The sequence below is a fragment of the Elgaria multicarinata genome, chromosome 1 (genome assembly GCF_023053635.1).
Source record: "Elgaria multicarinata webbii isolate HBS135686 ecotype San Diego chromosome 1, rElgMul1.1.pri, whole genome shotgun sequence".
In the NCBI taxonomy this organism is placed as follows: domain Eukaryota; kingdom Metazoa; phylum Chordata; class Lepidosauria; order Squamata; family Anguidae; genus Elgaria; species Elgaria multicarinata.
This window is the reverse complement of record NC_086171.1, coordinates 97,396,984-97,468,428: the sequence shown is the minus strand read 5'-3', so window position 1 is coordinate 97,468,428 and position 71,445 is coordinate 97,396,984. Positions and strand designations below refer to the sequence as shown.

Genomic DNA, 71,445 nt, shown 5'->3' with positions numbered 1-71,445 from the left:
AGTTTCAATAACTTTGGAACTAAAAATTCTTTGAAAACTTTATAATATTCTGGTCCTAAACCATCTGCTCCCGGTGATTTACCAACTTTCAAATTATCAATAACATCTTCAACTTCTCTTTGAGTTATTACCTTCTCCATTAACTCTTTATATTCTGGTTTTATTCGATTCTTTATAAACCTTCCAATATATTCCTCCACCTTTTCTTGTTGTATTTCTTTACCTTTATATAGTTCCTGATAAAATTCCTGGAAAATTTTTATTTTATCTTTCATTATATGACAATAATTCCCTCGATTATCCTTCAATACTTCTATCCCATTCCTCCCTTTTTCTTTTTGTGTGAGCCTGGCAAGCAACCTAGAATTCTTATTACTGTTTTCAAAATATTCCCTTTTCATATATATTAAATTCTTTTGAACCTCCTCTAAATTTAAATTTTCTAATTGTTTCTTCTTAGCTTGTATTTCTACTAATTTATATTTGTTTTTACCTCACCAATATTCTTCCTCCAAATTTCTAATTTCTATCTCTAACTTTTCCTGCGCTGCACATTGTTGTCTTTTTAAGCTACACGTCTCTCTAATACAAATTCCTCTTACTACAGCCTTCATGGTGTCCCAAACGACTGACCCAGCTGTTCCTCCCTTTTCATTAATTTCCCATGACTCCGACAATTCCTTCTGAATTTTCTCTACCACTTTATTATATTTCAGTATTTTTGTATTCAGCTTCCATCTATATGCCTCTTTATAGTTCTTCTTAACTGCAAATTCTAAACTTAACAAGGCATGATCAGTTACTTTTATTACCCCCATTTCCATTTTACAAATCTTTGTTGCAAAATCTTTTGAGACAAATATATAGTCTATCCTGGAGTATGTATGATGAACTGGGGAAAAATATGAAAACCCAGGCCTAATCCCATTGAGTAAACGCCAAGAATCTGAATAATCATTTTCTTTTACTAATTTATTCAATATAGTTATATTATTCCTCTTTTCAACATTAGTGGGATTCAACCTGTCCCATCTATTATCCATGACCATATTAAAGTCCCCAGCTAATATAACATACCCTCCTTGAATTCTTCTATTTCTTTAAATAACTTTATAAAAAACTCTCTATGTCTCTCATTTGGGGCATACACATTAATTAACGTATATACCTTTCCTTCAATTTTACCTTTTAACATAAGATATCTGACACTATCATCCTTTTTTGTTTCTTCTAATATAAACCCACTTTTTTTTGAGATCAAAGTGGCCACTCCATTTTTTTTTGACGTTCCTAATGACTTTTCATAATAAGCTAACCACTTTAATTTTATCATATTCGAATTCTCGGAGCCTTGGTGTGTTTCTTGCACCATTATAATATCCGATCCTTCTTTATTAAACATTTGTTCTATTCTCCTCCTTTTCACGACTGCCCCCAAACCTTTAACATTGAGTGTTGATACTTTTATCTTTTTATCCATATTCACCCTTCTGAAGTCTCTTCCGATCCCTTGTGCTCTGCAACTCAAATTTACTTACATAAAAACACAAACTCCATACCACTACCCCCCACCCCCTTACCCCAACCCCTTCCCTCCTACCTTCCCCCCCTCCCCACCCCCCCACTCTGATCCCCCCCACATCCCCGTGAGTCTAATACTCCAGCCATTAACTTTAAAGGGAGGGGGGAGGCAGTGCTGCGCCTGGCCAGCAAGGTTTCCATGTTTAACATTTCTGTCTACAATTATCTCATAATATGATTAACAATTCTATTACACCCCAGATGTCCCAGCCTCATTCCCCCCCCACCCGTTCCAGTCCCACTTGCTTCCCAATACAGACCAAGCCTCTTCAGCAACTCTTTACCTTGATCCAGTGAGGTTACTCTGTGTTCCCCCCTTCCATATGTAAATCTTAGAAAAACAGGATAACCCCATGAATACAGAATTTTGTTCTTCATTAATGTTTCAGTTATTGGTTTAATACTGCGTCTCCAGTTTAATGTGTGCTGAGACAGATCATTGTAAATTTGCACTGCTTTGCCTTTATACTGCAATTGGACCATAGATCTCAATTCTTTCATAACTTGCTCTTTTTTATAATAATTACCAAATTTCACCAAAATGTCTCTAGTCCCTTTGTAGTTTTGCCCCCCCACACGGTGAACTCGATCTATATCCGATCCTTCTATTTGTAGGTCAGGCATCAGCTCTTTGAACCAATTCAGGATGATATCTCTTAGATCTTCTCCTTGTGTCTGCTTTAGCTGTTTTATTCGAATAGATGATCGACGAGATTGGTCCTCCAAGGCTATCAGTCTTAATTCATAATCTTTAAATTGAATATTTGTTGATTTTTCAAAAGCCTCTTGCTTCTTCTGGTTCAAATCAGCTTTTATCTCCAAATCTTTGATATTTTTTGAGTTCTCAGCTGTCTTATCAGCCAGGACACGCATTTGTTGTCTAAAAACATCCACTTGCTGATCCATTTTTTAAAAAATAACCGTATTGTTCTCCGCAATGGCAGCTTTAATTTCCACTAAAGAGGGTGGCTGACTGCCAATTGCTTCTCCCCCTTCAGCCATGTTTTTTTCTTTTTTTGGCACTGTATCTAAGAAAACTGGGCCTGTATCTTCGTCCTCCTGTTCTCCTTCAGGGACTGTACTTTCCAGGTTGGAGAGGTTATGGTTAGATGGTTTCTTTTTTTGTGTATTTAACCTTTTCCACTCCTTCCTAATTCTCCTTTTAATGTTAGACATAAGACACTTCTGGACAGGGCATAAATCTTTGAGTCCAGCTCACTTTCTTGGCAGTTTTTATTAGCTTATCTTCTGTGTGTTAAACACTCTTCCTTCTTCTTGGGGGGGGGAATACATCAGATTCACAACAGCATTCACTAGAGGGGGCCAGAACTAGTCAAACACAGTCTATCAATGTAGCACTTCGCCCCCTCACCGAACGCTGCTATTTCTCCACCACCGCTCACCCCCCCTTCTCGCCAGCCGACAATAACTACAACAAACTGCTTTCCACTTTATAAAGCCAGTATTTCAGTCTTTTCCACTTTGAAATAGAAGATAAGAGGTGAGAATCGCTATAAATCAAGTCAGCATCTAACAAAAACAAACTCTCTCCGCTCCAACTGCGTCACAGAGCAAGCAACATTAGTTTCGCTTTGCACAGATGCTTATAAAAACATTCCGTACGGTCTCACCTTATCTCTTCAGCTTTTTCCAACACCGGCACGTTAAACAATTAACATTCATAGTCCTTTTCCATCATTTGCTCAAAGATTTATGCCCATTAAAAAGGAGATAATTGCTTTTCCCGGCAAAGCCGGTTAGAGCCTCAGAAGAAACTCGCCGACACCATGGCTGCCAAGCTCCGCCCCCCGTCTGGATTGCTTTTCATACATTTTCTTTTGTGCGGCTTTTGCAGAGACATAAGAAGTAAATTTGACCATTTCAAGATAGCTGCTGCAACATTTTGTAGTGTTTGTTGAGCAGAGGCTACCTCTTCCAAATCACTTCCAAGTGATTTGATCAACTCAGATTGAATTCCTATCTCTATGGCTTTGTTAAGAGTTAAGTCCTCTATTAGCTGCATTCTTTCAGAAACCCCTTATCTGGCAGACCAGGTATGAAGTATCTAGTAATATCTTACTAACACCTTTGATCTCCATTGCCCAATTGCATTTGCCCAATTCCATGCAGGCCAATGTTCTTGTGACCTCATTCCTAGTGCAATGTGCACTATGTTCCCTTGGTATATAACCCCACCCTTTTCAATGCACACTTTTCTATGGCCTCAAACCAATACCTTGTATAGATTTCTGGTGCCTTTACAAAACATCCTTCTAGGTATCCTGGTGTTCCAGGTTCAATGGCCCTGCATATAAACAAATAGATCACTGCACACAGAAAACTAGATATCAGGGGGAAGAATTCTAGCTTGGCCTTCTTCTCAATGCATACTTTAAAAAGAAATGTGTGGGGAATGAGGAAGTGTGAGTTAAACTCCTTCACACAAGGGCTGCCTGCCTCCTCAGTCTTGAATCCCCTAAAATTCACCTGGTTACCCTGGACACCGGAATGTTAGCACATATACCAACCACAGTAATGTACTCCCTTGAGTGTACACAAGCTCTGCCAAAAGCCTGTCTATGAACTTCCCTGGGGATGACACAGAAGTGTCAACTAGCAGCCAACATGACATGGAGATGCTCTGTACAGCAAGAGGCTATTTTGCACTTTCAAGAAAATGAGCTCCCTGCCTCAGGTGCTGAAATCGGCAATTTGCCAGAGATCTTGATAAGCAAAGTGCTCTCAGGAAAAAGACAGCCTCAGCTTCCCAGAGGATTAGCATAGAGAAGAAATGGCTTCTTCCCCAGAACAGCTGCACGGAGATCATCAGGGTACACAGAGAAAAGTGGGCTGTTTGCAATGCCAAATCATGTCCCCTTCAAGCAGCTCCACAAGTGTGTGGATGGTACTTCTCATTGGAATCAGCTGGACAGCAGAAGGTGTGATTTGCCCAAAGGAATGTGCTTGCCAGTATCTGGCAGTGAACTGCACTGGCAAGCAGCTGGAAGAGTTTCCAGCCTCAATTCCACTGGACACCCGGCAACTGATCCTGGCTCAAAATAAACTCAGCTATTTGCCTTCGGTGGAGCTGAACTTCCTCAGTGACTTAATCTATCTGGATTGCAGTGGCAACACTTTAGGTGAGGACCTGGATTTCGCTTTTGTCAGCATCATAAAGCTGGTCTACCTAGACCTCAGCTTCAACAATCTCACACAGGTAACATTTGGCACCTTTTCACAGCTCAGTAGCCTGGTTGTGCTAAAGCTCTCAGACAACCCCAGCCTGGTGGAGATTGAGAAGGACTCCTTTGCCAACAATTCCTGGCTAAGGCACCTAGACGTGAGCCGGTGCAGCTTGGTGTTCATTGATATAAGCACTGTTAGAGACCTGCCCAACTTGAGAAGCCTGGGCATAAGCGGGAATCTCTGGTTCTGTAACTGCTCCTTCATGGAACTGAGCAGCTGGATTAAAGGGAGTGGGGTCGCTATCCCAGGTGAGTTTTAAATATCCAGAAAATAGGGCGCTGTTTTATCACCAGAAGAGATGTAGGGCTCATGCTTGCTTCACAGTAGCATCATGTTCCAATACCGCTGTTTACCCTGGGAGGCTGGAATGAGAGTATGCAGAGTCTGTGGGGCTCAGTGCGACTCCTTCTGCCCCTCTAGAGTCACAAGAAGTGCTCTCCTTAAAAGTAAAATCCTCTACATTCCCATGTAAAGGCATTTCAAATAGCCACTACTTTCCTCCCCTGCTTGAGTGACAAAGCAGGGAGGAACAACAGGAATTTACCACTCAATGAAGTGGCAGTGTGAGAACTGCAGAAGTGAAATATGTTGCTGCTAAAGTTAATGGAGAATCACTGCTCTTGTAAAATGTGGGGCAAAGACATGAAGAGGTTCTTCTGAGCTCCTCCTTCCCTCATCTGCAATTAAAATCCTCAACCTCCCTGATGACATTCATGGACCAAAGGCATGAGTGGCATCCTTCCTATTTTATTATCTAGAATTTTCTTGAGGTCCATTGTTGTGACTTTCTTTGTGATTCTTAAAGTTGGCAAAAGCCCATGATTTGGAAAAAGTTTCAACCTCAAAGTGGGGCTTCTCCTGTAAATGTCCTTTTTTGGATCCCTTTCCCTTCCCACTTCAAATACGGATAAAGCTACACTACCTGACAGGTTTTCCATTCCCAGCATCCAAGACTTTCAGAAAAGGGAAGGCAAAGGGTTGAAAGGAAAGGAAGGTTGCTTATGTGTTGGCCAAGACAGCTTTGCTTCTCACCTATGTCACACCACTCCCTATAGCTTTGTGGCCACTTTATGTTTCAAAGAGCAGCACAGCGTGTGTGAAACAGACACATCATTTTGCCTTTCGCTGGGCCATGTGTGAGAGCAGTGGTTAAACATTAATGCTAGGTGTAAGCTTATCTGGCAGCAAGAGCTCCTCTTTCCTTCTGGAAGTGAAATAAGACACACCCTGTTCCATGTCAGCCAGTGGCACAAGATAACACTGATAACTTGGCAGCTTCGTTTGACTGCTATCATCTCTTGTGTGAGAGTGGCTTCAGACAGCCTGTCTCCCCTGGACTGTGGACTGTGCCAGAGCACACACGGATGTTGGGGCGGCGCCACTGTGCCCAATCCTGTGCATAATTCTTTGTGCACAATTCTAATGGGCCATTCAAACATGCTGCATTTATTTCTCTTAGTGAACCAAGTTATTATAAGAACAAGGTTGGCTAGGGTTATCTGTGGAAGGTAACCCAAGAGAACAAAGAGATGCCAGAATCTCGTGAACTGAAGGTAGACTGGGAGGATGTAGGGATTTGCGGAGCTATAAAAAGACCCAAATCCTTGGAAAGAGTTCATCAATCTATTCCATAAGTGAGATTACTAGTTTCAAGACACCTGAAAATGTTTTTCCAGTGATGTCAAATTAAATCATAATATGTATAAGAAAATGCCAGAATGCAACACAATTCTGGATATTTTCCAGCCACTTCTGGTACATTATATTATATAATTAGTGAATGGTCCTGCCTTTGCACGGGTTGGAATAGTTCTTAGGTTGATACAGCAAAGCCTTCCTGCAAACTTACACATCTGTCAGAATTGGACACACTGTGCCTACCCCATCTGATTGGAGCTATGCCTGCTGGCACCCCTAGGCATGGCTCCTGCCTTGGTGCATCGCTACAGTCCCCTGAGGGATGGGTCTGCCCATTTTAATTCTCGCAAGTGGGTGCTCACGCAGCCGTGGGGAGGAGGCAGGTGTATAACTCTGTCCCTCGGCCTTCTAATCTCCCCTGGTTTTAAAGTGTATGGACTGCAAAGCTATGTGCTGGTTAAGGAAGTCTGCCTCTAGAGGCTGAAGTTGTTACTTTAAGCTTCATCCACATGGACACTTTAAAATGAATTAATGTGTTTTAAAAACAAGGTAACCCTGAAGTGCACACTCTAGAGCAGGGGTCTCCAACCCCCGGGCCACGGACTGGTCCCGGTCCGTGGCCTGTTAGGAACCGGGCCATGCAGTTATATGGTTAGGGTCAGTCTAAACTGTCTACACTAGTAGGGTGACCATATGAAAAGGACAGGGCTCCTGTATCTTTAACAGTTGCATAGAAAAGGGAAATTTCACCAGGTTCTTCATATATACAAATGACACCTGCTGAAATTCCCTTTTCAATGCAACTGTTAAAGATATAGGAACCCTGTCCTCCTTTTCATATGGTCACCCTATATACTAGGATCTACACTACTGCTTTAAAACAGTTTATAACAGTTTTGACAACTGTTGGGGCCCAGGACACACTCCATATACAGTTTTTAAACCATTTTCAAAGTGTCATATCCTGCTTGCTGTAGATCTGGCCTGACATAATCAAAAGCCTTGCTCCCAATATCTCTCCAGTTTTTACCCCCAGGGCCTTCTTGAGAGAGCTGAAGATGACTGAGGGCCACCAGTCACAAAATGTTCCTGTGGCAACACAGCCAATCAAAAAATGGTGGGAGATGGAGGCAGAGTTTGGCACAATCAGATGCTAATTACTGGTATCATATTATATTGATATCTAATCCCTCTTTGGAAATTTCTAAATGCTTTGCCCCAGCTACTTCCTCGTAGTAGAAAGTTCCGTTGTTCGAATTTCCTTAATTGAAATAGAGCCGTTGGCCCTGGATGTATCACAACTCAGCCTCCCCATTTCAGGCAGAATTTGCTAATCCAGAGGCTCTAAGGAGAGAAGGCTTTTTATTTTATATTGATTTCCACCTGCCACTACATGCCTCTCATGCTGCAGGTGATGTTTAATGCTTGGTTTAGGTCTGTTAATGATGAAGGGCCACAGGCACAAACATGTCCTTAATTTGCATGACTTTATGCACAAGCCCAGGCTCGTTGTCACCCTGTGTGTTCCTTCTGCAGACTCTGATAACGTTACCTGCTACAGTCCAGCTTTCGTGCATGGCTTGAGGATGCTGGAAGAGGCACAGCAAGAGCTCCATTACAAGTGCTACATCCATTTTGACGACCAAGACTATCTTTTCCTGGGGCTTGTTGGCTTCTGTATATTCTCTGCTGGCACTGTGTTGGCCTGGCTGTTAGGAGTCTGTGCAGTGATATATGAATTCTTAACTGCCACAGGAGAGGACGATGAAGATGAAGATGAAACAGCCAACTAGACTAACCCCTCTGACACCTGACTTGCTGATATAGTATTAACAGTGAAATCCTATGCATATTTACCAGAAGCAAATTGTGTTCAGTGGGGCTAACAAAGGCTGAAGTTCTATGCAAATTTCCTAGGAAGTAAGCCTTTTTCTTAAGACAGTGAGATTTACTTCTGAGTAAGCAAGCGTAAGAGGATTGTACTCTAAGGCTGCCGTCCCCTGCATACCTACATGGATCTTTGGGAGAGGCCCTTCTTTCGAGCCCACCGCCTTCGGAGTCGTGTTTGGTGGCAACACAAAAGAAGACCTTCTCAGTGGCCACTCCCTGGCTGTGGACTTCTCTCCCGAGGGAGGCTAGGTTTGCACCCTCTCTGCTGTTCTTCCACTGAGAGGCAAAGAATTTTTTTAATTCAACTGGGCCTTTGATTTTAATTTTTGTGAACCGCCCAGAGAGCTTCGGCTATTGGGCGGTATAGAAATGTAATAAATAAATAATTTTTTTTTGATGTGTAACCTGGTGTGTTGGGTTGTCTGCTGTTTTCACTGTTTTTGTTGTGTTTGAAATTGTGTTACAATGCATTTGTCTTATTATCATTTTTATCAAGTTTTATTTGTGATTGTAAGCCACCTTGAGTGCCAATTTTCTTGGTAGAAAGATGGGGTACAAATCAAATAAATAAACAGGTCCCAGTGAACAGTCTGGGGGTTATTTTTTATTTTAGTCATTTTTATACCACCTTTAGAAACATTTTTCTCAATGCAATTTACAATAAAGTAAAAAGTAAAACCATAAAACAACAATTTAAAAATTCATAATATCAAACAGTTTAAAACATATCAGCATAAAAATCTAAACTAAGGTTTCTAAATCTAAAGAAAACTAATAAAATCAGACACCTTAAGGTTTTAAATTGGCACACCCCTCTCTTTGAAACCATGCCCACAAAACAGCACAAATGAAACGATGTTTGAAAATACATGTTAAAGTTTGAGCAATGTGCTTTCACATGACCAGAAAAACCAGACTTTCCTCACACCAAAATATTTTGCTATGAGGGGCAGAAGAACCGCAATCACAGCAGGACATAGTTGACATCATCGGAGTCCTTCGCAGGGAAAGCAGACTATAATGTCCGCGTCATTTGAGTCCATTGCATAGAATTCGCTGCAGCAGCACAATATAAGGCTGGTGGGATGAAGAGCTGAGAGAACATACACACGGACGACACGATAAGCAACAGTTGATTAATTAGGCAACCGTCCATTGTGTTGCTTATTGTGTTGTGTGGCGGGCAACACACAACATACACACAACTGAGAGTACGCTATTTCATTATTTATTGCATTTATATACCGCCCCTTAGCCGAAGCCAACTTGGTGAAGACCCTAACTCCACCAATGACACATAACCATAACGCAGTGCAAACTTGGACGTTGATCCAAAAGTCGTGGTAAATTGCAAATGCGAATATGTGAATGATTGCGTTAAAAACCCAGCGCTATGGTGAATGGACGGCTGCGTCATGTGTCCTGAAACACTAATATGCACATTTCCGTCGGGGTAAAGAAGCCGTATAGACATCCCCCTGGACTAGATGGACCCTTGGTCTGATCTAGCATGGCTCTTACGACTAATTAATTAAAATTAATTTAAACATGTCTATGAAGTTGAAGCTTCACAGTAGGTGGCAAGCTTCCCTAACCAGTCCATAGTAAATACAGTTTGAACTCAGACTGAGGGACAGTTTTATGGCTTCCCCCTCCCCCTTACTGTGGGGCATCCCCCTTCAGTGAAGAAACCCCTCACTCAGGGAGCTATAGCGGCCATACCTAGGGTTGCCTGTGGACATGGCTTTACTCACAATGTGTCTAAATTTGACAGCTCTGTAACTTTTCTTGAAGGCTTCCCTGTATCCAGACAGGTACATGGATCAGAAAAAAAATCTAAAAACGTGAATTTTGGAGGGTTTAAGTATTTTTAAAGAATTTAATTTTTTAAAAAAACTAAGTTTACACCTACAATTCCCAGCATGCCTTGGGTGGGAGGCCAGACTTATTGGCCTTTGGCAGCCATTGTGATTCCTAAGCTCAGTCTCAAGCAGTCAACCCAATTCCACATAAAAGGAAACAATCCCCTAAATGGGCTGCATCCATTTTCGGTGCCTCCTCCCACCTGCCATGTGTGGTTTTAAAATCATAACTAGATACAACACCATGTCTTTGAGGCTGAACTCCAGACATGCTCAAATGCACCCAATCCTGATATCGGTTTCCTCACAGCCTTTACCCTTAGGAGGGAGGGAGGGAGGAAAGGGAAGCACTCTGTGCATGCCCAAAAACAGGCTTGATGAAGGGGGGCAAGTACCCAGCCCAGTCCCGGCCCTTCAGTACAGGCTCCCGATGGAGCACGTCGTGAGTGAGAAGTGTGGGCTGAGGCAGTCCCCAGAAGGACTTGGCCAGAGTTTCCACTGACAGCCGCTTACCTCCCCTCCTTGGCGATGCTACTCCTTGATGCTCTGTCAAGGAGCAGCATCAGCCACTAGAGTAGAAAAGCACCTCTCAGAGGACCTGAGGGCTGCCAAAGGCATGCTGGGAGGTGTAGTACTGGCATCACTATCTCTCAGTCCTAACTCGGCCCCCATTAACTGACTTTCCCCAACTGCCACTAACTCCGCCCACCATTCCATCTTAGCCTTAGCTGCCAGTCATTCCTCCATTCACTCTTCTGCTTTAATAGCCTTGGGTGGGAGGAAAGATTTATCAGGCTGTGGCAGCCATCACCTGGAAGTGGCTCACCATCCTGGGCCTGAAGGAAGAGTGCCTGGGTTGGCTGCCTCAGTTATGAGGCCCCATCTGGAGCAGAAGGGAAGGAGGTCGCAGCTCTGGGCAAAAGGCATGCTGGGAGTTGCAGTTTTTCTTTTTTGTGGGGACAAGGAAAATCATGACGATAGTTTCAAGACAGCCCTGGCCAGGCATTGAGCGGGGGAGGAGAGAAAAGAAGCGAATTTAATTTGTTTTAAAGTTACCTCACAGGCCTAGGACAGGCCTACCTTCCAGGGTTGTCGTGAAGGTAAGGGGGGGGGAGAAATGAATGTAATTTGTTTAAAGATTAACTCACAGGAAGAGGATGGTGGATCCACTTCCCTACAATAAGTTATTCAGATATCTGGGCAATGCTGGGTATATTTTGAAAACTTATTTTTAGGTTTGCATCTTTTTTAGCTGGTAGAAAGGGTGTCATGTGTCTTGATTGTTTTTGAAGTTTAGATGGCTACTCCAGCCAAGGCATGATGGGAGGTGTAGGCTTTTCAAGTAAAACAAAACATGTGGTTTATCACAAAGCTCCAATTTAAAATGCAGTCCTTATTTTCCATTTATTCTAACAAAACAATTTACTAATTCAACCAAACTAAAAAAAAACAACCAACCTAAAGATGAATAAGTTGCATATAAATGTATTATATATCAAATAAATGTTATAAACATTATTCACGGACCCGAGCAACACCGGGCATTTATAAGTAATTTATAAGGCACCTAAGATGCACTACATGTCTGTGGCAGAAGAGGAACATTCATTGGGATGGGGTGAAGAAAAAGAGAGGTCAGGAGAGCATGGATCACTCCAGACAACAACGGTTTCCAGTAGGGGTGTGCACGGACCCCCCCAATCTGCTTCTCTTCCAGATCTGCAACTTCCGGATCGGCTCTGCTCCACTCTGCTCCACCTATAGTCCGCTCGGGTTCGCTGCGAAGCTCCGGATCCGGATTGGAGCTCCGCTTTTTCCCCATAGGCTTGCATTGAAAACCAAAAAAGCCTACAACTTTTTTTCTGTTAACGTTAGAAACCTCAAATTCAGCACCATGACACCTCATGCACGTATACACATGCATGCCAAGACTCAAGCCAATACAAGCCTCCCACCAATACAAGCCTCCCCTGATTTTGGGGGAATTTTTGAAAATCGGACACCCCATTTTCAGACATGGACTTTTCTCCGACATTTTGACAGATAAAAACTTGGAAGCAGGCACATCCACATTCATGGCAAGTTTCAAGCAAATTCCATCATCCCCTGATTTTGGGGGGGGTTAACCTTTAATGCAGCACCCCTAACCCCAATTCACACACCCCTTTCTATATCTCCATCAATTTTCACGTTAGAAACCTCAAGTTAGGCACCATGACTCCTCATGCACATATACACACGCATGCCAATCCTCAAGCCAATCCAAGCCTCCCCTGATTTTTGGGGAATTTTTGAAAATCGGACACCCCATTTTCAGACATGGGCTTTTCTCCTACATTTTGACAGATAAAAACTTGGAAGCAGGCACATCCACATTCACGGAAAGTTTCAAGCAAATTCCATCATCCCCTGATTTTGGGGGGAGGGCTTTAACCTCTAACGCAGCACCCCTAACCCCAATTCACACCCCTTTCTATATCTCCGTCAGTTTTCATGTTAGAAACCTCAAGTTAGGCACCATGACACCTCATGCACGTATACACATGCATGCCAAGCCTCAAGCCAATCCAAGCCTCCCCTGATTTTGGGGAATTTTTGAAAATCGGACACCCCAGTATCTCAGGGATTTAAAGCTGCAGACAGCTCAATGGGGCCATTTCAAAGGAAATCCCAACATGCCATGAATTGGGGAGTAGATAACCCTAAATATGAATCTTCTTCCACACTTGAAAAATTGATTTGGAACTTCAAAAAGTCTAAGTGAGCGCAGGAAGTACTTATCCTCTGAGACAAAGCAAGACACACACAAACCATCCCTGCGAGGCGGGCAGGGGAGGAGGACAGGCGGGCAGAAAGCCAGGCAGAGATATGCCTTAGATCTAGTATGGGGGAATCAGTCCCGGCAGATGCCCCACCACAGCAGCACCCAGGGCGGAAGGCATGCAGGCAGGCAGGCAGCAGGCATTTCTGGGGGCACAAGAAGTGAGGCAAGGATGGTTTGTTTCAAAGCCAGCAGTAAGTCATGCATTGCAAACCATCCCTGCGAGGCGGCAGGTCACAGAGGAGGAGGACAGGCGGGCAGAGAGCCAGGTAGAGATACGCCATAGATCTAAAATGGGGGAGTCAGTCCTGGTAGATGCCCCACCACAGCAGCACCCGGGGGGGGGGGAAGGCACGCAGGCAGGCAGCAGACATTTCTGGGGGCACAAGGAAGTGAGCCAAGGATTGTTTCAAAGCCAGTAATGCAAACCATCCCTGTGAGGCGGGAGCAGCACAGAGAGATGCCTTTTCTTTTGCATCCCATAACTAGGAGGCTAGGAGGATAAGAGTAAAGCTTTGTGATCCTTGCTTCAGAGTTGATTGACTGCACTGTGATCACAGCAATTATTAAACAACAACAACAACAACAATAGTAATGTTAATAATAGCAGTACTAATTAATATTAATAGCAATAATAATAACAACAACAACAATAAGGAGTTGAACCACAATGAAAGCCTGCCTGACTTCACTGAAGAGGAAAAGACAGGACTGCTTGGGCTATGGGGTGTAAATATAAAATGGAATAAATAAATAAATAAACAAAGGAGGGGTGGAATTAAAAGCAGCAGTGTTGCTGAATAAACAAGAAGAATTTTTTTTAAAAAAAGGCTATGTCTGTCTTTTACCAGTAAGAGGAAAGTGGACGTGCCCAGGGGGAAGGGGATATGCCAATTTTTGACTGGCCCTAAGTAAGTACCAGTGTTTAAGAAGCTACCTGTCACTTCAACTCATGATAGGCATTAGTCTCCACTGGTTACTCTTTGGAGGGCTCTGATTACCCTCCAAGGGCAGGACACAGTGTGTGTGCACTGGGCATGTCCACATGCCCTAGGGGACCTCATCCCCTTGCACCACAACTATTTAGTTGTTCACCAAGGTTAGGGTGGGTAGCAGTGCTGTGTTTCCTATCTGTTATTTATTTGCTTAGTATATGATTTCAGGTTGTGTTTGTGCATTTGGTGGGGCTACTGTTTTAAAAAACACTGGGAAAAGTCCGTTCAGACTAAGAAACAGAAGTTTCCCAGTATCCCAAGTTACTAGGTATCCCATTTTGCCTATCCCCTCCTCCAACTTTGGGATTGGAGGATGCTTCATCAGGTGATCATGACTGGGAGTTGAATCTGCCTCTCAGCACTTCAAAAAGGTACCTCTCCTGCTTTTTTTACCCTGTTTTTTAGAAAATTATAGCAAGCAAACCGCACCACACAGAGTGCTGAGAGTAGGCTCAAAATGACCCCCAGCCACGACTCTCTAAGCACACGAAATTTCAGAAAGATAGCTTTAAAAACAACACAGTTATCCCCTAATCTTTTCCGCAATGCAATCCTACGGGCAAAATTATCCAAAATGTCGGGCGGATCGCTCCGCGAAAAGAGAAGCGCTCCGCCTATGGCCGCTTCTCTTTCCCATGCTTCTCCAGGATACCGGTTCACTTCTGCTCCACCTCTGGACAAGGCGGATCAGGCCAATTCGCTCCTGATTCTCTGCTCCGAGGAGTATTATTATTATTATTATTATTATTATTATTATTATTATTAATTTATATAGCACCATCAATGTACATGGTGCTGTACAGAGTAAAACAGTAAATAGTAAGACCCTGCCGCATAGGCTTACATTCTAATAAAATCATAATAAAACAATAAGGAGGGGAAGAGAATGCCAACAGGCACAGGGTAGGGTAAACAGGCACTGGGTAGGGTAAAACTAACAGTATAAAGTCAGAACAAAATCAAGTTTTAAAAGCTTTAGGAAAAAGAAAAGTTTTTAGCTGAGCTTTAAAAGCTGCGATTGAACTTGTAGTTCTCAAATGTTCTGGAAGAGCGTTCCAGGCGTAAGGGGCAGCAGAAGAAAATGGACGAAGCCGAGCAAGGGAAGTAGAGACCCTTGGGCAGGCGAGAAACATGGCATCAGAGGAGTGAAGAGCACGAGCGGGGCAATAGTGTGAGATGAGAGAGGAGAGATAGGAAGGAGCTAGACCGTGAAAAGCTTTGTAGGTCAACAGGAGAAGTTTATATTGGATTCTGAAGTGAATTGGAAGCCAATGAAGAGATTTCAGCAGTGGAGTTACATGGCCAGAGCGGCGAGCCAAGAAGATGATCTTAGCAGCAGAGTGGTGAACAGAAACCAATGGACTGATGTGAGAAGAAGGAAGGCCAGTGAGAAGAAGGTTGCAGTAGTCCAACCGAGAAATAACCAATGCATGAACAAGAGTCTTGGCAGAAGAGACAGACAAAAATGATCGAATCCTGGCAATATTATACAGGAAAAAACGACAGGATTTAGCTACTGCCTCAATATGAGGAATAAAGGAGAGCGAGGAATCAAATATAAAGCCAAGACTACGAGCTTCCTTGACTGGAGTAAGTGTAACATCATTGACAGTAAGAGAGAATGAGAGATGAGGAGAAGGTTTAGGAGGAAAAACAAGCAATTCAGTCTTTACCATATTAAGTAGCGCAGCACATCCCTAGTTTCCAGGAATGTTGAAATGTTGTAGTGGGTGAGGGTAGGCAGTTAAATAGTGGAGAAAGAGGAGGGGCCAAAATTGATAAGGTGAAAGGAGTGTGCGTCTCGGGTCCTTTCGAATGGATTTATTGAGTTGAGAACTGTGGTTGAAGCTGAAGGCCTGCAGCACAGTTTGGCCTAGAGACCTGAGAAGTACAGGGACAGAACAGCTGTGAAAAGCAAGGGAACTGGCAGTCTGCCTTGCAGAGCAGAACCATCGCCATGGGGGAGCATGACTTCATTGTCGAGAATTCTGAAGTTCTCATGTGCTGGAGGGAAGATGTTTATCGTTTAAATCGTAGGTGTTTGGGGGGAGGGGTTCAGACCACATTACTACACAATCAGACGTAGTTTGCACTAGCCATAAAGATTAAAAACAAGACAGTTCCTCCTGCAGGCTTAGAATTTAATAGACACAACACAAAAGGAAAAGGGGATGAGGAGGGAAGAGGAAAAGTTGCAAATTCAGCCAGTAATTCTTAAAATTACATACTTGCCGATGGTGCTTGTTCTTACAACTGTGCACCCACCCACACTCAAGTTGCTGTTTGTGTGGATGGTGCCCCCCTCCCCAGCTGCTTTTAAATCTTAAACAAACAAACCATCATGGGATATCATGTTACAAATCTCCATTGTCATACGAGTTTGGCAGGACAGTCATCTCCATTGAAACAGGTCTCTGAAGAAGTACAAGACCTGCAGTATAAGCTTTATCAACAATCACGGGATGAGCATGCAATGCCACAGCAACACTGCTGCCTTTATCATACCATCTTCATCCAGGGATTCTATATAGCAAGAACTATTATAGACCACTTGGCAGAACTGGAAGTTAAAAGAAATTCTAGCCGAGCCAGCTAGTGTGCGTGTGTGTGAAGTCATAGTATGCACCTATGCACTAAGCACGGGAACTGCAACACACACTGTGAATGCTGCTCAAGGTGAATGCAATGCTGTATTCACTGCGACAATCAACTATTCCCCTTTAAGAAGAGGATGATGGAGTTGGTTAGTGCCATGAGACAAATATACTGTGCTGCAGCATGGGTGGAACTCTCAGCTGCTATACAGACAGCAAAGCCAGCTGAAGGCAGAGTCCAAGCTAGAATTGGGACAGAGGTCACCTTCTTTCACACACTTAAAGCTAATGGCCATTTTAAAGCCAGTTAATAGCCTGATCTTGTTTTTCCATTTTTTACTCCTTTCAAAAAGAAAGTTATGGCAGCTAATCCTATACCAATTTACATGGGAGTAAGACTGGTTTAAATCCACGAGACTTTCGTCTGACTAGACAAGTGCAGAATTGCACCATTTGGCTCCTACATTCTGCCCCAGTCTGTTTGCCTTCTTGCCCCAGGACGCCTCCCAGGCACCACAGCATAAGTCACGGATAGCTTTGGTGGACAGGCTGAGCATGAGCTGCAAAGCGCCAGATTCTGCACAGTATCCAGACAGGAGAGAAAGTATTTCTTTCACATAAGATTTTCTTCATATGACCTGGAGTCTGTTTTAAATATGGAGGGGGAACTCTGCACATGCCCAGAGGCACTCAGTTCTGGCAAACAGAATTTTTGTGAATAAAAGGTGGCAACTTTCTGGAAAAATAAATCTGTCTGCTACCACAGAAATTAGGCAGCTAAAGCGGTGGCTCCATACTAGGCAAAGTATTACCTGCGTATTATTGTTGTTGTTGTTGTTGTGTCTGTGAGAGGCGGACGGCCGTTACACCTCCAAGAGCAGAAGGGCCAAGCGTTTAAAGAATAAAATAAGTGCCGCCGGGCGAAAACGCTAGACGAATCCACCGCGTTTTTTCAAACCGGCTAGGGCCGCGCATGGCGAACCCAGCAGCAGCGCAGGGCGGCGCGGAGCTTGGAGGGCGCCGCCCGGAGGCGCGTCTCTCCGCCCGGGGCGGGGCGGGGCGGGGCGGGGCTGGGGCTGGTCCGCCCCGGCGTGGGGATGGCTTTGGCACCGGCGCTTCCTTAACCCGGGCGCTACTGCTATCGCGGGGTTGTGCTTCCCTCGTTCGTGGCCGGGATCGAGCTCGTGGTTGCAGCGGTAAGTTCGGGCACGCCGCGATTGGAGCGAATGCGGCCGCGGAGCAGGTTTGGGCTTGCGGAAGAAGAGCGTTGCAAGCGCCTGGCTTGCCTTCAGCACGTCCCCTTTTCCCACGGGGCGGGATCCCGACCTCCGACTCTTGCTTTACCTAAGCTCAGGGCTCCACACACCAAGCCTTTGAGATCCGAAGACGAAGTCCGAGCTCGGCCCTGGAATGTACGTGAAGTCCCGTGATTGGGACTCCGCTCAGCCACGCCTGAGATCGTCACTGAAGAACAGAGTCCCCGTCCCCCGTTCATTGAAAACGACTCTCCACAAACGTGGAGAAGCCGCCTTCATCCTCCCAGAGTTTGGGAACTACAGCTTCTCCCTTCTCACATGCAGGGACACCCCCTCCCCGCACCCCCACCCGGAAATAGCTCGAGGCAGCCTTGAGCAGAAAGTAAACACTGCTAGGTTTGCCCTTCCCTTGCTGCCTCCTCCTCCACACGTGCATGCTTCTGTGTGCACTCTCAGACGTTGATAATGGCTGCTAGTATTATTTTATTTAAATGGAATTCTTTCTTTTAAAAAAAGTAGTGGTGTGTGACTTATTATCTAGGCTGTGCCTGACGTTCATTCAGATGAGCAGGGCATGAAACTTGGTGCCCTCCAGATGTTTTGGACTACAAGTCTCATAACACCCAGCCAGTATGGCCAATGCTTAGAGATTATGGAAGCTGTTGTCCAAAGCATCTGGAGGGCACCAGGATTTCTTATCCCTCCTGAAAGGGTGTCTCTAAAATTCCAGGTAAACTATGTGAGCAAACCCATTCAATTATGCTTGAGGATGCTAGGGATGTTGTTAACATGGATGTTGTTTGAGGCTAATAGGATGCTGGGAGCTTGTATAGAACATGGAACCTCTCTTCTATGGGGTGTTTGCTCTAGTGAGCCTCGATTTAATTTTTGGTGCAACCACTAAGGTGTAGTAGGAGTCATTTTATTATTTAGCTATAACCCATAAAGAGACAGGCCTAGATCTATGGAGGCCAGAGTCTTGCTACTCCTTTGTATTACTACTTTCTTTTACAGTTTGTATATACCTTGTTGTTTGTTGTCAGTCTCCAGACTATGACCTTTATCTGTCTCTTGATACCAGAGTGCATGATGCTTGTGCAGTTGAGGGGATTCTAATTCTTGGGCTGGTATAACCTGTCCCTTTTACTCTCTCCATAGTACCAAGATGGTGGTTCTCTCTAAGGAATACGGCTATGTGGTTCTCACTGGTGCTGCCAGTTTTGTCTTGATAACACACCTTGCCATAAATGTGGGGAAAGCACGCAAGAAATACCATGTGGAGGTGAGTGGCTGTAGACATCCTGAGTTGCCCAGCTTAGTGGGGAGCTCCATTCTTTGCTGAGCAATTTGACTGTATTCGCCTTGACTTGGATTCCAATATTGAGCAAGTCAGAGTGATGTAACCTCAGAAACCGCATGTCCAGTTGTTCTAGAGTCTTTTCAGCTTATAGATCTTGAGGATATGAACAGGGAGTCTGGAGCAATGAGGTGCACCACCTGTGTATTTGACCCTTGCCTTGCTTGGCAGATTAATTTTTGTGAACTGCCCAGAGAGCTTCGGCTATTGGTCAGTATAGAAATGCAGTAAATAAATAATAATCAGCCAAGGCTGTTGCTGAGGAAAGTGATTAATGCCTCTTATTGCAAGGGGGTTGTTCTCTCTTGCTTAAAAGAGGCAGTAATAAGACCTTTACTAAAGAAAACTTCCCTTGACCCAAGAGATCTATTTAACTGTGGCTGAGTTCGGACGACACACTAATCAACTGGGGGGGGGGGGTAATAGGAACAGAATGGGAAACAACTGTTGATTAGCGTGTCGTCTGAACTCAGCCTATAAGTCAGTCCCAAATGTACCATTCTTGGCTAAGATGATTGAGAAGGTCCAGAAGCATCTGGATGAAACTAGACCCATTTCAATCAGGCTTTCAGACAGGGTAAGGAACTGAGACTACTTTGGTCATCTTGGCGGATGTCCTACACCAGGAACTGTGTGGGGGAGTGCAACAGTATTAATTCTCTTGGAACAAACCAAGTAAGCCATGGCTTAGGGCCTCATACTGTGAAGGGCCTCTAAATATGTTGGAGATAACAAAGATGCATTATAATTGAAATGTATAGTTTTAATGTTTTTACCATTTTAATATTGTTTTTATGGTTTTAAATTGATGGATTTTTATTAGATAAGATAATAAATAAATAAATATGGTTGCAGATCATGACACTGCCCTTCCCCACTCATCAAACACTATAGTTTCTATCTCTAAAAACAGCCACTAATTTAATGAGTTTGGAGGATGGATAGGCAGTATCATGACCTGCAGCACTGTGACGTAGGGAGGGCATATGCATGGGATGAACACTGTTTATATATTTGTTAATTTCTGTTAAATACTTTATCCCACCTGTCAGGACAAAGTCCTCATAAAGCAGCTTATCATCATTTTTTAAAAAAACAATACAATAAAACTACTATACAAAGTTAAGGGCTGAACAGTGGGTAAAACAACAAGTGGCCAACAAAAATATTCGGAAAAAAGCTAACTAAAAGAAATTAGTCTTTAGGATCCATTAAGAGAGGGCTTCATGCAGATCTTCGTGGTACAAATTCCAGATCCGGTAAAACGGGCTTGTCCCTGGTAGCCCATCAATCTGGTGGTAGACCAGACAGCAGAGACCGGTCTTAAGACCCTGCTAACATCATACGGATGCAGGTGGTCCTTCCAATAACCTGGTCCCATACTGCTCAGGGTTTTAACAGGAAAAGACTCTTACTTTGAATTGGGCTTCTGTTATATTAATCAATAACTGCTTCCTAGGTTAACCGAATGGCTGGCAGTTGCTGAAAAGGCTTGGCTCAATCCTTGTCAGCAAAGCAAAGGTGGAAAGGGCAAGTGTGTAACAAGAGGATACTAAACAAACAAGCACTTCCCCCACTCAAACAGCAACAGAAAATACACTTTCTACACAAATGTATATTCTGTTTTTGTAGTACATTTTTGTGCAATTTCCAAAATACTATACACAAGACAAGTGCCAGCTGCTGTCTCTGATTCTAAGCCTTCCTCAGTAAGAAAAGGATTCACAAACTGTATTGTCCAACAATGTTCATATAAACTGTCTGGATTAAGTACAGTTATAAAAGTCATGAATATCTTCAAAACAAACTTAACATAAGTTGGCAATAGCCAAGGCCAAAGAATAAAAGGCCTGTTACTGAATATCCTAAAATATAAAATTGGCTCTTCTAAGGTGTTGGGCAGTTTGGGGTATTTATGACTTTTGTTAAGTCCAGACAATGTGTATGGACACATGAGAAAATCACACTCAGGTGGTCTGAAAGAAAAGAGGCTGGGATGGCTCTGTGTGTGTGTGTGTGTGTGTGTGTGTGTGTGTGTGTGTGTGTGTGGTGTGACAGAATGGTGCCCAAGAGGGAGAGCCAGAGCTCATGGGCCAGAGATTCCCCCCATGTGTCTGTAAATGTTTCTAATAGTAAAAGGAAACGTACAGCCCAGTCTGGGGCAGATCCTGATCCACTCCAGGGAAGAGAACTCTTGCTTTCCCAAGCAAATGCTCTTCTTAGTTACAGTTGGGAGACTTTGATACTGCACTCAGGCCAAAGGGCGTGTCTGCTCTACTTGCAGCCTGGTGAGTCAGAAGCCGGGCTTAGTTACAAACAACTGGAGCAAGGCTTGCAAACATTTCCTCTCTAGGCATGATTTCTTGTGGCTCAGAAAGGGGTGAAGGGCCTCAACCATAAGATTGGCAGTCACCATTTCCTATTGTCTTTCTTCCTGGTCCTTGTTAGGTTCTTCGTTGGTTCACACACATTGGACTGTTGCTTACTGTGCTCATTTTAGATTTGGAATTCACTATTCAGGAGAGTACAAAGTGAGAAAGAGCAACTCTGGTGTGAAGGGTGTATTTTTTATTTTTTTTGGCCTGTTATGCTTTGGCTTTTGTTCCCCCTGTAATATGAGACATAGCTTACTTGAACTGTTTAGATTGACTAAACTATTCCTTGGATGGTGCTTGGGGCACCATGACTCTTTACTTTTAGTAAGGTCTTGTCAAAGGGCAGCATCTAAAGAGCAGCACTTTGGCTACATCAGGTTGGAAAGTAACATCTTCTTGTCCTTCTCCATCACATGTGCGTCTACTGGTAGTCAGGGGTGGCAGAAAGCAAGGGAAGGATGGCAGGAAGCAGGGAATGAGCAGACAGTGAGTCCCTTGGGCCTAGCCTGAGCTATGGATGGTGAGCAGGAGCTACTACTTGGGACTTGAGAGGGGCATGCTGAACACCTGGGCATGGGCAGGATGTGCACCAGAATAGGTGGAAATAACTCTTACAAGTCAGGCAACATGTGGTGTGGATGTGGTTTGCACTTGGGGTTTCATTCCTTTATGGCAGTGAATTTAGACTAGAATCATCATTATTTTTGAGTTGGAAGGGACCTTGGAGGTCCTCTTGTCCAACCCCCTGCTCAGTGCAGGAATTTTGCAACTACAGCATCCCTTCCAATCCTTTGATTCTAGGATATTTTGGCCATGGTTAGACCGTGGTTTCTGCTGACTTTCAGTCTCCTTTGTTTGGCAATATCCCAAGTACAAGGCTGTTTCATTTATGCCTCATATAGGATAGTGGCTCTCTGTCAACATAGCTATGGTGTGAAATACAGGTCATGGGTTGGCTTTTGTGGAGCACAGGGCAGGGCGGGTTAAACATCACAGTGGCCTCGTTCAGATGACACCTTCAACTATGCCGCCATTAACTGTTTTGTGGTTAAGTGGCATGGTTAACAGTGTTGTCTGACACCCGTTTTGCCTAATCATGTTTTTCTGTTAATCACATTGTGGTCAGCCTCACTAACCACGTTATGCAGCACGGTTAGCAGCACTAACCATGACTAAAAGTGTCGTCTGACATGTGTCTGTGGTTAAGGGGCCAAAAAAAATAGAGTTTTCAGTACAGAACAGCCTAACTAGCCCAGTCCACTCTAGGCGGTGGGCGCTATTGCTGCTCCAGACTGCAGCTTAACTTCAGTGCTCTGTGAGGCCACCATTTCGTGGTTTCAGCTTAGTTTTTCGAGTGATATTAGTTCTTTATAGTGGCGCGTGCTTATTGCGGAACATTTTTAACCCCCACCGGCACTTCCCCAATATGAAGCAGGCGTGTCTCCTACCTGGTGGAAGCGCCATTACCCCTTTCATGATCCGATTTTTGTGGCGGTGCTGCCTGATGACGCGGCTCACACGTGAGTTTCAGAAGGTGACCCGCTGAAAATGGCCCCAGGGAGTGTACTGCATAGCGTACTCCTCAAAATGGCCGATGGCATCTGCTGGAACTGGGCAACCCACTGAAAATGGCCATGGGAGAACGGCGCTGTTGCACCGTTGGGGAAAAGAAATACATTCCATACAACTTCTGCGATTTGAAACAGCAGTGGATCATTTTTACTGCAGTGTGCTCAGATAGCGAGGCAGAAAGCACAGGAATTGCTCACCGTACAGGCCAAGACATGTAAGTAATGACTGGTGAGATTGCTGCCTGCACCAAAATGGTGGGCGCAACTTCCTGGGCTCCTAGCGCTAGGGCTGCTGGGAAATGGGGCAGATCATTTGGAGGACTCAGGTGCTCAACTAACCGGTTTGTGGTTAGCATGTGGTTAAGGAAAACTTAACCACAAAAGGGCTAATTGTGTCGTCTGCTAGTGTCCAGCATGTGGTTAGTGTTAACCACAGCTGATCATGGTTAAGTGAACTACAAAGCCTTGAGTGTCATCTGAACAGGGCCAGTCACAAATAAAGGCAGACTTTTGCCAGGCAACTGGATTTAAGGCTCTGCATGTTCTGAGGAATTTCCATGGGCAAGGTTCTGCTCAGTAGGATCTTGTACAAATGCTGCATTTTAATGCATACAGCCAACGTTGTGACGTGTATGCATAGCAAATGAGTATTTTCAGGAAAGTTTAAAATATAAGCCTTATAATGTAAGCACTCCAGGAGGGGGGGGGGCATTGCTTCCTTCTGTGGATGAACATGTGCATTTGCTACTATGTAACAAGAATCCTTCAATCTCCTTCCATTCTGCCATACTCCCTAGTTGATGAGGAGCAAATATTTTATAAACTGTGCTTTTTCTCTCCCTCAACAGTACCCAAACATGTACAGTACAGACCCTGAACATGGCCAGATCTTTAACTGTATCCAGAGAGCACATCAGAACACGTGAGTAGTCCCTGCTGCAATGAGTTTATTCTTGGTTTCTTAATTGTTCCATGCTTGGAATGGGTTTGAGTGCCAATCATGCCTTTTTCATAGAATAGTAGCATTGGAAGGGGCCTATAAGGCTATCAAGTCCAACCCCCTGCTCAATGCAGGAATCCACCCTAAAGCATCCCTGACAGGTGGTTGTCCAGCTGCCTCTTGAAGGCCTCTAGTGTGGGAGAGCCCACAACCTCCCTAGGTAATTCTGTGCATCAGAGAAGAATTGGGAAAGACTGAGGTATATGTTGGGAGCAGCAGCAGTAGAGGTGAGCTTCTTCTCCTTGGAGAAACAAATAGGGCAAAACATTAACTGATGTTATGATTCCTGCGGGATGCTTGCCGGCATGATGAACACGCTTGAAGAAATGAGTATTCTAAATGGCTGTGCCAAACTTTGGCCTGTTAAACACCTCATTTTCTGTTTGACGATGCAGCCAATCCATCGCCTGAGGCATGCTTGTGGTGCCAGCCACTTCAGGACATTGGTAGGCATGGGTGGTCTTGCTGCTGTGGCATTGTAGAGTGTAAGGCTCATGCAAAAGTCAGTAAAGGCTACAAACTCATGCAGAGATGTCCTTTGGAGCTGAAAAAACTTTCAACCTTTGGAGCTGAAAAAGTGCTCCCACTTCCTTTTGAGAGCTTGGAAGGAAGTATGAGATCCAAATGCCTGCCTTTGTGACCTTACTTTGTACCCCTTCGTATCCCTTTTCTCCAATTTATACCAGTCTGATGTTTTGCTCTTAAACCCCTAATTTATGTATGTGTGCGTGGATGGGGCAATGGCAAGTGCGGTGGAGGTTGGGGTAGAAGAGATGCTGTATGGCAAAGGTTGGCAGCACTCACCGAGACCCTTTGAGGCAACAGGGTCCTTGGTAGTGGGTGCATTTCTTCCCCTTCCAACCTTTTTTCCCTACTTCCATTAAAGCCAATGGAGCAATATTGCTTCATTAACTTTAACAGATGCGGGGACAAAAGTCCCATGCCAAAAATGGTTGAGGTGGAGGCAAGAAAAGTATGGGGAGGTGGAGGCAAGAAAAGTGGTGGATGGGGGCAAGAAGAGGGGTAATCCAGAGAAGCAAGGGTGGTCTCAGATTTTTCACCCCATGACAATTGGTGGTGCTTGGGGCACTTTTCCAAAATGTCAAATGTGCCTGCTGGGCCAAAAAGGTTGCCATCCCCTGCTAAAAGGAAAACGTTATGAAAAAAGCACATTGCAAAATTACAAACTCCTTCCTATTCACAGAAGTTTTCTGTGTATTCGCAACATGCTGATGGGGCTGTATGTGCTTGTTTTTGCCTTTGCAGGATGGGATCTTTGCAAGCATGCTAAAATTATTCAGGGACAGATGGAAATTCTCCTCCCATCCTTAGGAGTGGTTCAGAATGATACCCAGCTAAGAACCATTTAGTATGAATGAGGCCAGGGGAATAGGTGTATACTGTTCCAGGCCTTTTCTTAACCCTGTCTCCAAACATTTGTGTTTCTGTTTTCAGGCTGGAAGTGTACCCCTCCTTCCTGTTCTTTCTTGGCATAGGTGGGATCTACCACCCAGTAAGTACCAAGTTTAGAGCTAGTTTCAATTTTCAGCTTGCGCAACGGGAGACAGTGTGCTTTGCTTGGCTGATAGTGCTTGCTATCAACAAAGCCAGAGTGTCGATTCCCTGCTCCAGCCTTTCCCAAACTGGTGCCCTCCACATGTATTAGTCCTCCTGCTCCCATCAGCCCAGCCAGCATGGCCAAACATCAGAAATTATGGTAGTCCAAAACATCTGGAGGGCACCCAGGTTGGGAGAGACTGCTCTGCTCCCACCTATTTCATCTGGAGTTAAGCTTTCATATCCATTTCATGGGATTCCACATGTCTTCAGAATCTGGTACTCCATAAAAATGAAGCTCTCAAGTCAGGCGGACAAATTCTTAAGTAAGAAAAGAATGGTCTTTCCATCTTATGGCTGCAGGGGAAACATGAAGGCAGAAAGCCCTGCCACCATTGCAAAGTGAGACTACTAGAAATTGGAACTTGTGGTAGTTTGGGAAACATGGATTTTGTGCTGGCTAAGCTGCTTTGCCCATCTCTATAACCACTGCTATGCAACATCTCCCTGACCATCTTGCAGTCTTCAAACTTCATAGCCTTCTATATCGTTCTATTTCCTCCAGTACTTGGCAAAAGTACTGACACATGCTTTGGCATTTGGGGTATTGGAAATAGAAAGATATGTGCCCATAATATAGCCATTTGGGTTTGTGTTGTGTTTTGGGCATAAATTCTGTAGCCTTGAAGTGCAATACGTTTCTGCCCTGGGTGGAGTATATATCACATATAGAAACACCGTCTGAGGAAAGCAATAGTTTAAATAATGTCTGGGTTGCACTCAATAGGTCAGGTTGGGTTCTTGATCTCTCTTTATGTTAGTAGCCCCCATCATTTATTTTATTTTTACACCAGCAGTAGCAACTAATAAAGCACACTTCAGATATTGCATTTCAATGAATTTTTCCATTGCTTCTCTGCCCTGCCCCCAGTAAAAGAGATAGCAGAGCCTGAGTAAGGATTCAGACCTCAAAGAGAGAACTATGTCAGAATCAGAGACTAAATGTCACTGTAGTATCTCAGTGCTCTATGACAGGGGTGACCAGAAGGAAGACAGGTAGATCTCTGGATGATTTACAGTACAGCTCTACTGGTAGTTCTCTGGATGATTTACAGTACAGCCCTACTGGTAGATCTCTGGATGATTTTACATTAGACGGCACGGTTTCTAACTCTCAACTGTGTAAAAATAACAATGAATGGAAAGTGCTCCTCTACCCCAAATTTAGGCTGCTGAATGAAGAATGGTGAGGGTGGAGTGGGGGACCAGGAGGGTGTTTCATATCATAGAATCATAGAATAGTAGAGTTTGAAGGGGCCTATAAGGCCAGTGAGTCCAACCCCCCGCTCAATGCAGGAATCCACCCTAAAGCATCCCTGACAGATGGTTGTCCAGCTGCCTCTTGAAGGCCTCTAGTGTGGGAGAGCCCACAACCTCCTTAGGTAACTGATTCCATTGTCGTACTGCTCTAACAGTCAGGAAGTTTTTCCTGATGTCCAGCTGGAATCTGGCTTCCTGTAACTTGAGCCCATTACTCTGTGTCCTGCACTCTGGGATGATCGAGAAGAGATCCTGGCCCTCCTCTGTGTGACAACCTTTTAAGTATTTGAAGAGTGCTATCATGTCTCCCCTCCATCTTCTCTTCTCTAGGCTAAACATGCCCAGTTCTTTCAGTCTCTCTTCATAGGGCTTTGTTTCCAGACCCCTGATCATCTTGGTTGCCCTCCTCTGAACACACTCCAGCTTGTCTGCGTCCTTCTTGAATTGTGGTGCCCAGAACTGGACGCAATACTCAAGATGAGTCCTAACCAGGGCCGAACAGAGAGGAACCAGTACCTCACGCTATTTGGAAGCTATACTTCTATTAATGCAGTCCAAAATAGTATTTGCCTTTCTTGCAGCCACATCACACTGTTGGTTCATATTCAGCTTGTGATCTACAACAATTCCATGATGCTTCTCATTTGTAGTGTTGCTGAGCCAAGTATCCCCCATCTTGTAACAGTGCATTTGGTTTCTTTTTCCTAGATGTAGAACCTGGCATTTATCTCTATTAAATTTCATTCTGTTGTTTTCAGCCCAGCACTCCAGTCTATCAAGATCACTTATTAGCTATCCCACCCAATTTTGTGTCATCTGCAAATTTGATAAGCGTTCCCTGCACCACCTCATCCAAATCATTAATAAAAATGTTGAAGAGCACTGGGCCCAGGACTGAGCCCTGCGGTACCCCACTCATTGCCTCTCCCCAGTTTGAGAAGGTACCGTTGATAAGCACTCTTAGAGTCCAATTCTGTAGCCAGCTGTGAATCCACCTAATAGTTCTTCTATCTAGCTCACTTTTATCTAGCTTGTTAATCTGAATATCATAGGGCACTTTGTCAAAAGCTTTGTTGAAGTCAAGATATATGACGTCCACAACATTCCCACGGTCCACAAGGGAGGTTACCCGATGAAAAAATGAGATCAAATTAGTCTGACAAGATTTGTTCCTGACAAATCCATGTTTGCTCCTAGTAATCACTGCATCGTTTTCAAGGTACTTGCAGATTGACTTCTTTATAATCTGCTCCAGAATTTTCCCAGGGATGGATGTCAGACTGACTGGTCTGTAGTTCCCAGGTTCCTCCTTTTTGCAGATAGGGACGTTAGCTCTCCCCTCCAGTTGTCCGGCACCTCACCCATCTTCCATGATTTTGCAAAGATAACAGACAGTGGTTCTGAGAGTTCTTCTGCTAGCTCCTTCATTACTCTAGGATGCAGTTCATGGGGCCCTGGAGATTTGAACTCATTCAAAGAAATTAGGTGTTCCTTGACCATTTTTTTATCAATCTCAAACTGCAATCCTGCCCCCTCAACTTCTGCTTCACTTTTTCCATGGGGTTCATAGACCCACTTTTGGGAGAAGACTGAGCCAAAGTAGAAATTGAGCACTTCATCCTTTTTTTTGTCATCTGTTATCAATTTGCCATCCTCATTAAGCAGCTGAACCACCATTTCTTTCCTCTGTCTTTTACTACTCACATATCTGAAGAAGGCCTTTTTATTGCTTTTAGCATCCCTCGCTAATCTCAGCTCATTGTCAGCTTTAGCCTTCCTGACGCCATTTCAGCACTTCTGTGCTACCTGTCTGTACTCTTCTTTTGTAGCCTGGCCTTCCTTCCACTTCCTACATGTATCCTTTTTGGCTTTCAGGTCATCTCTAAGCTTTTTATGGAGGCACATTGGTTTCTTCTGTTGTGTTCTATCTTTTTTCCTTGTTGGAATTGTTTGTAATTGTGCCTTTAAAATTTCCTTTTTAAAATACTCCCACCCATCCTGCACTCCTTTTCTCATTAGGGTCACTTGCCATGGGACCTCACTTATCATAGTTCTGAGTTTACTAAAATCAGCTTTCCTAAAATCCAGACTACATGTACTCAGCTTTTGCTTCCTTTATAATCAAGAATTCAAGTATTTGTCCGTGAAAGAACTGTGAGCTCACTTTGGGCCCTGAAAACAAATGTCTGGGCTGAGCATATGCTCAGAGCTATCCTGTTTCTGAAATCTCAAGTATGTTTGGCCCTCAAACCAATATTTTTTTCATTTGGGTCCAGTTGGTAGATCTTGGAGTGCTAGAAAAGAAGTGGATCCTATAAGCCTAACGTTTGCCCAGCCCTGCTCTAAGGAGATAACACATTATATTTTGTGATGCATCTTTCTGGGCCCTCATTAATGGTGTGTATGTGCCCCAAATCTCTCTTCCAAACTTTATTCTGATTCAGTGTTTGAAGGAGATACAGTGTAACTAATAAATGGGATGACAAACAGGTAAACTAAATCAAAATCTCACTTTTCTTTGCAATTAACTAGTAAAGCACAGGCCTCACTTCAGACGTCACTTCACACCAGGGGTAGGCAACTTATGGCCTTCCAGAGTTGTGGTCCTCCAGATACTTTGGATTACAAGTTTCTCACTGCTGCTTTACACTCTGCATCATTCTCTTCTCTCTTGGAAAACGTGTGCAATGGTTGAGCTGGAATTCAAAGTTGAAATGTAGATTGTTTTATGAATGTGTATAACACGCTCATCCAGTTCTCTGTCCTGGTGATCATAATGAAATCATTAATCTGTCTGACCCTATTGAAAACAGTTAAGGGGATTGAGCTGGTAATAGAAGCCAAAATGTAGAATTGAGTCCTGAATGTATATCAAATATATACTGATATTGCTTTACAAAATAATAGTCCAGTTCTGACAATTGTGTGCTCCACACTTCTTTTTCCTCCATTTAGATGCCAGGGGAGAGCTTCTACTTTCACTTTTAAAACAGTTTGATATCCAGTTGTTGTTTTATCTAAGTGTGGTGAGAATAAAGCATAGTTCTACAAATTAAAACCTACTGAGTAACTGTAAAGTAAAATCAGAAACTTTCTCCTCCTCAAGTGCAGAAGGACAATATATAAACTCAAGGCTCACGTGGGCTTTTTTGTGATCATCTAAACTAGGCCAATATCAAAAGGTCTTTCTTTGATTTACCAATAATAACAAAGGACTTTCTTTGATTGACCAATAATAATATTAACATCAGTATGCACTAACATTAAGCAAATAGTACAAGGACCTTACAACCTAAATTTTGATAGTAGTGGGGAGATGGAGGGAAAGAAGAGGCAAGGGTAACAGAATAAATGTGAGCAAATACAGTTGGACTGATTATGTTGCTTCAAAGTGGGTCATAGAATCATAGAATAGTAGAGTTGGAGGGGGCCTATAAGGCCATCAAGTCCAACCCCCTGCTCAATGCAGGAGTCCCCTTAAAGTATATCTTACAGATGGCTGTCCAGCTGCCTCTTGAATGCTTCTAGTGCCTGTTTGCACTTGCTCAGTTTATGATTCTAAATGGATTCTGGAGCAAAGAAAACAATGGGATAAGCTCTGGTATACAGATAACATGTTGGGCTGTACATGGGGAAGTGTTTACACCAGATTGCTGCTGTCTGGTGGATGTGACATGGTCTTTCCAGAGTGACTCTGGAGGTCATAATTTTGGTGAAACTCTATGTTAACAACTGGTAAATTAAAACCTTTACCCCTCTGCATGTCCACTTGTTTATAAACACCAGTCTTCTCAATGAACATTATTGCTGTTTTCTTTTCAGCGTGTCACTACGGGACTGGGTGTAGCATGGATCATTGGGAGACTGCTTTATGCCTATGGTTATTATACAGGGGGTGAGTATTTGAACTGGGAGCTGCACTCCACTCATATGGTGCAAAGTTGCTTCCATCTGACTCATTCCTTTGGATCCAAGCTAGGACAGCTTCTGAACTGGTCCTCCTCACTTCCATACCATATGCAGGGGCTGGAATCTATAGAAAGCAGGTGGAGTCAGGGGGTAAGGCCCTTATATTAAGACTCTTTCTCATGTCCCCTCTCACAAGAGGAAGGATCAAGTGGGGTTTATGTAATTATCCAGTGGCTTAACTCTCCCCTGTCCCCCAAGGAAACCCCAATGTTCTCTGGAACAGATGCTGAAGCTGCTTCAGTGGCCAGATGGTTATGAAGGAGGAGCTGACTAAGCTCCTTGATTAGTTGTGGGCAGCAAAAGCACTTTACTTAATGTGCTCTATGGCAGGTATGAGAATGGGTGATCTCTTAGGACCAATGGCTAGTGAAGCTGAAATGATGGTTCTATGAATCTGCTCTATGCCCAGAGTTGCAGGCTCTGTCCTGAAGCCCTTGCTTGAGATTTGACAGCATGTGCCTTGAAGGGGACTAATGCAAGTATTATGCAGAACAAAACCTGCAATAATTGCAATCTAATATGTGAGAGAACTGAATGGGGAAACTACCATCGAGAGGCTTCTCTTGCAGTTTCATGCATATGAATGGAGGCTTGTTGCAGTGAGGGCTGCACCTCTATTCTGCAATGACCACAACACTTTGCTTTGAAATTTTGGTGAGTTCTTGCTGGACAATTGAAAAGAAAGGCTCTTTGTAATTGGAGTGTCTGCTGTTAACTGCTAGTTGTGCCAACAGTGAACATCCTACTTTTCTCTTTCAGATCCCAAGAAGCGAAACCGAGGAGTCCTTGGTTCACTTTCTCTCCTTGGTTTGGCAGGGACCACTGCTTACTCAGCTTTTCAGCACCTTGGTTGGGTCTGCAGTGATTAAACAGCTTCCCTTCTGTGGCTCTCTGAGAAGTCTTTATTTTTTTCAATACTGCAATTTTTATCTTTACTTTTAAAAATAAAATGAATCATTGCTTATCTCCCTTCCACCCATATCATTCTTGAGAGAGCTTGTTTGTACAATTTTTGATTGTTTGTTTTGTTTCTCATATTGGTTTATTTTGGATGCTTGTCTTTCCAGTGCTCTTTAGAGCACTGACTCTACACCTTGCCTGCTGTGAAGATGGACAATCCCCATATGAAGCAACTCCAAAGGAGGCTTAGGGCTTGTGCCCTATCCTGCTGTATTTCTGAAGGGCTTGAAGTACAGATGAACAGGGAGCATAATACTGTCCCCCTCACCAGCTCCAAGGTCAGATGAAGGATAGAGTCTGCCATGCTTTTTAGAGGGTGGAAGAACAGTCACCACAAGGAGCCCAGCAAGTGAAATTGTAGAGTCATGCTTAAATCTTCCTGTGCTGGCTGAGCAACCATTCTTGTAGATACCCACCCTTGTTCCTGTATTACTGTTATCATATCACATAACACTACCTAAATTGGATAGCTGGTGTGGAATACACATTTTTGCTATTCTTAAAACATTTATCCATTGATATCAATATGTACATCCTTTGTCCCAAGCCAAATACAGGCTGCTGTGCTCACGCAGGGTGGTTCACCAACTGCTCCTGTTCTAGTTTTTGTTTGCTGCTTGTCTGTAACTGCCAAGAGAGGTTGGGGGTGTTGCTTGTAGTGCCTAAAAGTTGTCAGCCAGAGTTAGGATGACCACCACATCTCTTTTTTCTAAAACTGGCCCAGGTTAGTTGTTGCTCTTGCTTAGTTATTCTTTCAGACCTGCCTTCATTTCTATCCATCTAGGGTTGCCGTCTCTCCTGGATTTCAGGCGTCTGAGAGGTGAAGAGCGGTGTCTGGCAGATCTTGGATGCTTGTCCTGCCAGTCCTCTTTAGGGCACCGACTCCACACCTTGCTTGCTGTGAAGGTGCACAGCCCATTTCTTACAGCAGCCCTCTTAACATGAAGCACTTCCAGAGAAGGCCTGGGACTTGTTCATACCGTGCTGCATTTCTGAACGGCTTGTACAATTCAACAGTGGGCATAATACCGTCCTTTTTGGCTATTGGGAGGCTTAGAAATGTAATAAATAGAAGGTGGAAGTTGGTGTAACAGAGTAGATCTGGTGGCACTTGGGTGGGAGTAGAGAAGATAACCTTCCTAGTCTGGTGAAGAACCGGGCTATCTCCAGTCCCTCAGAGGTAGAGCCTGATGGACGGAGTGTGGGGAAGCAAATAATAAAATGCCTCCCCTTTTCCTGAGACTTTACTCTTTCAGCTGGACTGGGGTACTTGAATAGGAGATTGCAGAATACTTGGAAATTTCAGGACAAACCCTGAGCACTGGCCTTCTGGCACCTATCCTACATAGCCAAAGCTGCTCCGCTGCAGACACAGCAATGGTGGGCTGGTTGGGGAAATTAAGAAGGGGCTCAGTGTGGTACTTCCACCCATGTTTCTCAAGTGTTTGAACAACACGCTGTTGCTCAAAGCCTTATTTTTAAGCCCAGGCTTAGCAGCTGAATACAGAGGATAATTTCTCAGCAAAATGCATAGAACTTAAAGTATGCATTGTATTGCGCAGTAAGCAAAAATGTAATGTGTGAATTAGCAACAGGGGCCACATTGGGCTTCTCTTACTTTATTTTTTTTCCTTTTGCAGTCTAATTCAAGGCTTAGATGAGAACTGTCTGCTTTAAAATTGGCAGCAAGGGTTTTCAGTCCTGTCTCTTCCTATTCTATTTCCACCTAATTTCTCATTCCTGAAGAATAAAAGGCTGGATGCACACAGTTCAAACACACATTTTATTTCATCCTTCTCACACTTGGAAGATGCTATGTGGTTAATAATTAACTGACAGAAGAATATTTACAGATAGAAATGGTTTAGTATAAGGGCTGGGTGAGGAAATTTGAAGAAATTTTCACCAACTTTTTCCTCACCATATGACATTGAAATAAAAATGGAGACCCTACTTTACAAGCTATTACATTACAGAAATGTCACAATGATGTTTGCCAATTTCTTCATTATGGTGACTTCTGAATACAACAGGATGACTAAACTCCTGATTTCAAGGATCTCATTTTCAATTACATTATTGCTATTGAATTAAATATATGCTATTTTTGTGACAATCAATAACTCTGCATCCCAGAATGCATTAATTGGTGTTATATACAGTATTTGAAAAGTACTGGAGAAACCAGCGTACCAATACTGAACCAGTCTGGATTTTGGCAGCCATATTGCTCTTCTCCCACCCACGCACGCACCCAGCGACTCCCAAGCTGTATAAATTGACACCAAAAATGCAAATCTTATATGGTTAGTTGTTTTCCTAAATAAAAAGGGCTGGAAAGAGGTTTTGGTGCTTGTGGGCCCTCTGGGGCTAGTAACGTTGAAAATATGAAAGAAGATACCTTTTATGACAAAAACATGAACTATATTATGCAAGCAGAATTATAAACCAGTGTGGGCTTCTAATCACTACCTAAGTGCCAATGTTGTAATAAACACCCACCCACCATTCCTTTAAAAACAAAAACATCTTTAGAAACTCGATAATAAGACTATCCTGTGGCATTATGCACTGCTCAGCTCCACACCTGTAATATTGACAGTAGACTACTCTGTAGGTTTTCATAAGGCACTGTCTCAGATATCCCCCTCCCTCTACAGTATGGGAGAAATGGCAAAGTGGGGATTTTTTTTTTTTAAAGAAAGAAGTCGGGGTGAGCAGAAACTACATTTCCTAGACAAAACAAGCCTAAGCTAGAAAGAAGATTTTTGTTGTTGTTTATTCGTTCAGTCGCTTCCGACTCTTCGTGACTTCACGGACCAGCCCACGCCAGAGCTTTCTGTCAGCTGTCGCCACCCCTAGCTCCCCCAAGGTCAGGTCTGTCACCTCCCGAATATCATCCATCCATCTTGCCCTTGGTTGGCCCCTCTTCCTTTTGCCTTCCACTTTCCCTAGCATCAGCCTCTTCTCCAGGGTATCCTGTCTTCTCATTATGTGGCCAAAGTACTTCAGTTTTGCCTTTAATACCATTCCCTCAAGTGAGCAATCTGGCTTTATTTCCTGGAGTATGGACTGGTTTGATCTTCTTGCAGTCCACGGCACTCTCAGAATTTTCCTCCAACACCACAGTTCAAAAGCATCTATCTTCCTTCGCTCAGCTTTCCTTATGGTCCAGCTCTCGCAACTACTGTATTTATTCCTATGCTAAATTTGGGGAGAAGCCTGCTGCTTGATCACAAGTACTCTATAGGCTGCTCTCTTCCGCCATCAGAGATAAAAAATATATAGACACATACCTTGAATTTGTGGTTTCAGGAGACCTTTTAAAAAACAACACCCTGAGTGGAAATGAAAACTGCCGTTTTCAATGAAAATCTAGTATTTCTCCATAGCTTTCATTGGGCTCCTATTTGTCTGCCCAGAAACAAAAGGTAGCAATAAAGCGAAGAGGTTTGGTTCTTTCTAATTTTGGTTTGATTTTGTGTAAAACACTGAATTATTATTTTTTGGTACGGATGAACAGTTCAATCCCGTGCCTATACTCAGAACTAAGCCCCATTATGTTCAATAGGATTTGCTCCCAGGTAAACGTGCATAGGACTGAGTCTATTTACATACGAGTTCACAGAACTCGGGGACGGTGTAAAAGCCGGAACGGAACGGAACAGGCCGGAACGACCCCATTATATTAAAAAACCATACCAAAAACAGTGGCATGTGTTAGCAACACTTGGGAACAATATTTTAGGACTAAAACCATGCCAATATTATATCACTATTAACCCCAGAACTCCCAAAACAACGTCCGGAACAGAATGGGATGGCCGGAACGGCCACTACTGAACGAGCGATATCAACCAAACTCACCAGTCATGCATAACTCCATGGCAGGGATGCAATAAGCCACAAAAGGTGCAAAGAAACTGCGTTCCGATAACCGTTCCGCGCACAGCGCATATTGCGCAGAACGGACAGGGACAGCAGCTTCCAAGTGAAGTATGTTAATCAAACTCACCAGACACACATTACTAGGTGGGCCTGATGTAATAAGCTCCAAAAATTGCCCCGAAACCACATTCAGATACCCGTTCCGGGCAAAAACACGTATTGTGCAAAATCGGCCGTAACGATAGCTTCCCAATGAGATAAGTGAACCAAACTCACCAGATGCACATAACTAGGTGGGACAAATATAGAAAGCTCGAAAAGTTGCCCCGAAACCACGTTCAGATACCCGTACCGGGCAAAAACGTGTATTGCGCAAAATGGGCCGTAACAGCAGCTTCCCAATGAGATAAGTGAACCAAACTCACCAGATGCACATAACTAGGTGGGACAAATATAGAAAGGTCCAAAAGTTGCCCCAAAACCATGTTCAGATACCCGTTCCGGGCAGAAACGCCTGTTGCGCAAAATGGGCCGTAACTGCAACTTCCCAATGAGGTGAGTCAACCAAACTCACCAGACACACAATACTAGGTGGGCCTGACGTAATAAGCTCCAAAAGTTGCCCCGAAACCACGTTCAGATACCCGTTCCGGGCAAAAACGTGTATTGCCCAAAACAGGCCGTAACGGCAGCTTCCCAATGTGGAAAGTCAACCAAACTCACCAGATGCACATGACAGGGTGGGACAAATATAGAAAGCTCCAAAAGTTGCCCCGAAACCACGTTCAGGAACCCGTTCCAGGCAAAAACACATATTGCGCAAAAGGGCCGTAACGGCAACTTCCCAATGAGGTGAGTCAACCAAACTCACCAGACACACATTACTAGGTGAGCCTGATGTAATAAGCTCCAAAAGTTGCCCCGAAACCACTTATCAGATACCCGTTCCGGGCAAAAACACTGCAATTTTTAGAGCTTTTTGCCCGGAATGGGTATCTGAACGTGGTTTCGGGGCAACTTTTGGAGCTTTCTATATTTGTCCCACCTAGTTATGTGCATCTGGTGAGTTTGGTTGACTTTCCTCATTGGGAAGCTGCTGTTACGGCCCATTTTGCGCAACACAGACTTTTGCCCGGAACGGGTATCTGAACGTGTTTTTGGGGCAACTTTTGGAGCTTTCTATATTTTTCCCACCTTGTCATGTGCATCTGGTGAGTTTGGTTCACTTATGTCATTGGGAAGCTGCTGTTACGGCCCATTTTGCGCAATACGCGTTTTTGCCCAGAACGGGTATCTGAACATGGTTTCGGGGCAACTTTTGGACCTTTCTATATTTGTCCCACCTAGTTATGTGCATCTGGTGAGTTTGGTTCACTTATCTCATTGGGAAGCTGCTGTTACGGCCCATTTTGCGCAATACACGTTTTTGCCCGGAACGGGTATCTGAACGTGGTTTCGGGGCAACTTTTCGAGCTTTCTATATTTGTCCCACCTAGTTATGTGCATCTGGTGAGTTTGGTTCACTTATCTCATTGGGAAGCTATCGTTACGGCCGATTTTGCACAATACGTGTTTTTGCCCGGAACGGGTATCTGAATGTGGTTTCGGGGCAATTTTTGGAGCTTATTACATCAGGCCCACCTAGTAATGTGTGTCTGGTGAGTTTGATTAACATACTTCACTTGGAAGCTGCTGTCCCTGTCCGTTCTGCGCAATATGCGCTGTGCGCGGAACGGTTATCGGAACGCAGTTTCTTTGCACCTTTTGTGGCTTATTGCATCCCTGCCATGGAGTTATGCATGACTGGTGAGTTTGGTTGATATCGCTCGTTCAGAAGTGGCCGTTCCGGCCATCCCATTCTGTTCCGGACGTTGTTTTGGGAGTTCTGGGGTTAATAGTGATATAATATTGGCATGGTTTTAGTCCTAAAATATTGTTCCCAAGTGTTGCTAACACATGCCACTGTTTTTGGTATGGTTTTTTAATATAATGGGGTTGTTCCGGCCTGTTCCGTTCCGTTCCGGCTGCTAGGGAAGAACTTATAGTCTGTTGACATTTCTTTCAACCTAAGACGTTTTGTTTGGTAATCCAAGCTTCGGACCCACCCCTCACCTGTAATTTTTACAATAGGTTATGCTGCTGAATTGTAAGCTTTTCTCTTAGCTGGAGCCCAACTGGCAACCTACAATGTAGGGATAGCCCAACCTACACTGGGGGTATAGTAGGACTTGACTGTATTGCAGCCTTGTTGTAAACCACACTTTCAGCCACAGGCTGACTCTCACCATGTACTATTCAGAATAAACTGCCCTCCAGGGCTGATGCAAACCGCTTTCTGCCAACCACAGCCGCCCTCCTCCTCCTCGTAATATGGGGATAATTAGCTGCATTTCTGCACTGGGACTGGCACTGGCAGGGCTATTTTTAAGTACTGGGGGAAAACAAAAAAATACATGAAATAAAAATTGAGTTAGAAAAAACTTTGCTGTTACAGCTAGGGTGACCATATGAAAAGGAGGACAGGGCTCCTGTTTCTTTAACAGTTGTATTGAAAAGGAAATTTCAGCAGGTGTCATTTGTAGATATGGGGAACCTGGGGAAATTCCCTCTTCATCACAACGGTTAAAGCTGCAGGTGCCCTGCCCTCTTTTAAATCTGGTCACTCTAGTATAGCTCCTGCAGCTTTAACTGTTGTAATGAAGAGGAAATTTCACCAGGTTCCCCATATATACAAATGGAAAGGAAAGGAACCTCTCCTGCAAGCACTGAGTCGTTACTGGCTCTTGGAGGGACGCCAGTTTTTTGGCAGGCTTTACAGAGGGGTGGTTTTGCTGTGGCCTTCCCCTAATGGTGGTTCCCTTTCCCCCAGCTAACTGTGTACTCATTTTACCGACGGTGGGGGGGGGGGGGAATGGAAGGCTGAGTCGACCGGAGCTGGCTGCCTGAAACCAGCTTCCGCTGGGATCAAAGGGATCGAACTCAGGCCGTAGGGAGAAAGATGCAGGAGCCCTGTCCTCCTTTTCATATGGTCACCCTACTGTTACCTTATGTATTTTTGGGGTGCTGGTGGAAGATACCTGCTGACCAAATATAGCTTTCCTAAAATCTTGGGATTTCTCTCACTTCCACCAGAGGAGACTTTTTAAAATGGCTTCTCAGTCTGAACCAGGAAATGTCAAATCGATGCGGTCAGAGGGTCCGCTCTAAATTTGTATAGCTCTATATGCACCAGGAAGGCGCAGGAGGCCTGAACGGCGTGGCTGCGCATGAGCTCCTCCCTCCTGGTGCTCACTTCCTCCAATGGCGCGGGGCGGCGCTGCGTTTGAGTGAAAGGCGCGAGAAAGGCCGCGAAGAGGAGAGCGGGACACCGGCGAATGGCGTCGTCGTCGTCGTCGTCTCTCCCGGCAGCCATTGGGGCTTTGAGCCTCAGCCTGCCGGGGCCTGGCGCGTCTCCGGAGACTTTCCGCCTCGCCAAGTTCGATCGGCCCCAGGCGGTGGGTGGAAGAGAAAAGGGAAGGCTCTTTCTGATGAAACGTATTCTGTACATGCTCAGGGGCAACCTCGTCCTAATCATATAGAGTTCTGACCTTGAATCCTGACTCGAATTGCGCTTTGGGCAACCGGGGAGGGGAGTTTCAGTGTGGTCTCTTGTAAGGTGTTGCAACTTGAAATCTAATTTTCCTTATATTCCCAATTAAGGGGGTCCGGGGTGGATCAGAACTATACATTTTGAATCAAAACGTCATATACTGAATGTTCTGAATGCAGCTGTGTTTCTTAAACAGAGCATAGCATTCTGGAAGCTGTTGTATACTCTCCTGAAGCAAGTCCAAGGGGGAGGATGGGTGGAGTCGACTGACACAGGTAGGAAATCACTATTAATCTGGGGGGCGGGGGGGGGAGAGTTTCATGATAATCATATACAGATAGACAAATATATTAACAGCAGAGTAAAAAATAGCAGCATTAGAGTATCTCATTACCAAGTATACAATTTCCTCTGCTGTTACAAATTTAAAAATCTAAGAAAACTTGAATGTTTACTGCTCCCTGTTAAATGAAAAGGTCTTTGGTTGGCACCAAAAGGACATTAATGAAGAAGTCGGGAGAGCTTCCCTGAGGAAAGTATTTCAGCGGCAAGGGGCCACACCTCAAGGGCCCTCTCCTTAGTTGCCCACTTGCCGCATCACAGACTGTGGAGGCATTGGAAGGAGTGTCTCTGAAAACGATCTTGATGCACAGGCTGGCTGACACGGAATTGTTCCTTTGGGCTCCCAAGTCCCAAACCACATAGGGCTAAGTAAGGATAAGCCTGACTGGCTGCTGAGAATAAGCAAGACTTCTGGGGAAAGCAGGTCGATTTTTCATCAGACATTTTAAGCCCTCCATGTTGTAGGACTGCTGGTTTAGGTCTCCAAGCCAACCATATCTGTTTTCCCTGACCACCATTGGACTGTTGCCTGTTTGTGGCTTGGTTGCATCCTGGGCCCTGGGGGTCATGGAGTATTATCCTGCAAGTACTACTGGAATTGCTTGGGAACTTGGGGTTTATTCTTGGACCAGATTTGGCCTGTGACTAGGTCCTGCCAGCATGCACCTGACAAATTATAGTAACATTTCCAAAATGTATATGACAGGAACTCAATAACATGGAAATTGAGTAGGCATTAATTATATGTGCCAGACAAAGGTATATAAACTAAATCCAGCAAATTATTTATTTAACATTTATTGGCCATTTTTCATTATAAAATAAACCCAAAGTAGGATACAATAGTAATAAAACACAGTGAATAACAGTTATAGTTTAACAAATGCCCCCAGAAAGCAGGTATACGCTCAGGCATGTGTTCACTGGGTGCCAGTCCCTTGCCTGTTTCAGCAACAGCCTTATTCATGAGGCAAAAAAATCGCACGCCTGTCACTCAGTGTGTGACCTCTTTTCCATGGAAGAGGAAAATAAAGATTCCATAAAGACTCAAAGCCTGAGCTTGAAATGGAACTTTTGGGACCTCTTTTAACATTCCATGTGACTCGGTCTTTTTATTATTGGTCAGTATGGCTAGTATGATTTTATTAATAGTATTCAAGGGGAAATATATTTATATTGGTGGACTTTCAACTTTTATTAGCCAATATACTTTGGTTTCCAATATTGCTATTGTTTTTGTATGATAGAATCTGTGTGAAATGTTGGTATAGATATTTTAAGTATACACTGTGTTTTTGTGCTGCTGTTGCATTCAGGGAATGAATCTGTCCAGATCAGAAGATGTGTGTGATACTCTGCAGCAGGAGTGGGCAACTTGTAGCCCTCCTGATTTTTTGGCCTATAGCTCTTATCATTTTCACCATTGACTTTGTTGGCTAAGGGAATGATGGGAGTTGTAGGCCAAAACATTGGGAGGGCCGCAAGTTCCCCACTCCTGCTGGACAGACTTTCTACTTAAAGCCCCGTGTATTCACTACTTTTCATTTTCTCCATCAGTTTAGCCTGGGGTAGTGGAGTTGGGGGACAGACTAGTGCTTAATTTTTTAAAGTTATGGATCTTCAGTGTTGGGATGAGGGGTGAAGAAATGGCATTGTGGAGTGAACTGCCCCCTGAACTGAAAAAAATATTGTGTCCCTGGGTCACAGAAGTTGGCAACTTCCTGTTTTAAGCTGTTGCACTTTATTTTTGGATGATTATTTGGCAAACTAGGTCTTCTAGTCAACCTGTTGTAGGAAGTCAGAGGAGAAGGTGCCCTTGCTGCTCTTCATTTGAACTTGATTCATGACCCACCCACAGAGTGAAGTTGCTTGGAGGTTTTGTCCTCCTGGGACACACTCTGTCTTTGAATTTTGGAAAGTCACAATTTCTGCCTTATCCTCTAATTAGGGACCCTAGTTGGATTTGTCAAAAGTGTAGCCTTGAGCCATGGCTACAGAAGACTGAAATTTTATCAGCTTTCTTCTGATGGTTCAGAGGGGAGCAGGGAGCTGCTGTTGGTGTTCTCCTGGCTCCTGTGCAGAATTAACCTCATGGAACAATTACTGACACTAAGTAGACTGACACTTTGGGATGAAGCAATAGTATGCATGGTGAGTTTTTTTATATACTTCACAAGGATCCTTTTAAACTGCAGCAAGATGTTGGGAGGTGGGGGTGGACTTGAATGTGTGCTTCAATTTTGGTGCTTTTTTTCTGGTTTGGTGCTGGTGACATTCTTGGTTAAAAGAAGAAAAGGAAAAAAGGAACACCTGAATATTAGATCTGGTTTCCAGCATGTTTTGAATAAATTTTATTTAGAGACAGCAGATAAAAACCTTGCTGGGTAGAGTGCACATTTTAGTCTGCATAGGTGAGCTCAAGTAGAAATGTTGCCCCAAGCAGTTTTTAACAGGACTCAGTAAACATTCCAGTTTTCTTGAAGCATGTTAGAAATATATGTATTGCTCAGCTGTTCTCTTTTGCATGGCTGGATGGATTTCTCTGCAGCTGTTAGTGAATCTCTCTATCTCTGGCTGCATTTGGACAACACAATAGTCAACAGTGGGGTAACAATCAACTGGACAGTTGTTTATCTAGGGGTACTCCCCACACAACATGATAATCAACTGTGATGTGGATTAGGATCAGCATTGAGTTGATTATTAGTCCGCGCTGAGTTGACTCACTCATCCCATGCCCTCTTTTCCCCCCTCAGTCCTCCCGCTAATATCCCATCAGCCATTGCTGCTGAAAAGCTATCCTCCCCCCTTTTATTTATTTATTTATTTATTTATTACATTTTTATACCGCCCAATAGCCGAAGCTCTCTGGGCGGTTCACAAATGTTTATTGTGAATTTAACCAAAAAACAGAAAATAAATAATGGAAAAGGAAAAGAAAGGAACAAACGTTACATACATAGGAATGTCACGATCCCCACCCCCCATCAGATCCACTGTTAACAACAAAGGGGGGATTTATGCATAGCTTTCAAGAAAAACAGACCAAATATCCACTCGCAAATGGCGTTTATATAACACCCGTTCAAATGTTGATAGCATTGTTAAGTCCTCTGTCCATTATACCTGGCAAATATTTTCAACAATTTAATGCTTTGTTACGTAATTTTTTCTGGGGTTCTTCTCCACCTCGAATATCTCTGAAATGGATGCAGCTTTCAATTAAAGAAGGTGGGTTTGGTTTTCCAGACTAGCTTTGTAGCTTCGGGATTACCTTTGTAGCTTTGGGATTGGCTTGTACTAAGTTCTGGTCATCTTCTGCTCCCTCAGAAATGCCACCATGGTCAGTTCTGGATGCCTTATGATTAGAACCTCTTCCTAAATGGACAGCACTAGGTTCTCATTATATCAGAATAAGTAACCCCCCTCCTACAATTCCGGCTGCTAGAGAGATATGGCATATAATATCACGCCAATTACAGTTTGAGCCTTTCTCTCACACTAAATTGACTACATGGGGAAACCCAGATTTAAAAATTGAAAAGAAAACATTTCTGTGGAGGACGTGGACAGAAATGATGATTTTTACTTTGGATCAATTAATATGCTCAGATGATGAATTTTCGTCCTTTCCAGACTTGTGTGTTAAATATAATTGATCTGCCACGGCTCAATGGCAATACTTGCAGTTGCAACACTTGCTGGAATCTAGGTTTGGCCCAGCTGCGTTTACAGCTTCAGAGCCTCCAGCATTGTTAGAAACACTTTCAACAGCTGAACTGACACGTAGACTCACCACCCATATATATATTGGCAGCAAGTAAATATGATTCCCATAGTTTAAGACTAGATTGGAATAGAGAATTGGAGTGCCCTATCTTGCCTAACCAATGGAGGGTTGCTCTGGTCTCTGTATCTGAAGCTTCTATGGATCTCAGGTTACGTCTCATTGAGCAAAAAAAATTGTTTGGGGTCTATTCGACTCCACAGCGTCTTTTCAATAAGGGTTTGTGTAACTTGCATAACTGTTGGAGATGCAATGCATCTCATGCTTCTTTAACTCATATGTTTTGGCAATGCCCAGTAGTTGTCCCCTCTGGGGAGGAGGATGTAATAAGGATGAACTTTGTACTGAAACAATCTATAATATGGAACAATGTGCATCTCCTCCTAAATTACCTACCGGCTTCTTGTAAGTTTATACATGGTCAGCGCAAATGGATCTTCAGAGCCCTTATGACAGCCAAAAGACTTATGTTATCACATTGGAAAGACAAATTCACACCTCCCATAATGCAATGGATCGAGGACCTAATAACATTATGGACTTTTGAATGAGTGTTATATAGACGCAACTTGCAAGTGGATAAATACATGGATATCTGGTCTGCTTTTCTTGAAACTTTTGTATCTCTCTCTCCCTTTTGGGGGGGAGAATGGTACATATGATGGAAATGATGATAATTCTATATACACAATGTATGGTTTTTTCCCGGTTTTACAATGTATTTTCTGTTCTGTTTGTTGATATTCGCAATAATGAACCAGTTGCTTGGGAACATGAGTGGGAATGTGCTGTTGCACGGTATCCTGCTTTGTTGGGCCCTGGTCGACAGCTGATTGGCCACTATGAACAGAGTGCTGGGCTAGATGGACCCTCGGTCTGAACCAGCACAGCACTTCTTACAGTCTTATGTTCTTCGTTGCAGTCACAGTCTATGACCTAACTATGCAGTCTATGATCCATGATCTAACTATATTCTTACTTGAGCTGAAAAAGATTTTGTTACTGTCTCCCAATATTAGTGTTATACCCCTCTGAAAAGCCTGCAGCATGGGAGGACACTGGCTTCAAAAACTCATGTGAAAGGCCCAAGAGATGTCCGATACCTGCAGTGGTTAAATGGCCGCCTGCAGTTCCGGTGGCGGAGTTGCCATACTGAACAGCAAGAGCAATGCAAAGTCCTGCACAAGGTAATTGTTAAGGTTTGAAATGGCAGAGTTTATACCTCCAGGCATTATATTTCTGTAAGTTATTACTAAAACTTTAAAAAGGGAGTTAAAGTAAAACTGGTTTTAAGATTAGATGTGACTCATCTAACATATTTTGCTCCTGCCTACATTTTTCCATAGCTTTTTGGTTATATGCAGGAGTTTTTTTATCCAGCATGCAAATCCTGAAAACTGTTTTTTCTTTCAGTTTCCTTTGTAGGTTACAAATGAACCCTGAGGAGCTCCAGACTTGTTGCCACCCCAGTCTCTCATCCTGGTTTAGATGCGGTTTGCCACTAAACCAGGATCTGGGATCACAGCACGCAAGAGGAGGAGGTAGCAATGTTCCTTCGGGTTCATTCTCATAACACAAACCAGGTCTGGTTTTATGTCGGAATGGACTCACTGGTTCAGTTCAGAAGACACACTAACCAACGGTGGTTTAATAGTTAACCGTTGATTATTGTGTCATCTGTTGGGGGAGAAACACACCACGGTTAACTGTTTCATCCAACGGAGATAACCAACGCATTGCAGAGTTGACTATTTGGCTGCTCTGTTACAGCCGGCGAAACTCGATTCCTAAATCTACCTAGCAACAGATTATGCTTGACCCCACCTCCTGCTCCTTGTACCTAGTGGTTAGATTTATTAGGAAATGGTTTGAAAATGTCAGATGTCTCTGTAAGCACTTCCCATTGGCTGTTAAAATGCTGAGAGAAAAAAAAGGTCTTCACCTGCATCTGAAAGAATATAGTGTAGGCAGTTAGCTGGAAGTTTTTGAGTGCTCCGTTGAATGGTATCGCAAATCAGGCAGCTGAAACAGATTAGCATTTGTACCAGAGTTAGCCATCAAAGCTTGAAACTGGGGGGCATTTGTTTGAACATGGGTGCAAGGCAGGTGAGCATCCAGGATGTGCACAAAAAAAGGGAAAGAAGTTTCAGGATGCTATAGAAAGGTTATAAAAGCCAGACTCGTTTTGGCCTCTTGTTTTTTAGGCCTTCTTCAGGGGTCTGTAAAAGTACATATAAAAAACAAGAATAAGACAACACAGAATTTAAAACCTTTTACAATTATAAGAGCATACTGCAAGTACAGCCTGTGCATACATGTAAAGAATACAATAATTTCAGTAAAACACATTAAAAAATTTTTTAGGGCACATTGCAGATGAGACCTGTGCGTATTTAGTAATATAAAACTATTAAAACATTGCATGCTTACTTGATATAATGTCTACAGAAATTATTAACAACAAATGATCTTGTGATGGCAACTAGATGGAATGTACAGAAGGCAATGTGTTTTATATACTATTACACAGTTTCTTTCTATGAGTTTCTTACAGGTGTTATAACAGGGCAATTCCATCAAGGTCTTTTCGTATCTGGACAGAGCTGCAAGCATCAGTGAATGTCTCAAAACTACAGGGTAATTATAGGAATAGTAAAAATTCCAGTTCCTTATTTAGCCCCTGTGGAGACAGTGTTTTTAATTTCAAAATCCACTCCTTTTCTTTTTTCAGCAGCTGCTTCTCATCCTTGTGCTTGACTTTTTCCAGTGTCCAAAACTTAAAATATGTTAAAAGATGTTTCTTTTCGCCTAAAGTGGGATACAAGAGGAGCTCCTGGTCTATTGTTTTTAATATTACACAGGTGTTCCCCTATTCATTTTTTAAGGAGTCTGATGGTTTTTCCCACATAAATTTTTGGACACTTACATTGGGATGGCGTAAATAACATAAACACTGCTGCAGGTAGAGAAAAGTCTTAAGGTGTAGATTAGTGGATGGATTTTTGAATGTGGTTGTTCTAGATGTATATCTAGATGTCCAGCAAATTAATATTAAATGAGGGACTAAATGAGCTAGAATTTCTATCTCTCCAAAATTTATACTTGTTTTGAGACATTCCCTGATGCTTGCAGCTCTGTCCAGATATGAGAAGACCTTGATGAAACTGCCCTGCTATAATACCTGTAAGAAGCTCAAAGGCCCTGTTCAGACAACACGCTAAACCATGGTTTAGCGTGTTGTCTGAACGGGGCCAATGGAAAAAACTTGTCTAAATGTGCCCTAAAAAAACTTTGTATGTGTTTTACTGAAATTATTATATTGTTTACATATATGCACAGGGTGCTGTGCTTGCAGTGTGCTCTTACAATTGTAAAAGGGTTTAAATTCTGTGTTGTCTCATTCTTGTTTTGATATGTGCTTTTACAGCCCCCTGAAGAAGGCCTAAAAAAACAAGATGCTGAAATGTGTCGGGCTTTTGTATAATAAACCTTTCTATAGCATTCTGAGTCTTCTCTCCCTTTTCTGTGCACTTTTGTTTGAACATTTAAACAGTATTGTTCCACATCATGCTAAGTTGTTTTCGCAAGGTGGCTAGATAGCACAAAATGAAGGTTCAGACCATGACTCTCTTTTTTCACTAAACTGCAGTGGAGACTCTTACTATAGCACTGTAATCAGAATGCTGAACAGAGATTTTCTTTCATATGTTTTCTTTCTCCCGATTTTCCAGGAGAACAAATCTACCAGGCCCAAGTATCTACTAACAATATTATTGATGACGTGATATACTATATAGATATATTTCTAACTTATGTCTCTGTGTTGCAGGTACATTCATATACAATTGGCTCTCACACTGACCCCATTATTGGCCATTTCTCGGTCACAGAAGTAGATGTTGTGAGACAACCAGATAGTTACAAACAGGTAATACTTTTCGGTGGTATGACACTTCGTTAGAAACGTAGTGGAGAAATTCCATGGATAAACATGTGTGCATGAATTTGAGTTCTAGGTTTGCGCAGAATTTTCAACCCTCAAGCCATATTCTACTTGAAATGGTTGTCTTTCTAGCTTCATAGTTTTAAAAGTTGTTTTGTTTGTTTGTTTGTTTCATTTGTTGTCCTGGGCCTTGAAGAGGCCTCTCAATGCAGTTTGATGTTATCAACCTGTTCCAGTACTTCAAGGTCTTTAGCTTGCACAGTGAAACCTCCCAGTCACTGTCAAGGAGTCATTCAGTTTAGGTGGGCAATCCGTGTTTTGCAAAGAGAATAATGCTTCCATACTTGCATGGAGCTTTCATGACAAGTTAATTGTGTTCTGGAGTAAGTATGTGCATTGTCTCACATGCTGTCAAATTGCAAGCTTTTAAAGGTCATCTTCTTGATTAAGAATTGATTAATCAATTGATTAATTGAACTTTGAAATTCTCCACTTCATATTAATGGAATCCTCTAACCTCTTTCTATAGAATCCTTCCAATTATTTTACTTCTAATTTGTGGTCTTCAGTGACTGCTGGTTTTATCCTTGCTTTATCTGTCATCTCAAAGTTTTGTCAGGTCATCTTTTTTGCTGATTAAATCAGTCTGGATAGGCCTTGGTGTCAAGGTATTTATGTTTTAAATTTAAAAACAGAAATAAATCTTAACTTTTACATGAAAGTAACTGAATCCACACTGAATTGTCAGTTAAGTGGTCAACTCTCTTGAACTATGCAAAAAACTTTAATTATACACACAAACGTGGTTTTTTTAAAAAAAATATAATGCACAGTTAAAGACTTAATGGCCTTTTTAACTTCAGACGTAGAGGTCCATCACACCTACTTTTTTTCTTGGTATGCACCTCCGTTTCATTAGTGCAGCAAGCACTGGTCCCTTTCAAGATTGTCGCTATACCAGGGGACCTCTTTTCATTTGTTTGCTCTCCCTCTATTGTGCCCACCCCTTCTCCTTCCCCCTCCAGTTCTTGTCAGGTGATGGCCATGAGCGCCTCCACTCAGGACCTGATTTATTTATTTATGCAGAGCATTTCCATCAACGGAGTGATCACAGTGGTTAAAGTTTTGGGAGTCATAGGCAGGACTTCCTTATGTCGCAGAAGTCCCCAAAGTGTTTGGGAAGCGGGGGGCAGGGGAGAGTGAGGATGACTTTAAGACAGGGGCAGAGTCTTATTTATTTATTTACTAGCTGTACCCGGCCACGCGTTGCTGTGGCTCAGTCTGGTTAAATTGAAAAGAAAGAAAAGACAAAGCGGATGTTTCTAATATGTTTAATTTCACAATGCTTGTGGATATACAATATTTTTAGTTGTTCTATTGTCTGTGTAGATATAGAGATTGTCTGGTTTGCCGACTCTAGAACACACAACATATAATTGTCCATGTGAGAAGCAATCTGTGTCTAGATCTAAACCGCACAATTCTAAAGATTGGCCCTGAGCTTTGTTGATGGTGATTGCAAACGCCAATCGAATTGGGAATTGCAATCTCTTAAATTGAAATGGCATATCTGTTGGAATCATAGGAATGCGAGGAATGAGGACATCTTCACCTTTGAAAGGTCCTGTCAAGATTGTTCCTTCTATGACGTTGCTCAGTAATTTTTTTACTGCAAGCCGCGTGCCATTGCAAAGTTTTTGTGAGAGAACATGCAAATAGGAGAGGAGGCAGAGGCAGTGGATTGGCCTACTGTTTGGTGTTTAAAAAAGGATGTTTTTACGGTGAGGAGGTTAGTGGAAACTCCTGGCAGTTACCTTTCTTCAGAACGTGTAACTGTCACAGGTGTGACATCTATATTCACTCAGCCAATTGTGAGAGAACATGCAAATAGGAGAGGAGGCAGAGGCAGTGGATTGGCCTGCTGTTTGGTTTTTAAAAGAGGATGTTTTTACGGTGAGGAGGTTACTGGAAACTCCTGGCAGTTACCTTTCTTCAGAACGTGTAACTGTCACAGGTGTGACATCTATATTCACTCAGCCAATTGTGAGAGAACATGCAAATAGGAGAGGAGGCAGAGGCAGTGGATTGGCCTACTGGTTGGCGATGTCACAATGACCTATAAGAGCAAATAGGAGAGAAGATGCAAATAGGAGAGGAGGCAGAGGCAGTGGATTGGCCTACTGGTTGGCGATGTCACAATGATCAGCAGGACTGGTTTTGAGGAGGCCTATTTCTTCGATTTTAAGACAAACTTTTGTCCCCATATAGAACATAGTTGCATAACAACGCTCGCATATTCGAATGCAACGTTGTGTCACAATTTCAAAGCAATCGGTGAAGAACTTTCGGAGATATAATGTCTGTTTCGAACGAACATTTACATTTTTATTTATATAGATTACATTTCTATAATGCCCAATAGCCGGAGCTCTCTGGGCGGTTCACCCCAAAAAAAAAGTCTTCCTGACAGCACAGGGATGACTTTCTTCACCACCTCTTTGCTTAACATCAAGCCAGTTTCTAAACTTTCACACACTTTCCCCCATGCCTTGTTGGAAAAAAAATATTTTTCTTGCTTGAATTGTAGCAAGGGAGAGCTGCCGAAACCATACACAACAGTGCCAGACTCGAGTGACAGTTCATTAGAGAGGAAGGAAGGTCTTCCCATCAACACTTCTTAGAAGGAATTTAATCTCTAGTCCTATTTTTTTAAAAAATCTGGTCTTAACTCTAAGATTTCCCTAAAACCTAACTAGCACAAAGTATTTATAATTCCAATTATCCCTGTCCCTTGAAATTTGTTTCAAATTTTGGGACCCATTTTTAGTCTTGCTACAGGATTCTTTTCTTAATAGATTCAGCACATCATCCTAATTAAGGTATTAGAGCTAAAAATATTCAGATTCTGAATTATCTATGAGGCAACTAGCAAAACCAGGCAAGATGAGAGCTAACTTCTGTCAAGAGTGAAGTGTTTGTGTGTGTGGAGAGAGGGGGCAGAGGAGGGTCTGTTTCACTTCTGTGAAAGCCACTTCATGAAGGAGCGAAGCCTGACATTTCTTCCCATGTCAGGTCAATGTGAAATTTCTTGCTACTAGTCCTTGAAAAAGGTATTATGACTCATTATAATGTGAAGGAGGCCTCTTCCACTATAGCAGAACAATTGGTAAGTATGATCTGTATATGCAGTTTTGGCAATTCATATTTCAGCACAATTTTATTTGTGTTCTGGACTATTTATTTGTGTTCTGGACCATAAAAAAGTTTGTTTGCAAATAACTAAAATCCCATTATCCATGGCGTGTAAAGTAATGCATTGGGCTAAGGTTACTACATGCTAGATGTTATATTTATATGCTTGGAATTTTCATTTAGCCTTTATATAATGCTTTACAATGTTCACGGCACTTCACTTAAATTATTACAGTAATCCTTACAACAAACTTTGAGGATAGATCAATATAATTATCCCCATATTGCATTTGGGAAGCTGAAGCAGAAAGATAGCTGTAACCTAGCAGCACCTAGTGAATTTGTGGCTGGGATAAGATACAAACTGTAGACTTCATACCTTCCATTCTTAAGTGTTATAGTATGGAACGAGTGTGAGGATTTGAATTTCTGTGACAGCCTTACTTATGCAGCCCAACAGCAGCTCTCATCTCCAGGACCATTTCCCCTGCAGAAACCTCCACAACAAGTCTGATGGCTGCCTTTGGCTATTGCCACTGGGCTGTTTTGTGGAGATCATGGTGCCACTTGCAGCTCATCTATTACTTCTTCCCTGTTGGTCCCTTTGTGCCTTATTCCACATTCTAAGAGACTGGTCTGTTTCTGGGCTCAGTTGAGAGTGCTGGTTATGACCTAAAAAGCTGGGTGTTTTGACATACCACCTTCTTCCATAAGAGCTTGCCTGGATTTTAAGTTCTTCTGTGGAGGCTCTTCTCTCACCACGACCACCACCAGAGAAATGTTTGTTGAAGAGGCTAGAGGGGACCTTCTCCATGGTCGCTCCAAGACTCTGGAACTCCCTGCCAAGTGGTGCTAGCTTCATTTCATCTCTGTTCTCCTTCAGCAGACAAAGATGTTTTTTCAGGCAGGCCTTTGGCATATAGGCTGGTCTGTTGTTGGAGGGAGTTTTTAATTGGCTGGTAGTGCTTATTCTTTTTTTATTATGTTTTAGTTAAATTGCTTTAATGCTATGTTTTAGTTAATATTTTGTTTTTAATAATAATAATAATAATAATAATAATATATTTATTTATTTCTTACCCGCCTCTCCCTTTGGATTGAGAGTTCATTGTTGGTCGCCTTGAGTGCCATTCTCTGGCAGAAAGGCGAGATTTAAATTTAATAAATAAACTTCATAAGAAGATGGGCAGTTATTCCTTGGTCTTAGGAGATGCTATCTTTGGTCTAAAGTTATATTAGAATTTTAATGCATTTGCTTAGTTACTGTAATTTTACTATGCATTTAGAAAATATTTTTAGGCCTTAAAATCTCCTATGAGTTAAGAAACAAGAATATTTCCCTCATGGTTTTCTGTACTTCTAATGAAGTTGGTCACTTTAACTGAGTGGTTGTAAAATGGAAGTCTTGGTAGAGGATGTGCCTCACCATGAACTTTTCAAGCTGAATCTGCATTGTCAAATTCCAGTTCTCACAAAATTCTTTGCAAGGCTGGAATATCAAATGATGCCCTCAGGCTTTTTGGATGAGAAATACTCTTCACTCCAGTTAACCAGTGTTTTTGTATCCTCTGCCAAGCCATGATTGAAGATTTGGTTCATTCTATTTTATATTGTACTTTTGTTCCTAGAACTAGATTTGAGATGGCTCGATCAGGATGAATGATGCAGATCCCCCTGTTGCTTCAGAATTCAGATAAATATTCCTTACAGGGTATCCCCATTTGCTTTAGAGGCATATAAAATTCCAATCGGATAAATACTGGCCATTGCTATCTTTTGTTATGGGGATCCTTTAATTCTTCATCGTGGTCTCTATGCATCACACATATGGGCTTTGCGCCTGCGCAGAGACCGAACCGGAACCTTACATAGCTAAGTGGAACGTTTTTGGTGGGAACCCCTCCCCCACGCTACCGCGCATGTCCACGGGGTTCCCGCCCTTACCTCAGTTCTTCGTCGTCCGCCATTGTGCCTAGACCTATAGAACCGAGCCTCTAGCGTTTTTTCCCCAGTTTTCTTCCTTAATCTTTTAAATCCTCTTTTCTCTTCCGTTCTTTCGTATTTCTTCTTCTCTCTCTTATCTAAAAAAAAAAAAATTGTAGTTAGTTAAATTCTCCTCAGCGACTTTGTCGCGGGCGCCTGAGCCGCATGGCAGTGAAGGCCCCTTTTCGTAAATGCGTTAAGTGCGGGTCTAAGCTTCCCCCTACAGACGGGCACTCCCTGTGCGTTCTTTGTTTGGGTGAAGGCCGCAAAGTAGAGGCCTGCCACCATTGCATGGCATTTACCAAGCAAACCAGAAAGAACAGAACAGATCGCCTCCGCGCCATTTTGTGGGAAAAAGCTCTTAGAGCCACAGAGGCACCAAACATGGACAAAACGACTACTGAAAAGTCCGTTGCAGACCGTAGCACCGAAGTGTGCGATGAAACCAGAGCGAATAGTAGGGCATTGATACCCCTCATGCCTGGATGGTCGTTAGCGAGTTCCGCGGCCAAGAAGATCACAAAAAAGGCCAGAACTCCTAAATCTTCCTCTGAGATAGAGAAGAAGAGGAAGAAAAAGAAAAGGGACGCAGGAAAGCCTTCACCAAGGTCTTCCCGACCCTCTAAGCCGACTCAAAGTCATTCGACTCCGCCATCCGTACCGACAGTTTCCGCAACTGTCTCGGTACCGAGACCTAAGTCGCTACCGAAACCTCACTCGGTACCGACAACCACACTACCGACTCGTCCTCCAAGTCTATCGGAGGGTGAGATACGGGACTCAGCGTCAGCAGCTTCTTTTAGAGACCCTGTAGGGCTCTTAGAGACCGAAGAGATAGCTCCTCTGTCACAACCACCGCCAAGACCGACGATTACGGAGCGCACACCAAGACGTGAGTGGGATAGAGCCTCCCAGTATTCTGAGCACCAGTCAAGGCATGATTATTATGACTGGGACTACTATCGCCCGCGAAGATACTTTCATCATGATCAGGGTTGCCAATACCCACCTGAGGCTTATTTTGCACAACCGCCACCAACATCTAGGGTATTCCAAATACCATTGCCACCACCTCCATCCCATCAAGTGTCTCCTACATCTACTCATCGACGCGCTCCTTCGATACCGGCATCTATAACCGCTACGGTACCGAACCAACAACTGGACCCAGAACATGAGCAACTGAATTTAATTACGTTGTCCTCACCCGAGGACGATTATCCATCCGATCCCGAGTCTAGAATATCAATTACACCATCGGTACCGTCACCAGAGGATACCATGCACACACAAGATCCATCGTCACCATCGGAAGACATGGGCAGATTTTCTGAACATATGCTAAGAATGGCCCAAGCACTTGGTTTGGACATTCAACAATCGGATGAGCCTATGGATGATCCCATTTACGATGTTTTTCGTACTAAAACGAACACAACAGTGGCTATTCCCCTTCCACCTGCTTTGAAACAAACAGCACAGCTGTCATGGAAGACACCAGCCTCTACTCCAGCTACATCAAGGAGAATAGAGACACTCTACCGTATTCAAGAGGGGGACGCCGGGTTTTTAGCGCAACATCCAAAACCCAATTCTATTGTTGTAGAATCAGCCCAGGGTCAGTCTCAAAGGGTTCATTCCGCCCCCGTCGATAAAGAGGGAAGGAAGTTAGACCTCACAGGTAGACGAGTTTATTCCTCTGCATCTCTTGGTATTCGAGCCTCTACTTACCAGGCAACGATGGCTCGATACCAACTCTTCCTCTGGGTTCACTTTGTGATTATCTCCCAGAGGATAAGAGAGAGTTGGCTAGAGTTTTTCAGGCCGAAGCCTCGGCTATAGCGAAACAACAGCTATCTACCGCAAGGCATCAGGTCGACTGTCATTCAAAGAGCATGATGGGTGCTATATCCTTGAGAAGACACGCATGGCTTAGGTCTGCTAATTTAATTTACGAGACTAAGTCCAGAATTGAGAACATGCCCTTCGATGGGGAGGGATTGTTCAAAACCAAAACTGATGACACTTTAGATTCTATCTATAAGGCACGCACAACTGCAAAAAAGATGGGATTTTCTGCTCCTCCGGTACAGTACAAACCGAGAAGATGGACGAGGCCACCTATGCAACAACAGCAGCAACAGCGTTGTCAATACCAAGGGCAACCGAGACAACAACAGCACCAACTCCAAAGAAAGAGACCCTATCACGGTCGCTTCCAGCAAGACAAACGCCAACCCAACTTCAATAAGAAGCAGCGGGTTTGACTCCTTTGCCCCAGACCCACCACCCTTTGCAAACCGCCTAGCATCGTTTTACCATCAATGGGAGTCAATAACATCAGACTCCTGGGTGCTCACTATCATCAATTTGGGGTATGCCATCGAGCTCGATGTCCTCCCTCCTTCTTCGGGGGTGAGAGTAACAGCGCCATCCCCTCCTCTGCTTCTCGAGGTACAAACCCTACTAGCGAAGGGAGCTATCTCTCCCGTACCCGCAGAGGAAGTCAGCCAGGGTTTTTTCTCGCATTACTTCACGCTCCCGAAGAAAGATGGAGGTCTTCGACTGATCATGGACTTAAGGCAATTAAACAAATACATCACCCCGAAAAAGTTCTGTATGACAACGGTTACTTCCATTCTACAACTGCTACACAAAGGAGTTTGGTTCGCTGTGGTGGATCTGAAGGATGCGTACTTCCACATCTCCATCAGGAAGTCGCATCAAGCTTACCTGAGATTCGCAATTGGCGTGCTCCAGTTCCAGTTCACCGTCCTTCCATTCGGGTTGTCCACGGCACCGAGGGTCTTCACGAAGGTGATGGTGGTGGTGTGCGCTCACCTAAGACAAAAAGGAATTTACATATACCCGTACTTAGACGATTGGCTTCTGGTGGCAGATAGCAGTTGCACGCTCCAGAGAGACATATTAACCACTCTCAACCTGTTGGACTCGTTAGGTCTATGGGTCAACGAGGAGAAATCCATCTTGACCCCACATCAGAAGTTGGACTTTATAGGGGTAACCGTATCGTCTCGAGACGGGAGAGCATACCTGCCCTCTACCAGAGCAGACACCCTTCAGGATTTAGTCATCGCTACCGAGAGCCGTCTAAAGGTCTCGGCATGGACGATCCAACGACTGTTAGGGTTAATGGCAGTGACTACCGCAGTCATCAAATTTGCAAGACTCCGAATGAGGATCTTGCAAGGATGGTTTTTAAGAACGTTCGATCTTCGACGCGATGCCCGCCGAACTTACCTGTCTATCCCAAGGCAAGTAAGAGCATCCCTGAAATGGTGGCCATTGACAAAGAATCTGTTAAAAGGGATTCCATTTCAACAAGAGACCCCTTCGGTAACGATTACAACGGATGCCTCGTTGACCAGATGGGGAGCACATTGCAACTCCCTTACCGCTCAAGGTCGTTGGCCTTCTTCCCAGAGGGAACAACACCTGGAACTGTTAGCGGTGGAGAATGCAATAAAGACCTTCGCACAAATTATCGAAGGCCGAAACGTCCTGATTGCGATGGACAACACCACCGTAATGGCATACATCAACAGACAGGGTGGAACAAGATCACACCCCCTGAACCGATCGGCACTCAGAATTTGGAACTGGTGCATAAAGAGAAATACTTACCTGACTGCGATCCACGTAGCAGGGAAGGAGAACACCATTACAGACTCCCTCAGCAGATCCTTCCACGTCGACCACGAGTGGGAGCTCGACACCAAGATAAGAGAAAACCTCTTTCGATACTGGGGTCAACCTGCTGTCGATGTCTTCGCCACCGAAGAAAACGCAGCTTGTTCCAGGTTCTGCACCAGAGCTGGAAGAGGAAAGCACTCTCTAGGAGACGTTTTCACCAGAACTTGGAAAGGAGATCTTCTCTACATCTTTCCACCTTTTCCACTGTTGACGAAAGTACTAGCCAAGATCCAGACGGACAGGTTGGACTGCATCCTCATCACACCGTGGTGGCCCCGACAGACGTGGTTCTCTCACGCCCTTCGACTGTCGAACGGGAATTACATCAGACTCCCGGCGAGACCGACGCTGCTGTCTCGACACCAGGGCAGGGTTCGACACGCAAATCTGTCGACCCTCAAGATGACGGCATGGAGGATAACAACCATTCCTCCCCGCATATAGAAAAACTAACTGTAGACCATATTTTGTTGGCATTTCTGAAGCGTTCAACAAGAAAGTCTTACGCAGCAAAGTGGCAAAGATTTCAGAAAGTTGCCTTAGAGAATAATCAATCACCGGAATCTTGCCCTTTAGCATTGATCCTCAATTATCTTTTGACACTTTACCAGCAGGGACTCAAACTCACCTCAATCAGAGTCCACTTAGCTGCTATTACAGCGTATCATCAAGGCTTGGATGGTTTTTCACCTTTTACACATCCAACATCGAGGAAATTCTTAAAAGGACTTAAGAATACGATACCGACAGTAAGGAACATCGTTCCACCATGGAGCCTGTCAGTTGTATTACAATCACTGACAAGGAAACCCTTTGAGCCTATGGCTTTGACAGACCTTAGGCTCTTAACATTCAAGACTGTCTTCTTGGTGGCCATTACATCGGTGAGACGTGCAAGTGAGCTTAGAGCTCTCAGAATAGATGCTCCTTACACTATCTTTCACAAGGACAAGGTTGTGCTACGCACAGACCCTGCCTTTCTGCCTAAGGTAGTATCAACCTTTCATCTGTCCCAACACATCACTTTACCAGCCTTCTTCCTGAATCCTGCAACACCTGTTGAGTCTTCATTACATACACTTGATGTGAGAAGAGCTCTTGCTTTTTACAAGGCTAGGACAGAGAATTTTAGGAAAACAAATCAATTGTTTGTTTGTTATGGAGAGCCTGCTAAAGGACTCCCTGTGTCTTGCCAGCGATTGTCACGCTGGATTGTAGAGACGATTGAGCTTGCCTACTCTATTTCCAAACTAGAGCTGTTGAAGCCTGTGACAGCTCACTCTACTAGAGCCGTCGCAACATCTGTTGCCTTCAGCAGAGGTGTTCCCCTGACAGAAGTCTGTAGAGCTGCAACGTGGTCCACTCCGTCCACGTTTGTTAGACACTACAGTTTGGACACCCGTGCAAGGCAGGACTGCTCATTTGGGAGGACAGTGCTTTCGGAGATCCTCAGATGAGGCACCAACCCACCTCCAAGGTATGTCAGCTTGCTACTCGCCCATATGTGTGATGCATAGAGACCACGAAGAAGAAATGCAGGTTGCTTACCTGTAACTATAGTTCTTCGAGTGGTGATCTATGCATTCACACAACCCACCCACCATCCCCGCTTGGTGGTGTGAGACTTACAAATGACACAGTTATATGTGGAATGTACTTTATTATAATTACACTCATGTTTATGTGGGGGCACAATGTCGGACTCCTGTAAACTGAGGTAAGGGCGGGAACCCCGTGGACATGCGCAGTAGCGTGGGGGGAGGGGTTCCCGCCAAAAAAGTTCCACTTAGCTATGTAATGTTCCGGTTCGGTCTCTGCGCAGGCGCAAAACCCATATGTGTGACTGCATAGATGACCACTCGAAGAACTACAGTTACAGGTAAGCAACCTGCATTTTATCATAACTATTTCAGCACTCCATAAGGAAATGTTTTGAAGATGAATTAAGTTAATTCACCCTTCTAGATGTATGCTTTCTTTAGAAAGATAAAGAAAGCACATGTGGTATTTTCTATTGCTCATAATTATTGTTGTAATTACCCTAGTTCTCAAAATCGACTGACACAAAAGTCCACTAGGCTCTCTCGTAATAGAATGTTCCTCCATATAAAAGGGTTTCTACCTTACACTTAGAAAACTGGAATGCCAGGAGAAAGGTTCTACTCTAGCAAAGGGGGGGGGGAGTGTTCCATCAAGTGTATTCCCACCTGCAATCTGAAGTATTACAGCACAAACACAGATCTAATGCTTCAATAAGCACTTGCGATCATATAGGAGCTAAGAGTGTTGAGCTGTGAGCCATAAGGTCCTCCGTGCAAACTAACCTTTGCCGCAAACATCCTCTGCCTACCTTGGCTGCCCCCCCCTTCTGCAAAAAGTGTAGATCAGTGGCCTTTCCTAAAGCGTGGTTGTTAGCGTTATTATGATGGCATATGTGAAGCATTCTGAAGGGCTACATAAATGCAAAGGCTTATTAATATTAATCTGAAGTTACTTTTCAAAAACCTTGCTTCAAAACTTTGATGGTTGGTAAGCAGAATTTGGATTCTACTGTACAGTAGTCCAATCAGCTCCACGCTGAGCGGCTGTTTCACTTTTAGTTGCATTGCAATAATTTGATTGACTTATTAATTTATTTCATTCCTAAACTGTTCAATAACCAAATTCTCTGAGACAGTTTTCCTCCCTTTTGTTTAGTTGTTGCAGTTTGTGGAATCTGACAACTCTCGATTGGAAGCCTTTCTGAAATGGAAGCCTATGGAACCAGTGTATTGGCATTGGATGGTATGGCTCAGCGCTTGCGGTGCATTTCATAGATGGGCTGCCTAATATATATTACTGTTAGTTTTGCCAAAAAGTACATACATGTTCATAGAATAGTAGAGTTGGACAGGGCCTATAACATCATTGATCAATGCAGGAATCCACCTTAAAGCATACTTGACAGATGGCTGTCCAGCTGCATAGTGAATGCCTCTAGGGTGGGAGACTCCACGACCCCCCTAGGTTACTGGTTCCATTGTTGTATTGCTCTAAGAGTCAGAAAAATTTTCCAGTTGTCTTCCGGCGCTTCACCCAGTTTTACAAAGATAGTAGACAGTGGCTCTGAGAATTCTTCTGCCAGATCCTTTATTACTGTAGGGTGCAGTTCATCTGGCCCTGGAGATTTAAACTTGATAAAAGAAATAAGGGCTCAAGTTACAGGAAGCCACATTCCAGCTGGACATCAGGAACTTCATTAAAAACTTCCAGACTGTTAGAGCAGTACGACAATGGAACCAGTTACCTAGGGAGTTCATGGGCTCTCCCACACTAGAGGCCTTCAAGAGGCACCTGGACAGCCATCTGTCAGGTATGCTTTAAGGTGGATTCCTGTATCGAGCAGGGGGTTGGGCTCTATGGCCTTATAGGCCCCTTCCAACTCTACTATTCTATGATTCTATGATTGCAGTTTGAGATTGATAAACAAATGGTCAAGGAACACCTAATTTATTTGAACTTTTGACAAAGTACCATATGACATTCTGATCAGCAAAATAGCTAAAAGTGGGCTAGACGGAACAACTATTACGTAGATCCACAGTTATCTACAGAATTAGGTGGATCCACAGTTGGCTACAGAATTAGCTATCCCACCCAATTTTGTGTCATCTGCAAATTTGATAAACATTCATTGCACATCTTGATCCAAGTCGTTAATAAAAAATGTTGAAGAGCATTGGGCCCAGGACTGAGCCTTGCAGTACCCCGTTCATTCTCCCCCCAGTTTGAGAAGGTACCATTGATTAGCACTCCTTAAGTCCGATTCTGTAACCAACTGTGGATCCACCTAATAGTTGTTCCATCTAGTCCACTTTTAGCTAGTTTGCTGATCAGAATGTCATCGGGTACTTTGTCAAAAGCTTTGCTGAAGTCAAGATACATTATGTCCACAACATTCTCACAGTACACAAGGGAGGGTACCCGATCAAAGAATGAGATCCGATTAGTCTGGCAGGATTTGTTCTTGACAAATCCATGCTGGCTTCTAGTAATCACTGCATTGTTTTCAAGGTGCTTACAGACTGACCTCTTAATAATCTGCTCCAAAATTTTCCCAAGGATGGATGTCAGACTGACTGGTCTGTAGTTCCCAGGTTCCTCCCTTTTGCCCTTTTTGGAGATAGGGACAACGTTAGCCCTCTTTCCGTCATCCGGCACGTCACCCAATTTCGCAAAGATAATAGACAGTGGTTCTGAGAGTTCTTCTGCTAGCTCCTTTATTACTCTTGGATGCAGTTCATCAGGCCGTGGAAATTTGAACTCGTTCAAAGAAATTAGTTGTTCCTTGACCATTTGTTTAGCATCCCTCGCTAGTCTCAGCTCATTCTCAGCTTTAGCCTTCCTGACACCATTTCGGCACTCCTGTACTACATGTCTGTACTCTTCTTTTGTAGCCTGGCCTTCCTTCCACTTCCTATATGTATCCTCTTTGGCTTTCAGGTCATCTCTAAGCTTTTTGTGGAGCTACGTTGGTTTCTTCTGTTGTCTTCTGTCTTTTTTCCTTGTGGAAATTGTCTGTAATTGTGCCTTCAAAATTTCATTTTTTAAAAACTCCCACCCATCTTGGACTCATTTTCTCATTAGGGCCACTTGCTATGGGACCTTACTTATTAAAATCAGCTTTCCTAAAATCCAGAGTACGTGTATGGCTACACTCAGCTTTTGCTTTCTTTAAAATGAAGAATTCAAGTATGACGTGGTCACTTTCCCGCAGAGTTCCTGTAACTGCTACTTTATCCACTAAGTCATCCCTATTGGTCAATATCAAGTCAAGGATTGCCAATCCTCTAGTTCCTTCCTCCACTTTCTGTGGGAGAAAGTTATCAGCTACGTGTGTCAGGAATTTCTTGGAAGGGCCACTTTTGGCAGAATTTGTCTCCCAACAGATATCGGGGTAATTGAAGTCCAACATGGCTACTACATCACACTTCCTTGAAACATTGGCAATTTGCTTTTCAAAATTTTCATCCTTGTCTTCTTTATTGGGTGGTCGGTAGTAGACTCTGACTATCATGCTCCTTTATTTATTTATTTATTTATTTATTACATTTTTATACCGCCCAATAGCCGAAGCTCTCTGGGCGGTTCACAAAAATTAAAACCACAGTAAAACACCCAACAGTTTAAAACACAATTACGAAATACAGTATAAAAAGCGCAACCAGGATAAAACCACACAGCAAAGTTGATATAGGATTAAAATACAGAGTTAAAACAGTAAAATTTAAATTTAAGTTAAAATTAAGTGTTAAAATACTGAGTGAATAAAAAGGTCTTCAGCTGGCGACGAAAGCAGTACAGTGTAGGCGCCAAGCGGACCTCTCTGGGGAGCTCGTTCCACAACCGGGGTGCCCCAGCGGAGAAAGCCCTCCTCCTAGTAGCCACCTGCCTCACTTCCTTTGGCAGGGGCTCATGGAGAAGGCCCCCTGTAGATGATCTTAAGGTCCGGGTAGGTACATATGGGAGGAGGCGTTCCTTCAGATAACCTGGCCCCAAACCGTTTAGGGCTTTAAATGTTAATACCAGCACTTTGAATTGGGCCCGGACCTGGACTGGCAGCCAGTGAAGTTGTAAAAGGACTGGCGTAATGTGATCTCGCCGGCCAGTCCCTGTTAATAACCTTGCTGCCCTGTTTTGCACCAGTTGAAGTTTCCGGACCGTTTTCAAAGGCAGCCCCACGTATAACGCATTGCAGTAATCCAAACGAGAGGTTATCAGAGCATGGATAACTGTAGCTAAGCTATCTCTGTCCAGATAAGGGCGCAGCTGGTATATCAGCCTGAGCTGATAAAAGGTGCTCTTTGCCACTGAGTTCACCTGTGCCTCAAGTGACAGTTCTGGATCCAAGAGCACCCCCAAACTACAGACCCGATCCTTTAGGGGGAGTGCAACCCCGTCCAGGACAGGGCAAACATCACCTCGCCGGACAGAAGAACCACCCGCTAACAGTACCTCCGTCTTGTCTGGATTGAGTCTCAGTTTATTAGCCCTCATCCAGTCCATTACCGTGCCCAGACACTGGTTCAGAACAGCCACTGCCTCACCTGGGTTTGATGAAAAGGAAAGGTAGAGCTGGGTATCATCCGCATATTGATGACACCTCAGTCCACATCTCCGGATAACCTCCCCCAGCGGCTTCATGTATATGTTAAACAGCATAGGGGATAAGATAGAGCCCTGTGGAACCCCATGGCTTAGGTGCCACGGCACAGAGCAATAATCCCCCAGCACCACCTTCTGGAATCGGCCATCCAAGTAGGAGCGGAACCACTGCAACGCAGTACCTCCAACTCCCAGCTCAGACAACCTATCCAGAAGGATACCATGGTCGATGGTATCGAAGGCCGCTGAGAGGTCCAGGAGAACCAACAGGGTCGCACTCCCCCTGTCTCTCTCCCGACAGAGGTCATCCCACAGGGCGACCAAGGCAGTTTCCGTTCCAAAACCAGGCCTGAAGCCCGATTGAAATGGATCTAGATAATCCGTTTCATTCAAGAGTGCCTGGAGTTGTCCTGCAACCACCCGCTCAAGCACCTTGCCCAGGAAAGGGATATTAGCCACCGGCCTTTAGTTGTTAACATCCTCCGGGTCCAGATTAGGCTTCTTCAGGAGTGGTCTAATTACCGCCTCTTTTAAAGAGGCCGGCACCACTCCCTCTCTCAAGGAGGCATTTACAACCTCCTGGACCCAGCCGGCGATCCCCTCCTTATTTGATGTAATGAGCCATGAGGGGCAAGGGGCAAGCACACAGGTGGTCGACCGGACTTGGCCAAGCACCTTGTCCACATCCTTTTATTCCTTGCCCCATTTATTTTAATCAAGATGCTCTCAATGGGGTTCCCAGGCTCATCCTTCTGTATTTCTGTGTAGGGATAAGTATTTTTAACATATAGTGCAACTTCACCTCCCTTTCTATTTCCTCTGTTCTTTTTGAACAAGTTATATCCTTCAATTGCTATATTCCAGTCATGGGAGTCATCCCACCAAGTTTCAGTTATAGCTATCAAATCATATTTGCCTTCATATTATTAAGAATTCAAGTTTGTTCTGTTTGTTTCCCATATTCTGAGCATTAGTATATAGACATCGAAGACCATGTGCTTTATAGTCCGGCTTCATTCCTACTCTTAAAATTATTTACTCTTAAAATTGAGTTAATTGTTGTGCCCACTTGCAAGTCCCTAAGCAAATCCTCTTGCTGGGAATAAACTACAGAGAACGGAATCTGTGCAACTGGAAGAGCTGAATATCCTTTCACAAATGGAGTTTGGATATCAGATTCTTGTGATTGTTTGACTTACTATTTTGCCATGTTCTAAGATGAAGGTTGTAACAAGTCCCTCTGTCAAACGACGGGTTATAAAAAATTAATGCAGTTTTGGAATTCCCCTTCCCACTTCACAGGAGACTGTTTTGGATCCCGAAACAGAAGATGCAAAATTTCACAATGTGTGCAACAAGGACATTCTTTTGCCAAGTGGTGACCTGGGTTGCTATGGCATTAGCAGAACTGTTGAAGAACTTATCAGATGCAGGAAAGATCTAATGACGCTTTCTGATGAGCTGCATGAGTTTGTAACATACAGGAAACGGGGCTGCTGTGGAAAGGTAAGAGTTGATTTGGAGGCATGTTTGAAATCCAGCTTGCTTGAATTCACAGCTTTGGATAAGCCGGCAGGGAGGTGGGGCGACGGCGCGCTAACTTTAGCGCGCGCTGCCACGCCTCCTGGACGGCCGACGTGCAGGGACTGCGGAAGCCCTGTAGCGTCGGCCATTTTTTTTTGTTGTTAAAGGGGCCACGTGCGCCCCGAAGACTCCGGAGAAGGTAGGTGGTTTTTTTTTAATTAAGCCCCCCCATCCGCTCCTGATCCCCTCCCATGCCTCCTGTCCACTCTTTCCCCGCCCTCCCTCCCCGTCCCCTGTGTCGCCCTCTGCCATCCCGTGTCGCCCTCCGCCATCCCGTGTCGCCCTCCCATGTCACCTTCCCGTGTCTTCCCGTGTCATCCCGTGTCGCCCTCTGCCATCCAGTGTCGCCCTCCACCATCCTGTGTCGTCCTCCGCCATCCCCCTCTCCTGCCGGTCCAGCCTTCTCCCCCCCCCGGGATCCCCCCGGCCCGATGGGCACAGCGCTTGTATGAGCGCTGTGCCCAGTCCGTGGCTTTTCCCGGCTACTCGCGAGTAAGCGAGTAGCTGCAAAAAGCCATGGACGTTGCTAGACGTTCTGCAGTCCCGGCCTCAGGCCGGGGCTGCGGAAAAGGCACGCCATAAGTGACTTCGCTTATGGCGCGTTAAGGGAGGTCTGAGCACAGCTTAGGACGCACGGCAGGGAAACCGGGTCTCAAAGCGCGCTAAGGCCTCGTCTAGCAAGGCCCTTTGTTTTTTCATTTAATTTATTTATTCATTTCATTTCTGTATTGCCCAATAGCAATTGCACTCTGGGCGATTCACAAAAAATGCAACCCAAAGATGAAACATAATATAAAACCTTTAACATATGAAAACTAAAAACAATTTAAAACAGCTAGAAAAAAAACAGTTAAAATATGATACCAGGACCCGATAAAGCAGCTGCCATTTTTAAAAAAACCGCCATCGTACACTGCCAAATGCCTGGGAATAAATGAAAGTCTTAACCTGATGCTGAAAGGGTGAAACTGTTGGCGTCCAGTGGGGAGAGCAGCATTCCACAATCTGGGAGTTCCCACCGAGAAGGCCCCTTGCCCTTCCCAGCATTTCACATGGCCATTGTGCTGCCTTTCTGCAATGGAAATAAATCTCTGTCTCCTCAAGTACAGGCAACCGGCTCATAACAGTGCACTATGTGACATGCTGGTCATGTACAGCAGTTCTGGAAAATTCCATTTCCACCATACCCAGAGGGTCTAATTCAGTTGTGTACTTCACACTTGCTCATGCTTCTTTTTGTGCTCACTCTGACTTGCACATATGGGTTCTGCGTCTGCACAGAGCAAGGTTTGGAATATTCTATTGCTGAACAGTTTTTGTGGAAGACACCCGCTCTTCTGGGCATGGCTCCCACCTCCCCCTTAAGTTCCTGTTCATCCCTCACGGTAATAGTAGCATTCTGAAATGTTCTCCGTATTATCTAATCTTTTGAACTTAGATCTTGAGCCCGGTAGGCAGAATTTCTTTTCTTTCTTTTTATTTATTTTATTTTAGTGTATTGTTTTGCTTCTTTTAGTTGTCCCCTTCAGTCAGTATTTGAGAACCCAGCAGATGCTGGGCTTAATGTCAGCCACCTCCTCATGAAGAAAAACGAGGATTTCATGCCAGGATTTGCAGAAGTCATTGGTTTCTCAGTGTTTTCACTGTGCCAGTCCATTCTTTTATCAGTGCTTTGTTCTACAATGGTGGAGGTTGCTTTGAAAGTTACTTCAGAGGATTCACTTTGATTTGTATGCCCTGCATATGGCAGTATTCACTTAGACCACACATATTAGTCTTTCTTGTACCTCTCAGGAATCCTCTGCTTAGATCAATGCACTGGTGGTTCACAAGGCTCTTTGGGCTTTCCTTCTCCTACTGTATAGCAAGGGGGTGCAAAGAGCAACTAAGTATTACATAAAGTCCAAGGGCACACGCTCAAGGATTCTCTCCAGCATTCCTTGCCAACTCTGAAATGGGTACATAGTGATTACTCCTGATGCTATTCATGTTGCCAACTGCAAAGACATCCTCCCAAATGCTTTTTAACAGATAACATACAGTGACACATGAGTGGTCACTGCTGACTTTTTTGTTGTTTATTCATTCAGTCGCTTCCGACTTCGTGACTTCATGGACCAGCCCACGCCAGAGCTTTCTGTCGGCTGTCGCCACCCCTAGCACCCCTCCAGAATATCATCCATGCATCTTGCCCTCGGTCGGCCCCTCTTCCTTTTGCCTTCCACTTTCCCTAGCATCAGCCTCTTCTCCAGGGTATCCTGACTTCTCATTATGTGGCCAAAGTACTTCAGTTTTGCCTTTAATACCATTCCCTCAAGTGAGCAGTCTGGCTTTATTTCCTGGAGTATGGACTGGTTTGATCTTCTTGCAGTCCAAGGCACTCTCAGAATTTCCCTCCAACACCACAGTTCAAAAGCATCTATCTTCCTTCGCTCAGCTTTCCTCATGGTCCAGCTCTCGCAGCCATAGGTTACTACGGGGAATACCATTGCTTTAACTATGTGGACCTTTGTTGTCAGTGTGGTGTCTCTGCTCTTAACTATTTATCAAGATTTGTCATTGCTCTCCTCCCAAGAAGTAAATGTCTTCTGATTTCCTGGCTGCAGTCAGCGTCTGCAGTAATCTTTGCGCCCAGAAATACAAAGTCTGTCACTGCCTCCACATTTTCTCCCTCTATTTGCCAGTTATCAATCAAGCTGGTTGCCATAATCTTGGTTTTTTTGAGGTTTAACTGCAACCCAGCTTTTGCACTTTCTTCTTTCACCTTCGTCATAAGGCTCCTCAGCTCCTCCTCGCTTTCAGCCATCAAAGTGGTGTCATCTGCATATCTGAGATTGTTAATGTTTCTTCCTGCGATTTTAACTCCAGCCTTGGATTCGTCAAGCCCAGCACGTCGCATGATGTGTTCTGCATACAAGTTGAATAGGTAAGGTGAGAGTATGCAACCCTGCCGTACTCCTTTTCCAATCTTAAACCAGTCCGTTGTTCCGTGGTCTGTTCTTACCGTTGCTACTTGTTCGTTATACAGATTCCTCAGGAGGCAGACAAGATGACTTGGTATCCCCATATCACCAACTACCTGGCCATATTTTTCTCCTGCTGGGACATCTTGTGCCTGGTTATCTCCAGCATCTCCCAGAGCATGACGTCCTATAGCAGAATGGGTCAAGACCCCTGGGATCCTGTATGAGGGACATTGGGCTTGTGAACATGTTCTTATATATCCCTTTCATGCCTTGGACTACTGTCAAGATAATGGATGAAATTGCAGATTGCATTTTCACTTAGGAGAGAGTTAAGAGTTCTGACTTCCATAAGACAAGATAGTGCTCAGGATAGATCCTGCCTTCCTACAGAAGGTGAACTCTGCTGTTTCTCAGATTGCAGGAGTTTGTTTATTACATTTATTTATACACTGCCTTTCATAATATAAATCCTACCAAGGCAGCTTACAATAACATTTTTTTTAATTCCAATAAATAATATTAACATTAAAAACAACAACACTACAATCCTTTCCACAGGACGATTGGTGGAAGATGTCCCTGTAGTGGTGGTGGTGGGAATCCAGCTGGAGCAGACCTTGATCTCCCTCGCCTGCTTCCCTCCTTCCTTTCCTCTCCTGGAACTCTTTCCTCAGAGCCGTTGAAAGTAGATGGCCCTGTGGGGGCAGCTCCTGAAGTTCAGTCTTCTTTGCCTCCTCTGTCCCTCCTACCTTCATGTTATATACTAATCGTGAACTCATTCTGAGTGCCAGCCCTTGTGAAGCCAAAATGGACTCGACGGCCTTGTAGGCCCCTTCCAACTCTGCTATTCTATGATTCTATGCAAATGGTACTTCCTACACACATCAGGGAGGTTTTAGCAAATTCGGAGGAACTTCAAGGTTTACAGAAGTAGGGGCAACCTCCACCACCAACTGCCCAAAGATGGCTGAGCATGCACAGTAGCCAAGAATGTGGAGTGTCTATGGAGGGTTGGGGAGTGGAATGGCTGGCTGGAACCCTAAATAGGAATACTCCACACTGCAATGTTTTGGATCCATCTGCTAAGTCTATGGCTGAGAGAAACCCATGACTCAGGGTTTGTTTGGGGTTTTTTTTAAAGGAAAATGGAGGGCAGAAGAAGCTTGCCCCTGACTGCTTGTGGTGAAGTTTAGATAGTGGGAGGGATGCCTGTTACATTTCCAAAACAGTGTTTCTCTCCCCATCATCACCACCACCACCACCATTCTATAGTTATAAAATGCTTGGGTTTGGGCCTGGAAGCCCTTTAGCGCTACATAGCACAGCCCAAGAATGTATGGATGCCCCTACTAGGATTTTTAACACTGGGAAACAGATTAAATAGTACATAGCAAGGTCGGGGGAAGTGATCTGGATCAGGATTGTAGGTGGAGGTGGCTTTTAAACTAGTCCTCTCCCAGCAAACTCTGCAGGCAATGAGGCTGCATTCCATCCTTGCTATTTTGCAGCGCAATTGTTGGCCTACTTGTCATTTTGTCTTCACAGGTCAGAGCAAGAGAACAAGAACAGCTAGGAGAAAAGGAGTTCTGCAGGGCTGTCAAAAAAGCACAAGACGTTGTGGAGCTAAAACTCTCTGATCTTAAATGTCATAGTAGTGCTTGTAGGATGAATAAAATACATGGTCCGTACAGACTTGTATTCAAAGGCAAGTGCACAAAGGCCAGAAAAATGGACTGTGTCAGGTCAGCAGCATCCAATGAAGCCATTATAAAAGGAATTGCCGCAACAGACGTCATCCATGACCTCAAGAAGCAAGAAGCAAGACTGAAGGCATTGCTGAAGCAACGAGAGGAAGAAAGCAGGAAGAAGGTCCATGAAGCGGCAAAAGGGCTTGATCACATGCTTTTCATCCCATCAATGAAAAGACCAAATGCAAGAAATACAAACTAAATATAAAATTTGGCAACGTTCATTAGCTTTGAAAGAACATTTTGGAGCCATACATGAGGCTGTCTCCATCATTGTTAGTGTTTGTTCCTGTCTTTTGGGGGTAATGTTTTATGTTTACTTTGATTTTTCTCATTTTACATCTTATTATGTGTTTAATGAGGTGGCAATTAATAAATATAATAAAAGCAACAGTCCATAGATGGATGTTACAAAACTCCCTTCTATCCTTTAATCTTTGATGTGTGGGTGTCAGTGCTCAACTTCACTTTAGTTCAAATAGCCCTCAACAAGGGTGTGCACTAAATTGCCATGCTGAATATGTAGATGAGATATTCATTATAAAGTTTCAGTTAGTATGCAGGAATTTCCATAAGCAGCATTGTTGAAACAGATGTAAAGTACTTGAATGAATTCTGTTTAAAATGTCCTGCACAAGGAAGCTGGATCTTCTGTGCTGGTGCAAGTGGGCTTATGTAAGTCCTGGACTCAGTAATAGGCTGGATGGGGGCCAATAAACTGAAGCTGAATCATGGCAAGACTGAAGCCCTGTGGGTGAGTGGTTCCTGAGCCTGGGAGATAGCTCATTGCCTGTTCTTGAACTCCCTCTGAAAGATTGGGTTCGTAGTTTGGGGTACTCAGAGATCCATTATTGTCACTGGAGACCCAAGTGGCCATGGCAGTTCAGAGTGTCTTTTACCAGCTTTGGCCTCTTCTGGAGAGGGATAGCTTGGCCACAGTGGTATGGGCATTGGTAACCTCAAGACTGGATTACTGCAATGCGCTCTATGTGGGGCTGCCCTTAAGACTGCTCTGGAAGCTGGAGTGAGTGCAGAACAAAGCAGCTCAGCTGTTGTCAGGAGCAACCTCTTTTCAGCATATAACTCCTTTGCTGAGGGAATTGCACTGGCTACCTATTGGCTACCAGGCCAATTTTTTATTGTGAATTTGTAACAAAATAAAAAAAACTAATAATAATAATAATGCCATAAACAACTTGGGACCAGGATACCTGAGAGAGTGCCTTCTCTTTTACCAGCCTGCCCGATCACTGAGGTTGTCAGAAGGCATGCCCCTGGTGGTTCCATATGGACCTGTGGCTCGATTGGAATCTACCAGGAGAAAAACCTTTAGTGTAGTGGCCCCTTCTCTGGGGAACTCTCTGCCCCTGGAGGTCAGGCAGGCGCCAACACTAGGCTGCTTCCAGCACCTCCTGAAAATATTTCTGTTTCTAGAAGCCTTCCTCAACTGACCAGACACTATTTTTCTGGTTCCTTTGTTTTTAAATTGAACAATTTTACCTATGTTCACTGCTCTGGAATCTGTGTTAGATAATTGAGCAGTATATAAATATTGTAAATAATAATAATAACAACAAATGTATCCTTATGTTAAACATTCAAAGATGATCCATAATGTGTCATTGAGATGTGTCTCCTATAACAAGAGTTTTCATGTGGCATGTGTTTTGTACTTGTCAGTTTTTTCTATAAGAAATGTTTTATTACATACCAGTGCGCATATTTACACTTCTGCCTTGCAGAACTGAAATTGCTTTTTCTTTTCTGCCTTCCAGTTTTTTTTCTCTATTTAGGAGAGGAGGAACAGATAGTAATTTGTCTATATAATCTTCAGTGGAAGTTAGTGTATGTTGAAATTATTCCTTTAAGTTTTCTGCCTAAGATCATTGATGGGAATGTAAAAGGAAGAGTGATCATTTATATTAGCGCAGCAGAGCATGCTACAGACAAAAATATTGGAAAATATTCCATGGATCTCCCAGTAGTAATGCCTTCCCTTAGGAAATATAGAAAGGATTTGCTTTTGCAAGTCTGGTAGTCATTGACGATTTTCATTGCAATTTTACCCACACAACCATTAGTGTTCTGTACATCTCTTCCCTTAGGCTACAGTAGTCCTGTAGTGTATCTAAATGATGAGTCTCAAGCCCCTCTAAAAATATTTTTATTCATGACTAAAAGTGGTCAAATATGCCCTATAATTTATCCTGAAAAAATGTCTATGTTATGAAAGCCACAGATCTCTGCAGCTTCATTTGCTGCATGGCCAAGCAAATTTTCTCCCCCCACTCACCTCTGCAGGAATGTTGAAAGATTACTAAAAGGACAGAATATTAAGGATACCTGAACCCACTTTTTCACCATCAAGGTATTTGTCCTTCATGGGTGCTGCACTTTGTACCAGTCCAAGGCTTCAGCTGAACTCTTGTTTATAGCAAGTCATAGATATATGCCATCTTTCTCTATCAAAACAAGGATTTCCTTGCTGCAACAGATAAAAGATTCAAATGGGTCCAGTATTCTGTCCCTGAGACCAGCCAGGCAGATGGCACCAGAAGCAGGGATGGGAAAAC

The 71,445-nt window shown here is 43.7% G+C and overlaps 3 protein-coding genes across 3 annotated transcripts; all 3 read left to right on the top strand.

The window, feature by feature from the left end:
* Positions 1-4,372: 4,372 nt before the first annotated feature.
* On the top strand, positions 4,373-8,385 carry LOC134400914 (leucine-rich repeat-containing protein 52-like). Its single transcript, XM_063129635.1, has 2 exons — positions 4,373-5,075; positions 8,002-8,385. The coding sequence occupies exons 1-2, from the start codon at positions 4,373-4,375 to the stop codon at positions 8,256-8,258; spliced, it is 960 nt and encodes a 319-aa protein (XP_062985705.1). The 3' UTR covers positions 8,259-8,385.
* Positions 8,386-17,725: 9,340 nt separating this feature from the next.
* Positions 17,726-32,002, top strand: MGST3 (microsomal glutathione S-transferase 3). Its single transcript, XM_063133369.1, has 6 exons — positions 17,726-17,823; positions 19,042-19,165; positions 24,035-24,108; positions 25,642-25,699; positions 30,886-30,958; positions 31,792-32,002. Exons 2-6 carry the CDS (start codon positions 19,049-19,051, stop codon positions 31,899-31,901), a joined length of 432 nt encoding a protein of 143 aa, XP_062989439.1. The 5' UTR covers positions 17,726-17,823; positions 19,042-19,048; the 3' UTR covers positions 31,902-32,002.
* A 7,230-nt stretch (positions 32,003-39,232) lies between these two features.
* TEDC1 (tubulin epsilon and delta complex 1) lies at positions 39,233-69,263 on the top strand. The gene is made up of 8 exons (XM_063133287.1): positions 39,233-39,374; positions 39,666-39,744; positions 41,760-41,962; positions 44,618-44,785; positions 47,428-47,526; positions 59,128-59,214; positions 63,877-64,080; positions 68,670-69,263. Exons 1-8 carry the CDS (start codon positions 39,255-39,257, stop codon positions 69,072-69,074), a joined length of 1,365 nt encoding a protein of 454 aa, XP_062989357.1. The 5' UTR covers positions 39,233-39,254; the 3' UTR covers positions 69,075-69,263.
* The last annotated feature ends 2,182 nt before the right edge of the window (positions 69,264-71,445 follow it).

Excerpts from the sequence above, each read along its gene's own strand:
- TEDC1 (XM_063133287.1), top strand. The coding sequence starts at position 39,255 with ATGGCGTCGTCGTCGTCGTCGTCTCTCCCGGCAGCCATTGGGGCTTTG. Across the intron at positions 47,527-59,127 it reads AACCAGATAGTTACAAACAG|TTGTTGCAGTTTGTGGAATC; the intron begins GTAATACTTTTC and ends CCTTTTGTTTAG. Across the intron at positions 59,215-63,876 it reads CAGTGTATTGGCATTGGATG|GAGACTGTTTTGGATCCCGA; the intron begins GTATGGCTCAGC and ends CCCACTTCACAG.
- LOC134400914 (XM_063129635.1), top strand. The coding sequence starts at position 4,373 with ATGGCTTCTTCCCCAGAACAGCTGCACGGAGATCATCAGGGTACACAG. Across the intron at positions 5,076-8,001 it reads GAGTGGGGTCGCTATCCCAG|ACTCTGATAACGTTACCTGC; the intron begins GTGAGTTTTAAA and ends TTCCTTCTGCAG.
- MGST3 (XM_063133369.1), top strand. The coding sequence starts at position 19,049 with ATGGTGGTTCTCTCTAAGGAATACGGCTATGTGGTTCTCACTGGTGCT. Across the intron at positions 19,166-24,034 it reads GCAAGAAATACCATGTGGAG|TACCCAAACATGTACAGTAC; the intron begins GTGAGTGGCTGT and ends CTCCCTCAACAG. Across the intron at positions 30,959-31,791 it reads CTATGGTTATTATACAGGGG|ATCCCAAGAAGCGAAACCGA; the intron begins GTGAGTATTTGA and ends TTTCTCTTTCAG.